This window comes from Haliotis rubra, unplaced genomic scaffold (genome assembly GCF_003918875.1).
Source record: "Haliotis rubra isolate DU_JTF1 unplaced genomic scaffold, ASM391887v1 Scf267, whole genome shotgun sequence".
In the NCBI taxonomy this organism is placed as follows: domain Eukaryota; kingdom Metazoa; phylum Mollusca; class Gastropoda; order Lepetellida; family Haliotidae; genus Haliotis; species Haliotis rubra.
Genome location: NW_025766747.1, coordinates 198,004 through 270,092, shown reverse-complemented (window position 1 = coordinate 270,092; position 72,089 = coordinate 198,004). Strand labels below are relative to the sequence as shown.

Genomic DNA, 72,089 nt, shown 5'->3' with positions numbered 1-72,089 from the left:
AGCCAGAAATAGCAATCAGCTGTGCACACGTTTCTGATGAATTGAATTCAGTGAGTGGGATGGTAGGGCTTAACAGAACTACCAGTATCCTTCACACCTAATATATTTCAAGTGCCTGCTACTTACTTTCCTATAAAGTCGTCTGTTGTCTTGCTGGCCCAGCTCTTCATCTCTACGGGAACTGCCTGCTTGCTGAGTACCTCATAGAAGTACAGACTGAACTGCAACAGTCCGGCATATATACAAGGTACATTCAGCACAACTCAAAACATAAATGTTGAATTGCAGAGTCTTCAAAACTGTTACACATATGCAGCTTCAAGGATTATAAGAGAACCTTCTTCAGAAATTACCTATCTCAGGTATAAATAACTCTCTTCAAAGCAACATTAAAAGAGTAATGCACATGCCCCCAATGCCAGCATCAACAGACCTTACCTTGGATACAAGCAGACCCTTGAATCTGGCAAGCCAGTGATACACCCCTGTCTGTACACTGGCCCTGGTGGTGCTCACAAAACCTTTCTTGCTCTGAAAACAACATCTGCCATCACTATTTGAATCACTGATCCACCCAACACAGTTACCACAGTTTGGCAGCGAACAAGGCCACCAGCAGTAGTATTCTATTCCATGTGACAATGTCTCATGGATTCAGCACCACATCTATCTTCAGGATAAAACATGCATCATTCAGGCTGTCCTCCCACAGCAGAACTGACAACACTGACATACCACTCGAATTGGTAATGTCGAAGCCTAACTCAGTCACATACTACACGATTACTCAGCTGTACAAACATTAAGATACTTGATGAAATTGCTCAGACTTAGTATATAAGCAGACAATCATGCACAACACATTTAGAATTCTAACTCAGGTAAATCATACTTGAAGCATACAATGGTAGAATAAACTGAACTGAACTGACAGATAAAAGGATGAAAAGCAGTTTTAATTCTTACAGCAAACATATCCACATGGAAGGACTTTATGAACAAAGAAGAAATCCTTTGTCATCATATTGTTTTCTTTGTTCTTACAATAACATGAGTATTTAATCTGATTATTCCCTCATCTGTCACACACTTACCCCGGTACTAGGTTTTAAATATTACAAAATGTTATAAAATCATTTACTGAAGACCAAGTCATATCTACAGGTGATATCTGTTCTTATCAAACTGGGGATCGGATGGTTAGGCTCGCTGACTTGATTGACACATGTCATCATATCCTAATTGCGTAGATCGATGCTCAAGATGCTGATCACTGGCTTGTCTGGTCCAGACTAGATTATTTACAGACCGCCCTCATATAGCTGGACTATTGCTGAGTACGGTGTAAAACTAAACTCACTCACTGACTCTAATGAAACTGTGTTGAGAACCACCCATTTTTATATGTGTACTATCTATGTCATCTGTGTTAATATATATAAAACAAGTGATCTTCCTTTAAGGTGCATATACAAAATATCAGCAAGTCTGTTCCTGAGTAGTAGTGTGATTTACTGATTTACACAAATTTGCACTGCCAACTATCTGAACTTTTTGGTGTGTTTCATGTAACATACAACCTGTATGGTGCTGATGGGAATGAAACAGTTTGACTTCAGCACTCCAGCAAGGCTTAAAGGGGGAAGGGGTAGTTTCTGTCCAGCATATATTTCCATTCACATATAATGACCACAACATCATGATGAACACTGAAAACATAGCTGGGTAGTGAAATGTGATTTGAAGAATATCTTAGCACCTAAAACCAAAACAGAGCTACAGATAACTGTTTGGGTAATTGAGTTAAGTACTCACTTGTGTTCATCTCAATTGGGTATCCTAATTTTTCTTTGAGTAACCAAATATATTGTACTCAACTCACTCAAACTCAATTGGGTATTTTGCCATTTTCCATTAAATTTGAAAATATAGTAAAGTCTAAATGTTAATGCTTGTTATTTATATTTGATCTGTAATATGAGAAACGATAAGAAAGACTGCAAGTTGTCATGTTCATGTCCTGAAATAGAACGTCTCAATATACTTGTTATTTTATCTATCCACCGGTACGCAAGCTAAGATTTGACATTTTTGTGTGTACGCATGTAAGATCACATTTATTGAGTATTTACAAATATTCAAGCGTACTTGTACACAATAGACTTAATAGGAATTGAGTTTTCACATAAATATTTGCGTAATTTATGCAGATACGCAGCTTATCTGTACCTCTGCCAATATACAGAACAGTTCAAGATGCCTACGGATGTGTGAGTAGCCAGGGATCCAACACACTGCATTGATGTATTGTACTTTGTGTGATAGAGATGTTAAAAACCATTTGTGCTGTTGTCAACAGCAGTTGTATCACTTAGAGAAACTGTGCTTCGACCAGACACACCAGTGAACTCTATCATGTACAATGTCCCACCCCTGAGGAATCAATGACACCAGGGGAACCAGGTTGTCTCTGATGACACATTCATATGCTGGGGCCCTATTTTAATCGACACTGGCGGAATCAGATCACTGACTATGCTAACATGGTTTGGAGTTTGAGCGGTGAATGGGTGAGTGAGTTTACTTTTACGCCACTTATAGCATTGTTCCAGCAATATCATCGGCGGGGACACCAGAAATGGGCTTCACATATTGTACCCATGTGGGGAATCAAACATGAGTCATCGGAGTGACAAGCGAATGCTTTAACCACTAGGCTACCCCACCGCTCCTGCCTGTCGCTGACATCATGTTCAGCAACCTCCTGATGTTAGTGATATTAGCACACGAAACCTTCCATTTCCAGTATACAGATTGTGAAACCATTGGTTACACACAACATATAAAAGCCACACAGAATTAATTCCAAAGATAAGAAAGAGATGACACATCACACAGACTACAAAGCAACTTGTTCCCCAGCCTACAAGTGACAGCAATGTTTCTACCATCAAGCTTACCGGTGTAGGCTTATCCTTGGACGCAGGCTGAACAAAATGACAGGGATTATGAACATGACAGGCAGTTACAGTATATAATCATACAAGCATCCTTCTGCTCTCATCCCTACCATGCTTACTACAATCAGGAATATGTCAGAGTTGTAAACACTATGCATCTATGCCAGAGAGGTGATATGTTACTAACAGACTGCTACAAGATTGATGAAGACAAGCTGATACAGATGTGAAAGTACTTGTAGTGTTTTAAGTGCAATGAACTATGCTGCTGCAAAGATGATATAGCTACCTGGCCATACTGGAAACATTGGTCACCCACAACTCACCTCTTTGATGGCCGCCATGTTGGCCCAGCTAGCCAGCTTGGTGTGGGCCTGGTTTAACTGCAGCAGGGAGGGGAGACACTGCCACTCTGACATGAGTATCTGGGCCTGTAGTAGGTGGCGCATCACATCACACTCCAGGCTGGCAACACAAGGACACAAGTCAACACCACCCTCCAGGCTGGCAACACATGGACAACTATCAACGCCACACTCCAGACTGGCAACACAAGGCCACAAGTCAACACCACACTCCAGGCTGGCAACACAAGGACAACTATCAACGCCACACTCCAGGCTGGCAACACAAGGCCACAAGTCAACACCACACTCCAGGCTGGCAACACAAGGACACAAGTCAACACCACACTCCAGGCTGGCAACACAAGGACACAAGTCAACACCACACTCCAGGCTGGCAACACATGGACAACTATCAACGCCACACTCCAGGCTGGCAACACAAGGCCACAAGTCAACACCACACTCCAGGCTGGCAACACAAGGACACAAGTCAACACCACACTCCAGGCTGGCAACACAAGGACACAAGTCAACACCACACTCCAGGCTGGCAACACAAGGACACAAGTCAACACCACACTCCAGGCTGGCAACACAAGGACACAAGTCAACACCACACTCCAGGCTGGCAACACAACACATGGCAATACCAGCTGTCTGGTATCAGGAGCCATCAATGCCATTGCAGTGTTGTGACGCTGGTATTCTGTACTCTTGTAAGCAGTGCTCACTTACTCAGGGATGAGTGAGTAAGGCTTCATGCTGTTTTAGCAATATTCCAGCATGGTGGGGACAACAGAAATTACCTGCACACAGTGTACCCATGTGGGGAATCGAACTCTGTTCTTCAGCATGATAAGCAAATGCTTTAACTACAAGGCTACCCCATCAGCCTACTCAAGGGTGAGAACAATGGTTCAATCTCTACCTGAAGCTGGACTTGAGAGGGCTGAGGAGTGGATGATGGAACCCCCGACTGTGAGCCTGTATGATGTCAGTAACCATGGTAACCAGGTCATCAAAACTCACATTCCTGTGCACGGCAACAGAAGAGATCTGCTCATATCTTGTTTCGTTAAATGGACAACACAATCTTGTAATACTAACAAACAAACAGACACAAATTGTAGATTTCTTCACTATATTGATGTTAAACAGGTCTACCACTACAACAGCTCCAGTTATGGTCATGTTCATAATCACATAATTTAACATTTAGGTAAAGAGATAACAAAAAACAACTGATGCTTAAGCATTGAATTTTAAAACATAACAAATTGGCACAAGCATGATGTCAAATTTTGAAACATGGCATTTAATCTGTAGGTTATGTCATAGATACATTTGTCCTAAAGTAGACATAAATTTGTAGTTATCGTCGATAGACTGATAGAAGAGTTGGAAGGATACAGATCCATGAGTCTCTGTCTGGCAGTGAGGTAGTGACTCAGCTGACCACTGAGGTGTGCCAAGAGAACCTCCAGGTCCGAGCGAGCAGTCACTGGGGTCTGAGACAAGCTGTCAATGCGCTGGAACTCCTGACCCAAGAACTGGTAATTGTTCATTTAGGTAAAGAGATAACAAAAACAACGCAGGTTCTGCACAAAGAAATGCTTAAAGGAGAATACAAACGAAAACAAAACAAAACTAGCACTAGGCTGTTGTGTTTGGGGGTTTGAATCAAACATGGTGCTGGTGTGTTTCAGCATCCTTGTTTTTCGCTGTTTTTAACAATGCTTCATTTCACTCAAACTCAACGAATATTGAATCAGTTGCTTCACTGCATGTTCCAACATGTCGTTTAAAGTGCATATTAAGCACACAAAAAGTTGCATTTACCTTAGTGTATAAATGACCTCACCACGTTTCAGTTTATATACGACTATCAAATTTTAGGGTGTTCCCTTTTTTTTTTTTGTAGTATATTTACAAAATGACCACATCAAAATTCACCATCCAGTCGGGCCAGTAACTGGGGAGATTTACTAGCCCGACTGGGTTTTTACTAGCCAGATGCTAGCGGGCCAGTGGTTATTTCACACACTGGCAATATCACAGCTATATGGCAGCAGTGAGTATAATACTACATCTGGCCTAGATCCAGTGATAGATCTACACAGTTGGGATACAATGAAATGCATGAACCAAGTCCGACCAACCGATCATGTAATGGCCTCTTACAACTAGCAACAGTTACTGAAGACAAATTCTGACGCAGTATCTCCCCAGGGCAGCAATGTGTTATCTCAGTTTAACAGTATGTTCAAAATGATTATAGCAAAGTGTATTATTTCAATTACCCAATGAATATACTACTCAAAAAAAGTTAAAGAACATCAAATTCTTTCTTATTATGATATTGAACCTGTATTTAAATGGCACTGAATTGGATGTTCCTTGACTTTGTTTGTGTAGTATAGATTATATTGTTTACTGATATATAGTATTTCTTGGGATGCTTTTAAAGATGATGTATCCCATGTATCATAAAGCCAAATATTGTTTTGCTTCACTCTCATTAGGATATTATCAAGTATTAGAATGCGTAGACACAGCATACCTCTCTGGCTCGTCCAATGGGATTAAACCTCTTTTGTCCGAGGAAGGTGAGGGACATGTACATCTTCTCTGCCGCGGCCAGCTGAGACAGACATTGGATGATGGTGCCCCAGGAGGCAGCTGCGGACAGCTTGTGCACATCTTTATCCTTCTCCTGAAACACCCAGAAATAGCCTCCTCTATACCATGGTAACAAGTGCAAGTCTACTGCTGTAGATTGTCGCAAGGTAACTACACCTAAAACAGAAGTCCTTCTATTACGTCAGCTCCAGACAGGTCTTCTCAGGATGGTCCTTAAAACTGAATCACAGTCAAACACTGTTGTGTCAAACTTTAAAGTGTCAAATTTACGGTTGTGTCAGAGTAAAGATTTGGTCCCTCAAAATATCTCATTTAGTCGTCATTATGTGGTGGTCATACCTTGCATAACCTGCAGCAGTATCTGAAACTCAGCAGAGTGATCTGATGGCCTTAACACAATTAAATACTGTAGCCTGAAACATTTTACATGAAATGGCCTGTCGAAATCTGGGTCAAACAGACATGGCATATCAGCTACCGGAAAAATATTCACAAGCTCTATAGCAGTGCATTACAGCAAGTAATGTGATACCTACTGCACTCCATAGAGTGCATATAGACTTATCTCATAACTCTTATAACTCCACTTTGCAGGGCGATGGGGTAGCCTTGTGGTTAAAGCATTCACTCGTAACACTGAAGACGCAGGTTCAATTCCCCACAAGGGTACAATGTGTGAAGCCCATTTCTGGTGTCCCCCGCCGTGATATTGCTGAATTATTGTTAAAAGCGGCGTAAAATAAACTCACTTTCTCAATCGTTCTGCACTTTGCATCTGTACATTCCTTGATTAAATGAGCAGAGTGTTTTGAAGTCGAGGCCTATTTTACAAAGCCATCTTCTGACTGTATTAAGATAGCTGAAGAAGATTATATACGTTGAGTATTGGATTTTGAGACAGTAGGATACACAAATCAGTGGACTTAAACATACAGTGAGTTCCTTGGCCTTATCATAGGCAAACTGGCTGAGCAGAAGGAAATAGTTTTCAAGAAGTGTCTCTTCTTTCGGGCCCGATGGAGTTGATGTGGCAGACGATGACCGTGTAAATTCAGCCATTACCTGCAAAGGTCAGAATATATATGTTACAAGAGTGGCACCATGTTATAAATACGTTGATATCACTAAACAAGTGACGTAACCCTCACCTTGACATTCTTACAAATAAACTGTCCTGTATTCTTATCTTCATCTGGTTTTCCTATCCTAGATTATACGTCTGTTGAGACCCCATAGCAATCAATAGTAGATCAATGAGCGCTTACTTAGTTGGAAACTGCATTCACACCGGTTTAATCTCATAAAAATCTGATTTTGTCACTTCAGACAGTACTTGTATGTACCGTTGTCTGTGACCTCTCCACCAGAAACAAAAATGTCTGGCATCACAAACCTAGATGCTCAGTTCGAGACTTATTGCAACTGATAGGTTTATCATCCAAAACTGTGTTCCACAGTAGATTTCACTTGTGTGAGATCAGACGATATCTCCTAGGATATATCGTTTGGACAGTAGATTTTGTACAATGCCCTGACAATGCTATGACATCATGACTGACTGACTGAGTTTAGTTTTACGCCGCTTTTAGCAATATTCCAGCAATATCACGGCGGGGGACACCAGAAATGAGCTTAACACATTGTGCCCATATGACATCATGAACTTGTTGACGTCACAATGTTATGACATCACTGCACTGCAAATCTAATGGCAGTACTGTGTTCAGAGATGTACATTTTTCATTGAAAACTAATGAAGAGTGATTTTTGATGATAAATAGAATCTCACCCTTGTGTCTTCTGATATCAAATATATCAACACTTGTTGATAAAAGTAAAAATATCCTCGGCAAGCCTCGGATATTTGTTACTTTATCAACTCGTGGTGATATATTTGATATCAAAAGACACTCGGGTGAGATTCTCTATTTATCCTCAACCTGGAGAGTGAGTGAGTGAGTTTAGGTTTTTGCTGTACTCAGCAATATTCCAGCTATATGGCAACGGTCTGCAAAAATCGAGTCTGGACCAGACAATCCAGTGATCAAGTGCACGAGCATCGATCTACACAATTGGAATACGATGACATGTGTGAACAAAGTCAGCGAGCCTGACCACCTGAAACCGTCCATCGCCTCTTACGACAAGCATGAGTTACTGAAGATCAATTCCAACCTAGATCTTCACGGGTCTCATCAACCTGGTTACCAGCAACAGGTACCTGGGATACCATTAACTATATCAGATTATGTTTGAAGTTTATATCTTCTTATGACCAGCTATACTCTATACCAAGGGCTTGCTCACTGCTACAGCGCTAGTTCATGACAATACATGTTTTGTCCATATTGTCCATGTAACAAGGAATCGTCATGAAACTAGCATCAAGTAACCCTGTTATCTCAGATTCCATTGTCTCTGCTCAGTCAACTAGAAGAGAGAAGCTGGTTACAAAAAGACAAGCCTAGACATAAAACTCAGAGTACAATTTGATGTATCTGATTGTACTCAAGGTATAATTCGATGTCACTCGGGTCAAGAGTGACCCCTCATCAGCTTTACTGGGGGTACCAGTCGAATTGCCAGCTACAAAATGCCCCAGCAAATTTGGTCAAATTGCCACAGGGAGGTAGTCAAAATGCCCCAATGTATTTAAAATGATTAAACTCATGCCATATTTTTAAACAACTTTGATATTATATTCTTCAGTTCTCTACTGTACACCATTACTTCACATTGATACTAACAAATATTTTTGTGAGTCGAAGTAAAACCCTGCTCTAGTCCTACCCTTGAGTTCACACCCAGTTTCCGTCTCATATATGACCGCAGTGTCCCCTCTACTGATGACCATCGATAGCTGACCATGTTTGTATTTTCTGATTTACAACCAAACACCTACTGAGTACAACTCGGTGACTGCAACACTACCCTCGATAGTTTAATTGTGAAGAGGGATTCGGGCACATGCGGTAGGCACGTAACACGGACACTTTACCTGAGCATGTTCTGTTTACAATAGGTGAAGAAATGCCTCTTGTTTTCGCATACATGTGTCATCTGTCAGTGAAACCCATGAAACATAACATCACAACGATCCAGCTGACCCTCTTCCGGCAACATGCTGTCCTATGTAAGGGAGGCAACTCTGCAATGTATTATTGAGTAGTTGTGCAAAGTGCGAAACCCCGCACATGACACGCTCGACGAAAGGACACAAGAAAATACATATTCATCGACATGTCGCTGCATAGCTTGATATCAGTATAGTAACGAGGTTGAAAATGTTTGGAACACAGCAATACGCTTGAAAGAAAACCTGCCAGCTGTTAAACTTAGTCCAGTCCTCAAAAGGTGTACAGTAGAGGTTTGCAAGTTTGGCACTGGACACAATTTTAAACGCTTCAATCGATCGAAATTTCTTACAGGGACGCACGGAAGCAAAAATCTGTAGGGGCAACTATAATTTATAAATCCACTCACGTTAACATATATGTACAATTATCAACTTTGTGTACAGAAAATGTACAGCATTATTTATGCTTTATAAAAGCAACAATAAGTTTGTATCATCAAGACAGCAACGACCATTCCGTTTTATAGGCAACTAAATAGCATGCAATAGAACGAATAGCACCTCATTGTTGTCACCCATCATGTTTGGTGGTATACACTTGTGGTATATCTATTTGCCACCATTCAAGTGATGCTCAGTTAATCAATTTATAACCGGTAAAGGTTACTTATCTAACACCACTCAGTTTACCTGAGAAAAGTTCCCATTTGGCATATCTCGTATACATTCAGCCTTCAGGTCTGATGTGGCAGAAGTATTACATGTTATGTAAGATCCTTGTGGAAGCGCAGGGAGCGAGAGGAATTATCATTTGCTTCATAAAACTTCGATGAAATGATTAACTGATAATACGTTGATTGATTAATCACTGTTATTTTGCACAGTTGATTTGTCAATAGTTACTGTTGGTGTGTTTAGTTGTATTAACGAAGGCAGAATACACCTGTCGTATTTTAGTGACCGTGTTAAAAACAACGTCCTTTTTTCATAGGATTGAGATGTCATTGTTGTCCGACACACTTTGTTTTAAAGAACCGTGGACCTCGTGCAAAATGTTGTAACGTACGTGTACTGGCTATCTTGGTTGACCAAACTAGTTGAGAACTATCACGATCGAGTTCTAATATCCAGAAACGTAATGTATATAGGTAGAATTAAATTTCCAGTGGATCCACACTTTGAACAGATGGACAATGCATGTTTACTGTTTCATTCAAATACCCATAAGCCCCATAGACAACTAATGTATACAAATATCAACCTAAATAGCCGTAATACAAATGTTGTTTTTGTCAAAATATATTAACACTTCCTATAAATTATAATTAAATGATTTTCACTCTGCTGTGTTCACATCTCCTTACCCCCATTGTTTGTGTCAACTGTTTTTACCTTATCCCTATTATCATTGTTTTTATAACTTCCTTTTTATATGTCCTCTGTGATTGATTGTATATACATGTACATCTCTGGCTTCCTGTAAATCTGGTATATATAGTATGTTTTCTACATATGTCTTTAATCACCTGAAGAAGGGGCAAGAAGTAGCCCAGAAACGTTGTGTTATACAATAACGAAGAAGTTGCCATCCATATGCTCGTCTTATACATTTACATGATGGTCGATACTACCGTTCATCGCTTATCACACCGACAAGGGTCACTGGATCAATATTGACGTTGTTCAACGTCAATATTGATCCAGTGACCATTGGCGCTTCGAAGCGTGCCCCCCTGAGCAGGACATGGTGGGCACGCTCTGGGGTGGGAGCAGAAACACCGGGGGTGACGACTTGAGGCGCCCATGGGTTATGGCGTTGCTAACCGTGGGTGTGAGGAACATTTTGGGATTATGTCATGACGATTAGAGCGTTATCATTAAGCGCGATTAAGTATTACCGTCATTGTCTTCACTGGTGATAATGTGCTAAATCGTCAGTGTCACAGAGAGAGTTTCCACCTTCAACTAAACTTGCATGTACGCATATCGCCTGCCACGTAGATGGAGTGTCACAGTAGTCGGTATCCGTGTCTCCATAGCAAAAATACGTATGTTCGGAATCACGCGTCATCTTTCAATCAGAATTTCTCTTTTATGCCACCGATCGAACAATCTAGTTAGCGCTCCCTGCCTCTACTTTCAATGTATGATATTAGTACTATTCTAGCACAACTCTGCTTTTACTATTATTGACCATTTAACGGTAACATGGTGTCAAATAGGCCTTTGTTGGCCGGGCGTTGTCTAACAATGTGATGTATGTGTTATTATGGTTTAATTTTTATATGTATACACGCTAGACACTTGAATAAAATATTATTATTATTCTCTGTACTGCTCTGGACGAGCACAAGTATAGGGCAATATAGAACTGGATAGTTGGAGTATAATTACTTTACACGTATACGGCAGCTTGGAGAGGCACACATTCAGGTGCGGTAGGCTACCCTTCCATCCATGTTTAGCCATTGAGTCAAGCAACGGTTTGCTCACCTCCAGTGTACTATAGGAATTGCATATTTCATTGTACTTCCTGTCACCCATGTTTACCAGAATACACGTTAACATTCACAGCTTCTTCATAACCTTTCCTGGTCCAAACACACGAAACAAGGGTCAGTACAATCCTTCAAAGTTATAATCGGTGTTTGTAAAGATATGAGATCTTTAGGTGAAATGTCCTTTAACACATTATTTAAAATATTCGATATGAAGATAAGCCCAATACTTCTATATAGTTCTGATATATGGGGATTACAGCAGTGTATAACACATAGCCCGTCCCACCGTCCTTGACGGTCTATTTATGTGAAGGACGGTCGTCCTTTGGTCGGGGAAATATTTGAAAAAATAAACTTATCTTGGTTTGAACTTCGTCTTAGCAATCATTCTCTTTCTCGTTCTTCTTTCAACATTAGTTGATTTTTTATTGTTTTAGTTTTTGGGACTGGCTGTGTTTGTTCAGGACTAGTCACTTTTTTGGACAACCAGTCCTTGGACAGGCCACATTTCAAAACTATTTTATACACTGATTACAGCAATATGATAGTATCCAAAGAGTTCATTTATATGCATGCAAAAGGTTTCTTGGTGTAAAACCGAACACATGTAATATTATGGTTTCCGGACAATTAGGTGGATTTCCATGGTTTATATATTCCTCCTTTAAAGCCATAAAGTATTGGGTAAGATTGCCCTGAAATTGTAACGAATTGTGATAATACATGTAATACTCTATCTAAGTATTCTATCATCCGCCATCTTGATTGTATATTTATGTTAAATTGTATATCATTATATTCTCATGTACCACCGTGGGTGGATTTTTAGAGAATAAAATGTTCTGTTCTGTTCTGATTACTGCATATGCCATGCCATAGGTTTCCGAAAAAAGGTTATGATATGATGAAATTGTATCACGAAAATGGGAAACGAAATTGGGTGACTGATATTAGAGAGTTGTTGTACAAAACAGGTTATGGTTATGTGTGGTGTGATCACACGGTTCAGTCCCATGCACACTTTATCATATCATTTGCACAAAGAAAGAAATGTAATATATGTATTTTCAATCTGGGTCGGAATCATTACTTCAATAAACAAAATGTTTATATTATAATCAATAGAAATCGGATAGACGTTTTGAGGACTATTTAGCAAAAATCGACGTAAAAAAAGTTTCGAATATCTCTCTCTCTCTCTCTCTCGTTTTCTTCCCATGAATTATTTTATTAAACTGGCAGATATACAAAGAGAAAACAGAATATGTCAATTATGTAATATTGTCGTAACTGGCGTTTGGGCTTCAGTAAACCCTACCCAGTTACCTATTAATTATGGTCGTTCCACATTGCTCGGGGAGATGGTCCAGGAGTGAGGGGTCGGACGACCGTGACTCCCAACTAGCCACATAACATTCATGTACTGGCACACATACATTCATAGATAAACGCAACACCAAGTTTATACTCAAATAGTTTTTACTCTGTCTCAGTCCATCTCTAACTACAACTTCATCTACAGACAGGATAAGCTCGTACCACACAGGCAACTGAGTGAAGTGGACTGGCTTCGGTCACTTAAAAGCGCGGACCCCTCGCTCAGTGCCAAACCTATCTTTTTATATGGTTCGAGCCTGGCCTGATCCTGATCACCTGTTTCAACCCATCGTTTTAATTCGTTAATCCTATATCCGTCCCAGTTCTCATGAATATTATGATTGGAAAATTATCGGTAAATACAGTTCGGTAACTCCCCCCAATTTTTATTGATCTGTTATTGGGTTCTGTCTCAAGCGACGTATATATTTCTAACTTACGACTGTATTGCGAATCCTCATAATTTTACCTTGCCAAATGAACATTTAAATCTCAGAATTTTATTCAACTTAGGATAAAAGTTGTTTAACAAACGATCATAGTTTCAAATCGCTATTGTTGGTTTGCATTTCAAGGGGGTATGCACTTTAAATGAAACACCGAAAACAAGTAGTGTTGGTTTAATTAAGTTAACGCTCATCACGTACCGCACGTGCATTTGTTTCACTGTTCAATCTACTGCGCTCACCCCCTTGTAATACAAACCAATAATAGCGATTTGAATTTATGATCGTTTGTTAAACAACTTTTATCCTAAGTTGAATAAAATTCTGAGATTTAAATGTTCAATTGGCAAGGTAAAATTATGAGGATTCGCAATCTTAATTTCACTTTATTCGATTTACCTTTTTTGTTTAGAGTGAAATTCATCGGTACGTTTTCACTGCAAACAGACTATACTCGTGTAAACTTTAAATGTACTACAGGCATGTAGCCGTTTTAAGTACTGAATAAAGATTGATTGAACTTCACCACTAAAGAGATGTATCAATGCAAGAGTACATAAATATATCAATTTGTACGTGTATGGTTGTGGTTTAGAAAGTTGAAACCATCGTGCTGAACACGATGAACATGTATGGGTATTAACCAACTTGACTTTGAAGTGAAAGGTCAGTTTAACCTGTTTAGTATTTTGAACATGTACATGAAGTCAATGGTCGTAGTCAACTTTCACTGAACCTGTCGGCCTTGACAAAATCGGCTAAGTAGGTTTGTCTCTGCAAATACATTACATCAAACAGAACATACACAACACAACATTCATCTTCATTAAAAAGTTGGACTGAATTGTGGACACGGTTATCAAAGTCCAGCTTAATTGAATCGCATTATGTGGACACAAACATCGATATCACAGCGTTCGGCATAAACACGTGATCTGGGAAGACGCCCCTGCTCGCGTCTAACATTACATGGCATTGTGTGTATGCTATCAGGTTACTACATATAATTTCAAACATATTTGGCTAATTAGATGCCTATACAAATAGCATCCACCAGAGTGGTGTTGTTTGTGGTGTGGTCGACCCTGAACACGAGAGGGCGTGATACTGATTGGTTCTGTAACCATGGAAATATAATAAGTGGACTGTTGACAAATGGAACACCTTTATATCAAACCAAGGAGTAAGTTACAACTCTTCGATCACATACCTACTATCGTGAATAGATTCACATTTGGTGATCTATATTGTATATGGTATGTACATGTATAAGGCTACACCTTCAGCACTGGATGCACTTGTAATAATTTATGATAATGTATAAACTGTATGGTATGGCTAATGTATGGTATGTCTTAACTGTACCTGCGTCACTTTGGCCTTTCGTCAACGTGAAAACACAGTGCCGTTAGATAATGTAAGTATTTGTGACAAACTCCCACCAAAACGGACTAAAGGAGAGGACGGACATATTTCTTATGATGCAACTCCCGAGCACACAAAATACTTACAGTTTCAAGTTGTTCATAACTGGATTGTCCGGTCCAGACTCGAATATTTACAGACTGCTTCAACATCGCTGGAATATTCCTGAGAGCTGCGTTAAAAACCAAAGTCTAACCTTAAATATGATATACACATTGATGATGTAAGTGGACAAAACATTTGCTGCAAGGCTTTCTATTTAGGTTTAAAAGTGACATGTTCAAACAGCTTTTACATTTAACTGGCTTTAGAAGCTGGTATTTTAATCGATAGTTAACATCTTTATTGAAACAGATGCGACGTTTCGGTGTAGATGCTAATGTGTTATTACGCAACTGGCCGAAAGGTTGCATCTATTGCCAAAGAGAAGTTGTCTTTGCAGAAAATGTGTTCCTCTTCCGTTTCTACATTGCTGTCTACATCAGCGTACAGGCAGAAAAATATTACTTTTTTGTCTTGATACGTACGCGTATCACGCTGTTGTATGGAGAAAAGCCTTCCTTGATAAAACACGTCATAAAACATACTGCTGGTCATACTGCTAATGTTATTGGTTATATCAAAAAAGTTTGGAATATTCCTTGGACCTGTAACACGTAATTAATCTGTGGCAACCTAGAATGATTTTTTTGTCAATCATCAATTACAATAGGAACGTTCCACTTTTACTAATTCGCCGGTCTTCTGTGAACTTGGATAAAGACGTCTGTCGCGTGCAGTAAAGTCGGCCGCCACTGTCGCCATCTTACTTACCTTCATCCTCTCACCAATAGGATGGTAAAGGGAGATAAGCGGTTTGGGGTAAGCCAATTCCGAAGATCGGATAATGCTCTTCATCGCTTGCTTAATAAAGCTGGTTGTTCCTGACAGGTAAATTACGAGACTAAGCAAACAGGAAACCGACGAAAGGTAATCTCTATTTGATCAAACCACAATTGGTAGCAGACTAGCCACAAGCTCTAATCCCGGGTTGATTGAATCTTGTTATATAGAAACATCAAATACGCCGACATCATCAGTCGAAACGTTGAGACGAGGAAACAGGTGGCCTCATCTTTCAACAGAAATGAGAAAGGCATCTAAACAATGTGACCACTTGTTTTGTCACTAAGGACAACATGCTAAGGGAATGACATGGAAATGTGTGTCAGCAGAAAGGCGTGTGTGGTAGAACCAAGCATGTCTTGCATGTAGTACACGCAGTGAAACACTTCTATAAAGTAAGATTATGGATGTTGTTTCTGCTGTTATATGTTCTGACAATGTGACACAGCATGGTGTTGATTTGTTGTGATGTCAGTGAGTGTAGAGACAACTCATTTAGCACACCATTAAGTCTCCCCGATACGATTACTTGCGTCAGCTTATCCTTAGATATGAGTGTGAATTGTCGGCTTTCGGTGATAATGTTTGGTTACAAAATATTCATAGAAAATTTCGAAAGCAAAAGCACCCCTTCATTCATGGTTTATGGGAATTTGGGATATATCCGCTGGAAATTGAAATAAATCACGAATGTTACTCTTTGTGGAAGACTTATTTCTGGAGAGGATTCTTAATTTTCTCTCCTAAAATATAAACTACGCTATAATGGGACTATTTGCAACACACCTGGCTTGCCTTTATTAATGATACATTTGACTAAATTGGTTATATTATAATGAGTGACATTTTGGCCACACAGGCATATCCCAATCAAAAATACGCTCAACGATTTTGCTGGAAAGTATTCTGAAAAGAAATATTCTGCAGACTTGGATATGAAACATAAAACAATCTTCAAAAGTAGCCATATTTTTCAAAAGTTATGAATCGAAATATGAAACTTATCTGCATGTACTACTTTACAAGTATACTACTCGGCGGGCAAAACTTTATTTCAGAACTTGAAACCATCATAACCTTCTTGCTGCCCTACCTTGGTTGGTATCTTTGAAAGATAATTGTAAAAATTCGTTTCTCTTTTGCCAACTCAGGTATTTCTATTCTGCTTTCTAAATGCTAATACAAAATATCTGTTGTATTCCAGAAGAATAATCCACACATAGATCGCTCCTGACACAGATTGGATGTTGTTTCTGCTGTTATATGACCTGACAATGTGACACAGCATGGTGTTGATTTGTTGTGATGTCAGTGAGTGTAGAGACAACTCATTTAGCGCAATATTAAGTCTCCCCGTTACGATTACTTGTGCCAGTTTGTCCTCAGATACGTATAATTTGTTTCACTAGTTTTAGTGGCGATTTTGCTGAGATGTCACAAATTTGCACAATATGAGAACCGATGTTATTGTGTTGTTCATGGTGGTCACGTGGTGTTCTACCGTCCCAATGTAACCTGGTATGAAGGCAATGTACATAGTGTGTCCATGTCAGCGTCCACCAGAATCAGCAATGTGTAACGGTGGGGAGGTTAAATACGTCACACGTTTTCATCGACTTGACACTGATAAGTAAATGAGTCTGTTTTTACGCCGCTTTAGCGACATTCCATCAGTATCAATGCGAGGAAAACGAGAAAAGGGGCTTCACACATGTACGCACGTAAAGAATCGAACCCCGGCATGGCGAGAGATCACGTTAATTATAAGCACTAGGCTACCCTACCGTACTACCGATTAGGACATGCAACACGTGTTACAAATCTGTGAGAGGATCTCGAAAAATACCTCAGTAAAGGTTTCATTAAACATTCGAAAGAATTTGGATACATCAGCTATCCCGTATTTAATCTGGTTTAAACTGGTTTGTTAGAGTTATGTAATGTTGAGGACCATGGACCACGAGCAGCGTCTTTGTGATGCTAAAACACCAACATGTGGTCAAAAGAGATTATGACTCAGATTTACACATCCACTTGGTGATATCAACAGTGCTTGTTAAGGTGGGATCAATAGACCCAGTGGTATGCTGTGAAACAGTATGTATGGTGATCAGTACTGTTGAGTAAATGCTGTAATTCGACATAGCCTGTGAATGTCAGTTGCTACCTGGCAAATTCCACCTTGTTGATATTAACTTGTATATTTTGGTTATGTTGTGAGGACTTCGTATTCACATGAAAGCAGAACATTACTGAACGAAACATAGATGGATAAACTAGTTTGTTTAAACATATATTAATCACGAGAAAAGAATTGGGTACAGGTTATACAACTTAGAACACCCTCTTCGTAGTGAGTTCATAAATATTATTTACTTTCTTTAAGCAAGATAGACAGAATGATGGGGAAACAGTGGAATAATGACAATAATTAAAATATTCTTTTGATTGATTTGAACAATTTTAAACATGTTTTAATTTATGCGAACAGTCGGATCTGCATTGCCATGTAATAGTAACTCATAATTTATATTCATATTAGTAACACTGCGTAAATTAGTTTTAACTGGTTATAATGATACACATGGGAACAATCTACATGGTACACTGGACAAATAGGAATCTCATATACCTGCATGTCATGCACAGCAAGTGTATATCTTTGATGGGCGTGGCCGTAGATATTGGATTTACGTATTACGTAACCTGGTTGCTACAAATCGGATTTATACCATGCTGAAAAGCATGTCACGAAGTTAGTACACGTGGTTCAATATTGACCCTGGAAATTACTCAGGAAAAGTCAGGGAGATAGGCCCGGGGGAGACACGGTATTTCACCTGACGCCCCTGGGTAAGGATTTCGATACAAGGTGTGATGCTCATCATTCAAGCAACACGTAGTGACATTTTATTAGCTGCAATTAGCGTTTCATTATTACAGAAACTATCATTGTCACTGTTTGACTCGTCTGTGAGCCAGTGTTCCTGTCGTCATCTTGTGTCGCTTGTGTTGTGGAAGTACATTTAGCCATTGTGTATTTCCAGATCGGAAGTTCAGGTTCTGTAAAAATAAATGTGAAATACAGTAATACGAATCAGGATTAATAAAACAGTGGATTGCAATGTCCTACCAATGGATCTTATGAGACACGATTGATAGGTATACACCCATGCTCATAAACACAGTCAACCTTACACTGAGACGCATATACCTGGAAGGCGTGTCGATAGTTATGAGCAGAGATAAATGTGCACAATTTTAAAAAAAGGTTAGAAAATATATCTATAAAATACTTAGCACTGCAACTGTGGGGTGGAGATAATTGCTGTGACATTGTCTACGTAATATCAGCAAAAGCGGCTAGCTGCCAATATTCTACACTTGCCACTTGCCTGTGTATACAGGTACCAGTATATATATTCATAGCTCTTACAAACAACTAAATTGTTTTTCAGAATTAATGTATCCCATCAGCCACGAAAGGCAGGGTACTCAAATCTGATTGCACTGAACCAACATATTTCTTCACCCTAATATAATTAACAAACAAGTCAACAAAGAGCCTTTTCCACAACTTCGTCGAAATCCTTAACTTGAAGCACTGCTCTCTGCACCAATACTTAGAACAACGACCATCATTGTAGCTTCTGTCACAAAACTGGATGTTATTTTTTGTGATGACCAATATTTATGTTTCTAGACAGAATGGGACTGAACTGTGGTGACATTAGCTGTATGACATAAACGTAGCTAAGTAACACGTCTCCATGATACCGTGATCAGTTATATTGGACATACATACCAATTTCATGTTCATTGGGCAGGTTATGACGTACCATCGCAAAATTCCCCTTATGATTTCTGGAAAGGATCAAGTCCTTCAAATTTGCATCATTTTACTTAAGCAGAGCAATTGACATAATATTTCTGTTCTAGATATAAATTTGTGAATGTGTCTTTTACATGTAACATGAAGGTCGTAAAGAAGCAACAAGGTATTGCTGCCTGGAGGCAGGGCTATTGTCCTGGCCAGAAGTAATTGACAGTGTCACGTGATTGAGGACACACCCATTACATCCACAAATCTAATTAACCTATCAATTGCTACATAATGTTTTTCTCTATGTCAACTTATCAACACACTCAAAGCTGTACATTGACTGTAAAACTACTTAAGCAGAGGCGGAGTTCAAATCTGGTGCATAACCAATCGGAGCAGATAACAGGTACCATGTATTTGAGATCCCAATTACTAGGTTTGAGATCAATCTAATTTACGTATCAATGGTCGCCTACTCTAGAAACAAATGAGATCTGTAAAGCGCGTGTCGAGGGGATTATCTGAACGGGGCATATAAACCTCGCCGTGGAGATGGGGAGGAACATTCAACTGCCTACTGAGATAATACCTTTTCACCTGCTGCACCTTGAGTCAGGAATCATGTATAATCCATCCATGTTTCAGTATGTGCCAAGTACGGCTCCTTGTATTGGACAGCAGACGACATCTGGTCACCCAACACCTTCTGAACATTCCGTTACAGTCATGCCTCAAACTTCTGAAGGAGAAGACGTCACATCAGAGATCAGTCATGGGTCTGTCCAAACTCAACTACCATCTCCAAATTATGACAATATTCTCCCTTCTCCTTCGTCATCGGTATCTTCAAACGGAGACGGAGACATCAATCTGGATAGTTTCTCAGGAATATCGACGCTCTCACAACAAGACAGACAATTTTCCAACAAGAAGCCTCCCTATTCATACGTGGCTCTCATCACCATGGCCGTCGAGAGTTCCACTACAGGCATGATGACTCTCAACGACATCTACAACTACATCATCAAGAGATTTCCCTACTACCAAGACAACCAACGGAGATGGCAGAACTCAATCAGACACAACCTCTCCCTCAATGACTGTTTCGTCAAGGTGCCCCGACCTCCAGGGAAACCAGGCAAGGGTAACCTGTGGGCTCTGCATCCATCGTGCGGGGACATGTTCGGTAACGGCAGTTTCCTTCGTCGTTCCAAACGTTTCAAGTCGGCACAAAAGCAACGTCGTGATGATCCTCCATTCCATCCTGCCAGTTCTTATGGACAGTTATTCGGATTGTATGGGGGTCCATCTCCTTCCACAGGTTTCAACCCCCTCAGTCTCGGCTCCTTACCCCACGGACTGACCTACAGCACATCGAGCAAGCCTGATTCCAGTCCTTGGACAATGGGATCTCCTACAGTCTACTCTCCATCAGCCGGCTACTACAACCCCAGCAGCATCAACAGCTCTCTCACCGGCTCCCCTCTCTCCAGCTCTCCCCGGCAAGATCGTCCCTGAGTCGAACATACGTACCACAAGCTCCCACACCCACTTCAAATGTACCTGACCGTTCCTGCACCTACCTGTATCCACACATACAACAGTCAATGACGGGTTCTACAAGGGATATCAGTCAGAGTTGGGTTCGAGGTCTTCGAGGTCATACGTCGCTTAGTGTGGATTCATCACTGTTGCAGTGATGCTGAAGACTGATGTACAAAGTGCTATGTGTTAATGTTAGTTTCATGATGCTTTAAGAATAATACAAATACATACATGATGTGAAACCTGAACTGGGAGTGATATCTCAGAAACAAAATAAATACAAGTAAAAATACAGATTGGTACATTTGTTATTTATTCATCTCTGTAATATGCATCCGTCGCCCTTCAGGCTCGTGGTGTATAAGCCCATACAGAGTGCAATCAACAACAAACACTTTACTGTATGGACAGTACAGGTTAATGAGATCGTGCAGTCTGCTTCCAATGTGAATGGTGGAGCAGGTGTAAACTGCGCGTATGGTTTGTGTTACTTAAGAATTTACCCTTGCTCTAAGGATAGAGAACGTGTGTCAGTACTATCTATTATACACGGACGACCAGTGAAACGTGTGATTACAAGTATTTTTGACAAATTAAAATCAAAGTTCTTTTTAAAGTATTACATGTTTTGCGTTAAACAAAGTTACATTTTTGATATTACCTGCATGTGCTGAAATTACACTTCAACAGTATTTTGGACATGCCCGGAGAGCACAAGAAGCACCAAAGCAATGTATTTTCTTCCAGAGAAAACCCTTTTACATCTTGATGATGTTGCAGGCAAAAAGTTATAATGTTTGCGACACAAATTTTATAATGCTGAATTTGAGACTCTCGGTCCGGAAAGCTGAGAATAACCTCAGTGTTTCAGCATAAGTTACAAACGATGTTTTTTCACCTTGTAACAAGCTTAAAACCTCCCCTTTCCTGTCTGGACAATTGGTTTCAGCAATTGTGGACACCTGTGAACATTAGCCATCATTTCAAAAGCACCAACATCAGCATTTTCCCTTACCGTTCACACAAAGGCAGAAACGACAAAACATAAACAGGCACACAGATTTAGCAACAACAACAACAACAAACATCAGTGCGACAGCTTATCGACGTGGGCCTATGTCGTGACCTAGTGTAAAGGTGGGCTGGAATTCCAGATTCGTCCCTAATATAATGATGTGTATTTCCATGCAGGATAAACAGGAGAACCACGAATGAGTATAAAAATGTTTAAAATGCTCCTAATAATGTTGACAGAAGAGGGAACATCTAAGCATTGATGTTAAAATTATCAAGCACCGGGGGTAGGTCGTGTGGAGTATTGGGTTAATGATTCTGAACGTAACCTCATGGAACCAAGGTGGTATGTGTCCAGGTCTTGACAAAATGGGCTTACCTCCAAATTGTGAAAATGGAATATAAAGTATGGAAATGACAGCAGTGGCGATAAACCATGTACACCATCAAGATCAGGTTGTCTGTTTGGAGAATGTGAATTATCCACCTCAGGGGTGCCCAACAGTGTTAACCGTTATTCTCATTAAGATAATGTACAGTATTCGTTTACGTACACTGTGGTAATACAAACAACCTTTAAGTTCACATACACTGAAGATACTGGCAAAATGTTTAAATTCACACTACAGCAGTAAAAGCATATGTTGATTCCCTACCCTATCCTAGAACATGTCATGAACTTTATTCTACAGGTGGGATACGACAAGAATAGCTTTTAAAAGAAGCAAATATTTTCAAATAAGTTCACCAATTTTCCTAAACGTTTAAGCATAGAGCACAATTCCATTCTTGCATGTGCTGATGATTTAATTCCATTACTACATTTGATATAAACCATGAAGTCTTTAACATATTGATGTCCTGAAACACAATCAAATGAGAAACATATAATAAACAATAGATATGGAAAAACGATATCTTAGGATGTGCCGCAGTGCGGAATCGTCTAGAGGTATTATGTACTGTGCCTCCCACAGAGAATTATCAATTACAAGAACAAAGTTTTAACAACATTTGTCACTGTTACTAATACGCCGGCCTTCTTTGAAATTGGACTAAGACTGTCGCGTGCAGTAAAGTCCGCCGCCACTGTCGCCATCTTACTTACCTTCATCCTCTCACCAAGAGGATGGTAAAGGGAGATAAGCGGTTTCAGGTAAGCCAATTCAGGCCAATTGGTTCAGTTTCGGCATTGCTTGCTTAACAAAGCTGGTTGTTCCGTACCGGTAAATTAGAAAGCTAAGCAAACAGGCTGCCGACGAATGGTAATCTCGATTTGATCAAAGAATAATTAGAAAAGGACCAGCTTAACCCCACAAGCTCTAATCCAGTGTTGATTGACTCCTGTAACTCGTGTAAACATCAAATACACCTCATCCTGCTACTGACATCAAAACAGTATGTTAACATTTTAACACACTTTTGTCATACTGCTGACAACATGCTTAGGGCATGAATTGTTAGATGGGCTTCTCTTACACCTTGACCAAGAAATTATGGGAACTGTACCGACACGTCGCTAATAAAGAAGCTTAATGGATAATTTAGTTGCCACTTGGCGTAGAATATATACAAGTAAATATGTAATATATTGGCACAAGGAATGTGTCACTGTCTACATATTTAGCACCTCTTATATGCAGCAAATCAGGTTTAACCAACACACAGTTACACACTATGTGAATATTTCAGAATAGTCATAAGAAATCGTCAATTTGAAAGATAATTATAAAAAAAACCATTCACATAACAAATTCATTTTCTCTTTTGCCAACACAGGTATTTCTTTTCTGCTTTCTAAATGCTAGTACCATATATCTGTTGTATTCCAGCAGAATAATCCTAACATAGATCGCTCCTGACACAGATTGGAGGTTGTTTCTGCTGTTATATGTTCTGACAATGTGACACAGCATGGTGTTGGTTTGTTGTGATGTCAGTGTGTGTAGAGACAACTCATTTAGCGCACCATTAGGTCTCCCCGTTACGATTACTTGTGTCAGCTTATCCTTAGATATGTTCAGCTGGTTAGCTTGTGAAATGTTTCCCTTGTTTTAGCGGACACATTTTCGTAGGAAACACACCGGGCAAACCCATAGGTAATTCTTACATTCATTTTTGCCTCGATTATACGTTTGTAACCCAGGAACAGAAACACATAGTTCGGTCTGTTATCTGTATGACTGAAGTTAAAGTTATGTCGCTTATGCCCTTCGTCCCGAATGACCAGATCAGGTCCTCAGTTTGTAACGCATGTTGACGGTGCTGATGGTAGCTGTAATACTAATGGTGGTAACTGTTGGTACAGCTAGTACCTGCAATATCAAGTGTTACAGAACGACATAATATCAGAAATCCAGCCAAGTCAGCCATTTCCTTCTAATTGATACCAAATATTCAGATATTAACCGTTTTGCTATTGCAAGACGACATCAATCGAGCCTGACACAGATTGGATGTTGTTACTGCTGTTACAGCATGGTGTTGATTTGTTGTGATGTCAGTGAGTGTAGAGACAACTCAGTTAGCACACCGTCAAGTCTCCCCGTTACGATTACTTGTGTCAGTTTGTCGTTGATCGCAGGACACCGAATACAGGTTTCCTTGATCCAATGTTCACATGCAATGTGGCCGCGTTGATGTCTGTATCTGCCAGAGTATCGAGCTAATGTTGGCCCTGGTCGCTTTTATAAGAAATTTATTCGGTCTTTGAGTGGCATTTCTTATTCAACTATTAACAATAAAATCTTATGTTTTTAATGTGGTTATCATAATTCCTAATACATTATACACATTGGCATTTCCCGAGTGAATTGGGATAAATTCATATCATGTTTCGTCGTCCGCAGTACATAATTTGACAATATTTGCACCGTGCCGAAGACCTCATGAAAAGGAAGTTGAATCGACATAGCATGTAACGTGTCTGAATCAATATTGACCCTGGTACTTACTTCTGTCGCTACGGGGGAGATACTGGTGTCACTTGACTCCCCTGCAGCTGAGGGGTGTGATGTACATCTTTCAGGCAGCCTGTGGTGACTTTGGTCATTTATAAACTCAATTAGAGCATGTAACGACCTAGTCTTGACTGTATAGAACAATTTTTTATGATGGCTAACAACTTCTCTTTTTCGTGAGTGCGACGGTTCGATACAGATTCTTGTACCGTTGTCAATCAAGAGTGAAAACTCCTCACTGAACGCATCCGACATCATCGCCAAATCCAGGCCACTTCCACGTCCGCCATCAGTGACCTCCACACCTCCCTCAGCTCCACCCTCGATCCAGAACTCTTCTCCTCCTTACGAACTGCCCAGACTACCGCCAACAACAAACTAGTCACTCTTGCTTGACAACGGTACAAGAATCCGTATCGAAACATCGCACTCACGAAATAAAGAAGTTGTTATCCATCAAAAATTGTTCTATATCGTAAGTCTCAACTTCTAAAATGCCACTCAGACAAGTCAGTCTTGACTGATATACTGGACCCGGTCGGTAGTGTCAAGTAGTGTTAAACCAACTTCACTCACGCACACGTAGATACAATGTGTAGTATCATCACTACTATTGTGGCGTATAACTACCAATTTACTCCTGATATTTACCAGCATTGCCATACTAGTGTTATCTGAATATTCAATACAAGAATCACAATATAAAGGTACAAGAAACAAGTCAGCTAATGAAGCGTTAGTGTTTGGCTTTATCAACTCAGTGTTCAACTACAATTCTTTATTGTCGGGGTACATTTAGAATGTCATGCCAAGCAAACGACTTCTGAAAATTAAATGCTTTATTCAATGAAATATGCCATATGTCATCCTGGTATATGTTCACTTAATCATTGCACCATAATCCTGGAGATTTGTGAGTGGACAAGTGAGTGAGTAAAAGTTTTGTACATCAGCCGGCATTGTGACTCAGCACATAGCATTCAGCTGAAGTATAAACGTAACACAATTGGTAGCTTACGTTGTTTACGCTGCAATATTGTATCTGCAGCCACAATCAAACACATGTTATATTGCTGTAATGATTGTATATTAGCTTAGGCAAATATATTTAAATATGTCAATCAACTAAAACAATACCTTAGTTTGCAAGTCTTTGCACACACCAACTTATCATATGTTTTGCAAGGTGTAGTATTCAAGTAGATTCTCGCCTCGACAAATACTGATTTTGTATTTCGTGATGATCAATACTGACAACTCTAGATGGCGTGGTAGAGCGTTGTTGTGATATGACAAACGCAATTCGACTCCCCAAGTCATGTTATTTATATATATGGATGACACATGCAGCCACGTTCATAGTCTGTTTTTCATTTCAATGAATACTAGTCTTAAGGTGCAATTTCTTTTGATATCCACAACAACAAAAAACAAACATTTTGCGTCAACACATAGACATATATGAGCTCTGAGAATGTAGTCCGAATCGTCCGGTCTTCCTCATGATTCAAACGTTGGCATCCACAAATAACTCCCCCACACCTTCTTCGATAATATTGCAAACCTGAAAATCCATGTTACAGCCATTAACCCATTAACACACTTACAGTGGTTGTATTGTTTTTACTTTTTCTCTATGTCAACGTTATCAACACACTCAAAGCTGTACATTGACTGTAAAGCTACTTACGCGGAGGCGGAGTTAAAATCTGGTGCATAACCAATCGGAGCAGATAACAGGTACCATGTATTTGAGATCCCAATTACTAGGTTTGAGATCAATCTAATTTACGTATCAATGGTTGCCTACTCTAGAAACAAATGAGATCTGTAAAGCGCGTGTCGAGGGGATTATCTGAACGGGGCATATAAACCTCGCCGTGGAGATGGGGAGGAACATTCAACTGCCTGCTGAGATAATACCTTTTCACCTGCTGCACCTTGAGTCAGGAATCATGTATAATCCATCCATGTTTCAGTATGTGCCAAGTACGGCTCCTTGTATTGGACAGCAGACGACATCTGGTCACCCAACACCTTCTGAACATTCCGTTACAGTCATGCCTCAAACTTCTGAAGGAGAAGACGTCACATCAGAGATCAGTCATGGGTCTGTCCAAACTCAACTACCATCTCCAAATTATGACAATATTCTCCCTTCTCCTTCGTCATCGGTATCTTCAAACGGAGACATCAATCTGGATAGTTTCTCAGGAACATCGACGCTCTCGCAACAAGACAGACAATTTTCCAACAAGAAGCCTCCCTATTCATACGTGGCTCTCATCACCATGGCCGTCGAGAGTTCCACTACAGGCATGATGACTCTCAACGACATCTACAACTACATCATCAAGAGATTTCCCTACTACCAAGACAACCAACGGAGATGGCAGAACTCCATCAGACACAACCTCTCCCTCAATGACTGTTTCGTCAAGGTGCCCCGACCTCCAGGGAAACCAGGCAAGGGTAACCTGTGGGCTCTGCATCCATCTTGTGGGGACATGTTCGGTAACGGCAGTTTCCTTCGTCGTTCCAAACGTTTCAAGTCGGCACAAAAGCAACGTCGTGATGATCCTCCATTCCATCCTGCCAGTTCTTATGGACAATTATTCGGTTTGTATGGGGGCACATCTCCTTACACAGGTTTCAACCCCCTCAGTCTCGGCTCCTTACCCAACGGACTGACCTACAGCACATCGAGTAAGCCTGATTCCACTCCTTGGACCATGGGAACTCCTACAGTTTACTCTCCATCAGCCGGCTACTACAACCCCAGCAGCATCAACAGCTCTCTCACCGGCTCCCCTCTCTCCAGCTCTCCCACGGCAAGTTCGTCCCTGAGACGAACATACGTACCACAAGCTCCCACACCCACTTCAAATGTACCTGACCGTTCCTGCACCTACCTGTATCCACACATACAACAGTCAATGACGGGTTCTACAAGGGATATCAGTCAGAGTTGGGTTCGAGGTCTTCGAGGTCATACGTCGCTTAGTGTGGATTCATCACTGTTGCAGTGATGCTGAAGACTGATGTACAAAGTGCTATGTGTTAATGTTAGTTTCATGATGCTTTAAGAATAATACAAATACATACATGATGTGAAACCTGAACTGGGAGTGATATCTCAGAAACAAAATAAATACAAGTAAAAATACAGATTGGTACATTTGTTATTTATTCATCTCTGTAATTTGCATCCGTCGCCCTCCAGGCTCGTGGTGTATAAGCCCATTCAGAGTGCAATCAACAACAAACACTTTACTGTATGGACAGTACAGGTTAATGAGATCGTGCAGTCTGCTTCCAATTTGAATGATGGAGTAGGTGCGAACTGCAGTGTTTGGTTCGAGGAACTTAAGTATTTGCCCTTGCTCTAAGAAGGAAAGAGAACGTGTGTCAGTACTGTACCTGTTACACACGGACACCTAGTCAAACGTGTCTTCTTGACAAAAAATATACAAAGTCTTGTCAAACAATGTCATTTCTTGCGTTATACACATATTTACATTCTTCATATTATATACATGGACTGGCAATCTTTATTCAGACTCCTGCCATCAATTTAGAAAACAAGGTTTCAAAATCAATCTAGCATGGTTACTTCTGTAGGTAACCAAACCTTACATTCAAAACACAGTATACATACTTCTCTCAAATAATTAATTTTTTTTGTAAGAAAACAAAATACCTTTTACATCTTCATTATGTTTCAGGCAAAAGTTATACGAAGTAAATTTGATCATGCTGAATCTAAGAAACACTTCGTCCGGGACAATGAGAATAACCTCAGAGTTTCAGCACAAGTTAGAAAGAATGTTGTCACCTTGGAACCAGCTTAAAACCTACCCCTTCCTGTCTGGACACCATGGTATTGTGAACACCTGTGGACATTAGCCATCATTTCAAAAGCACCAAAATCAGCACTTTCTCTAACCGTTCACGCAAAGGCCCGGGTTCGATTCCCCACATGGGCACAATGTGTTAAGCCCATTTCTGGTGTCCCCCGCCGTGATATTGCTGGAATATTGCTAAAAGCGGCGTAAAACTAAACTCAGTCAGTCAGTCAGTCAGTCACGCAAAGGCATATTAAAAACGACAAAACATAAACAGGCACACAGATTTAGCAGTAGCAACAACAAACATCATTGCGACAGCTTATCGACGTGGGCCTATGTCGTGACCTAGTGTAAAGGTGGGCTGGAATTCCAGATTCGTCCCTAATATAATGATGTGTATTTCCGTGCAGGATAAAAAGGAGAACCTCGAATGAGTATGAAAAATATATAACATGCTCCTAATAATGTTGACAGAAGAGAAAACATCTAAGCATTGATGTTAAAATTACCATGCACCGGGGGTAGGTCGTGTGGAGTATTGGGTTAATGATCCTGAACGTAACCTCATGGAACCAAGGTGGTATGTGTCCAGGTCTTGACAAAATGGGCTTACCTCCAAATTGTGAAAATGGAATATAAAGTATGGAAATGACAGCAGTGGCGATAAACCATGTACACCATCAAGATCAGGTTGTCTGTTTGGAGAATGTGAATTATCCACCTCAGGGGTGCCCAACAGTGTTAACCGTTATTCTCATTAAGATAATGTACAGTATTCGTTTACGTACACTGTGGGAATACAAACAACCTTTAAGTTCACATACACTGAAGATACTGGCAAAATGTTTAAATTCACACTACAGCAGTAAAAGCATAATATTGATTCCCTACCCTATCCTAGATCATGTCATGAACCTGTTTCTACAAGTGGAATACGACATGAACATATTTTAAACGAAGTAGATGTTTTCAAAGAAAGTTAAGTAATCTTCCTTAACGCTTGAGCATAGAGCACTATTCCATTCTTGGAAGTGCTGATGATTTAATTCAATTACATGCATAGCTTGTAAAAGAAGTAAATATTTTCAAAGAAATACAATGTTCCAAATAAGTTCAGTAATTTTCCTTAACGAGTGAGCATAGCGCATTGACTCTTGTAAGTGCTGAGGATTTAATTCAATTACTACATTTGATTTAAGCCATGATCTGTTTAACTCATGGATGTTATGAAACACCCGTGGAATCAATATGATTAAGGCAAAGACGACGTATGTTGTCAGGGTAAACAACTTTGAATTACCCTATCAGTGTCAAAAACAACATTTACACAAAAAGAGGATCGTCCTAAATGTGTGAGTATACACAGTATCACGATGAACATGCAGGTATAAGCACAAAATGAGAAACATATTATAAATAATATATGGAAAAACTATTTCTTCGAGTGTGCCAGATTGTGGAATCGTCTAGAGGTATTATGAGCAGTGTCTCCGACAGAGAATTATCAATTACAATAAGAACAAGATTTTTCATTTTTATTAATACGCCGGCCTTCTTAGAAATTGGACTAAGACTGTTGCGTGCAGTAAAGTCCGCCGCCACTGTCGCCATCTTACTTACCTTCATCCTCTAACTGAAAGGATGGTAAAGGGAGATAAGCGGTTTCAGGTAAGCCAGTTAAGGAGAATTGGTTCAGTTTCGGTATTGCTTGCTTAACAAAGCTGGTTGTTCCGTACCGGTAAATTAGAAAGCTAAGCAAACAGGCTGCCGACGAATGGTAATCTCGATTTGATCGAAGAATAATTAGAAAAGTACCAGCTTAACCCCACAAGCTCTAATCCAGTGTTGATTGGCTCCTGTAACTCGTGTAAACATCAAATACACCTCATCCTGCTACTGACATCAAAACAGTATGTTAACATTTCAACACACTTTTGTCACACTGCTGACAACATGCTTAGGGCATGAATTGTTAGATGGGCATCTCTTACACCTTGACCAAGACATTATGGGATATATACCGAAACGTCGCTATAACACTTTAATAAAGAAGTTGAAATGGATAAATTAGTTGCCTACTTGGCGTCGAAAATATACAAGTAAATTAATGATATATTGGTACAAGGAATGTGTCACTGTCTACATATTTAGCACGTCTTACATATAGCAAACCAAGCATAGCCAACATACAGTTACACACTATGTGACTATTTCAGAATAGTCATAAGAAATCGTCAGTTTGATTGACAATTGTAAAAACGTTCACATAGGACATTCATTTTCTCTTTTGCCAACACAGGTATTTCTATTCTGCTTTCCAAATATTAATACCATATATCTGTTGTATTCCAGCAGAATAATCCTAACATAGATCGCTCCTGACACAGATTGGAGGTTGTTTCTGCTGTTATATATTCTGACAATTTGACACAGCATGGTGTTGATTTGTTGTGATGTCAGTGTGTGTAGAGACAACTCATTTAGCGCACCATTAAGTCTCCCCATTACGATTACTTGTGTCAGCTTATCCTTAGATATGTTCAGCTGGTTAGCTTGTGAAATGTTTCCCTTGTTTTAGCGGACACATTTTCGTAGGAAACACACCGGGCAAACCCATAGGTAATTCTTACATTCATTTTTGCCTCGATTATACGTTTGTAACCCAGGAACAGAAACACATAGTTCGGTCTGTTATCTGTATGACTGAAGTTAAAGTTATGTCGCTTATGCCCTTCGTCCCGAATGACCAGATCAGGTCCTCAGTTTGTAACGCATGTTGACGGTGCTGATGGTAGCTGTAATACTAATGGTGGTAACTGTTGGTACAGCTAGTACCTGCAATATCAAGTGTTACAGAACGACATAATATCAGAAATCCAGCCAAGTCAGCCATTTCCTTCTAATTGATACCAAATATTCAGATATTAACCGTTTTGCTATTGCAAGACGACATCAATCGAGCCTGACACAGATTGGATGTTGTTACTGCTGTTACAGCATGGTGTTGATTTGTTGTGATGTCAGTGAGTGTAGAGACAACTCAGTTAGCACACCGTCAAGTCTCCCCGTTACGATTACTTGTGTCAGTTTGTCGTTGATCGCAGGACACCGAATACAGGTTTCCTTGATCCAATGTTCACATGCAATGTGGCCGCGTTGATATCTGTATCTGCCAGAGTATCGAGCTAATGTTGGCCCTGGTCGCTTTTATAACAAATTTATTCGGGTCTTTAAGTGGCATTTCCTTAAGAAATTTATTGTTCAACTATTAACAGTAAAATATTATGCTTTTAATGTAGTTATCATAATTCCGAATGTGTTATCTGTACATTATACACATTTGATTTTTAAATACATATCATGTTTCGTCGTCCGCAGTACATAATTTGACAATATTTGCACCGTGCCGAAGACCTCATGAAACAATGTGCATACGACGTAGCATGTAACGTGTCTGAATCAATATTGACCCTGGCACTTACTTCTGATGCTACAGGGGAGATACTGGTGTCACTTGACTCCCCTGCAGCTGAGGGGTGTGATGTACATCTTTCAGGCAGCCTGTGGTGACTTTGGTCATTGATAAACTTGATTAAAGCATGTAGCGACCTTCTTTTGGCCTACTCATGTCCTGGACCCGGTCGGTAGTGTCAAGTAGTGTTAAACCAACTTCACTCACGCACACGTAGATACAATGTGTAGTATCATCACTACTATTGTGGCGTATAACTACCAATTTACTCCTGATATTTACCAGCATTGCCATACTAGTGTTATCTGAATATTCAATACAAGAATCACAATGTAAAGATACAAGATACAAGAAACAAGTCAGCTAATGAAGCGTTAGTGTCTGGCTTTATCAACTCAAAGTTCAATTACAATTCTTTATTGTCGGGGTACATTTAGAATGTCATGCCAAGCAAACGACTTCTGAAAATTAAATGCTTTATTCAATGAAATATATCACATCTTCGTATAAGTTCACTTAATGAGTAAAAGTTTTGTACATCAGCCGGCATTGTGACTCAGCACATAGCATTCAGCTGAAGTATAAACGTAACACAATTGGTAGCTTACGTTGTTTACGCTGCAATATTGTATCTGCAGCCACAATCAAACACATGTTATATTGCTGTAATGATTGTATATTAGCTTAGGCAAATATATTTAAATATGTCAATCAACTAAAACAATACCTTAGTTTGCAAGTCTTTGCACACACCAACTTATCATATGTTTTGCAAGGTGTAGTATTCAAGTAGATTCTCGCCTCGACAAATACTGATTTTGTATTTCGTGATGATCAATACTGACAACTCTAGATGGCGTGGTAGAGCGTTGTTGTGATATGACAAACGCAATTCGACTCCCCAAGTCATGTTATTTATATATATGGATGACACATGCAGCCACGTTCATAGTCTGTTTTTCATTTCAATGAATACTAGTCTTAAGGTGCAATTTCTTTTGATATCTACAACAAAAAAACATTTTGGGTCCTCACATAGACATAATTATATAAGCTCTAAGAATGTAGTCCGAATCGTCCGGTCTTCCTCATCATTCAAACGTTGGCATCCACAAATAACTCCCCCACACCTTCTTCGATAATATTGCAAACCTGAAAATCCATGTTACAGCCATTAACCCATTAACACACTTACAGTGGTTGTATTGTTTTTACTTTTTCTCTATGTCAACGTTATCAACACACTCAATGCTGTACATTGACTACTTACGCGGAGGCGGAGTTTAAATCTGGTGCATAACCAATCGGAGCAGATAGCCGGAACCATGCGTTAGAGATCACAATTAGTAGGTTCGCCATCTATCTAATTTACATATGAATGGTCGCCTAATCCAGAAACAAATGAGATCTGCCAAGCACGCGTTAAGGGGATTATCTGAACGGGGCATATAAACCTCGCCGTAGAGATGGGGAGGAACATTCAACTGCCTACTGAGATAATACCTTTTCACCTGCTGCACCTTGAGTCAGGAATCATGTATAATCCATCCATGTTTCAGTGTGTGCCAAGTACGGCTCCTTTTATTGGACAGCAGACGACATCTGGTCACCCAACACCTTCTGAACATTCCGTTACAGTCATGCCTCAAACTTCTGAAGGAGAAGACGTCACATCAGAGATCAGTCATGGGTCTGTCCAAACTCAACTACCATCTCCAAATTATGACAATATTCTCCCTTCTCCTTCGTCATCGGTATCTTCAAACGGAGACGGAGACATCAATCTGGATAGTTTCTCAGGAATATCGACGCTCTCACAACAAGACAGACAATTTTCCAACAAGAAGCCTCCCTATTCATACGTGGCTCTCATCACCATGGCCGTCGAGAGTTCCACTACAGGCATGATGACTCTCAACGACATCTACAACTACATCATCAAGAGATTTCCCTACTACCAAGACAACCAACGGAGATGGCAAAACTCCATCAGACACAACCTCTCCCTCAATGATTGTTTCGTCAAGGTGCCCCGACCTCCAGGGAAACCAGGCAAGGGTAACCTGTGGGCTCTGCATCCATCTTGTGGGGACATGTTCGGTAACGGCAGTTTCCTTCGTCGTTCCAAACGTTTCAAGTCGGCACAAAAGCAACGTCGTGAGGATTCTCGATTCCATCCTACCAGTTCTTATGGACAGTTATTCGGATTGTATGGGGGTCCATCTCCTTACACAGGTTTCAACCCCCTCAGTCTCGGCTCCTTACCCCACGGACTGACCTACAGCACATCGAGCAAGCCTGATTCCAGTCCTTGGACCATGGGATCTCCTACAGTTTACTCTCCATCAGCCGGCTACTACAACCCCAGCAGCATCAACAGCTCTCTTACCGGCTCCCCTCTCTCCAGTTCTCCCCCGGCAAGCTCGTCCCTGAGTCGAACATACGTACCACAAGCTCCCTCACCCACTTCAAATGTACCTGACCGTTCCTGCACCTACCTGTATCCACACATACAACAGTCAATGACGGGTTCTACAAGGGATATCAGTCAGAGTTGGGGAACTCGATGCGCTAGGTTATACTTTGGCTAGGTGGTTGCATCATTGCCTGTAGAGATATCGAAGACCGATGTATCAAAGTGCTAAGTTTTGTCTTCACTATTCTGTGTAGTATTTATTAAAAGACATTCGTGTAATATGTCCATGTGCATATTAAATATCTTTTGAAAACAATCAAGCATGTTCTATTTATTATGTGTCTTAGTTTGCGGAACAACAAGATGGACACGGGGCCTGTTAATTCAAACAAGCATTGTACTTGTCAGTTATTTGACCCAGAAAATGTCAGACTCTTTAACAGAACAGTTAATTTGTGTACATTTTGTAACAGATCTAGAACCACAGTATATGATGGGCATAGCTTGACTTTGGACAGCCCAAATTCTGATGATTGTAGTGAGAGTGGAAATGCGTCTTTTAATTAGGGGCAAGTGAACCACAGTGGGAATCAGCAAACATCAACATCATTTTTCCGGTGACATTGATACTACAAAAACGAGCCGAAGAGGAAAACAAGTCACTCCAGGTAGTCTACAACGCAGAGATTCAGGGGCAGCCACCAGATGGAATCCCTCCTGTGACTTTCATCCATCCCTGATGACATACATAGGCACTGGCGAGCAACAATCCCGCCATTTCCACAATCCAGACCTACGTAAATGATTCGATTTTTCTAAGGTTCGAGTCAACCGAAAATAAATGAATGCAGAAAGAGTACGACGGACCATGCTTTCACTTCTAGACAACTGGCCCCGATTTCTCGAAACAAACTTAAGTATTTACTCAAATTTCAAACTGAGTTTGACAATTTGAAACGGCTCAATTTTTAACTCAACTGCATACCAAACAACTTAAGTAATCTATCCACTAAACTCAAATAATCTAGTATGTTTTAGTTTAATATCGGTTTCAGTTCATTCTGGAAAATGCATTTTCCTGCGTTTTCTTTAATTTGAGTAAAAACTCTAACTTAAGTCAAAACTCAGACTTAAGTTTGTTTCGAGAAATCGGGGCCTGGTCTTTGACTATATGACACGGTGTTCCTTTCACGATGCGTCCCTCTTTCAATTATGTCAACGGGTGTTGCTATATAACTAAATCTGTTCCTATATCAATGCGCGTTTCTACCAATATGTGTGTATCTCTAAATGCATAATGCCATTTAGAAAGTGATCAAATGTAACTTGGGATTACACTTTCTTTGTATACGGAGTGTAGTACTACTGGGGGTCGAGTCCCATCCGAGGTTCAAACCCACACTCTCAGAGTGCGGCATCTAATCAAAAGCACACAAAGTAAGCGATCTAACATCACAGCTACCACAAATAAAGATCAGGCATAGGTTTTACCTCATTGTTCATATATTTAAAACTTTCAACCTGCAGTTAAAAACAATTGCGAGATGGAAACACAATTTACGCTCTTGTTTTCCGTGCCAGCTTTCATATCGACGTTATACCACCACCCCGATACACTGAACTGTACTAGTGACCCTTCAACATTACATATATGGTATATGATGAGAAATAGACGCGATTGCAGCTCTATCCTTTTCAAAGTTGATTTATAAATCAGCTAAATGACGGTAAATGAGAATTGAGCGGGTCAAGGTAAACCATTTCATCAGCTCGCTGATACTGAGCGGTTACTTTACAGGTTAAGTACGTCTTGCATATCATACCATATGTAAATCATATCATATGAAATCTTAGTCGATATTTGTAAATTTCATGGGGTTAAGGGGAATAATGTTTGGATTTAAACATGTTTCTTGTAAGAGTATATATAAGAACACAAATTCAATGGACAGTTTTACACTTCTACTTTCCAAACAAGACGAGCATGCCGGCAAATACAGAACAATCTACAGACATGTCAGTCTTGTTTATCATAATTGTCAAGAGGCGGTTGGGTAGCCTAGTGGTCCCCCGCCATGATATTGCTGAAATATTGCTAAAGGAAGCGTAAAACCATACTCTCTCACTCTCACTCATGATTTTCAAATGAAAATCGGTGATTTGCAACGTTACTTCATTTGTTATCGCAGGACTATGCGTCCTACTTAGATCGCTCCTGACACAGATTGGATGTTGTTTCTCCTGTTATATGACCTGACAATGTGACACAGCATGGTGTTGATTTGTTGTGATGTCAGTGAGTGTAGAGACAACTCATTTAGCGCAATATTAGGTCTTCCCGTTACGATTACTTGTGTCAGCTTATTCTTTTATATGGGTGTGAATTGTGGGCTTTCGGTGATAATTCTTGGTTTCAAAATATTCATTGAAACTTTTTAGAGGAAATGTACCCCTTCATTCATGGTTTATTGGGGATTTGGGAGGAAATTGAAACTCTGAGAGTGCGGGTTCGAATCCCGGATGGGACTCAACCCGAAAAGTACTAGAATCTGTACTTTACTAAGAAAGTGTAATCCCAAATATAACATATGTTACATTTGACCACTTTCTAAAATGGCATTGTGTATTTCATACAACGATATTCATGTTAGCGACAATTTACAGGTGCTGTAGAGAGTATATTGTCCCTTTATGATATCGGAAACCAACAACTATAAATAACATGTAACGCATTCTTGAACATCATTGTGCATTGTAACGATGTGTTTCAAGACAAACGACCAGTTCAACTGGTGTTTAGACGCTCATACATATAACAGTATCATCATTTAGCCAGCAGAAACTCTTTCTACCGCGACCTGGGGAACTAAGTTACCTCAATTATCCCGAACACGATGTTAAACATTGTGCTGATCATACAATTAAACACAGCTATTGTTTTTTAGACGAAAAAACAGTTTGGAATCGTTTTGGTGCCTGTAACATGTAACTACTTAAGCGCATCCCAGGATTTTTAAAACGTATAAGTAGCTTCTTTTTTTTTAATCTTTGCAGTGAAACTTATAAGTCGGTCTTCTGTGAAAATGGATTTGGACGTCTGTCGCGTGCAGTAAAGTCGACCGCCACTGTCGCCATCTTACTTACCTTCATCCTCTGACCAAGAGGATGGTAAAGGGAGATAAGCGGTTTGGGGTAAGCCAATTCCGAAGATCGGATAATGCTCTTCATTGCTTGCTTAATAAAGCTGGTTGTTCCTGACAGGTAAATTACGAGACTAAGCAAACAGGAAACCGACAAAAGGTAATCTTTATTTGATCAACATACAATTGGTAGCGGACTAGCCACAAGCTCTAATCCCGGGTTGATTGAATCTTGTTATATAGAAACATCAAATACGCCGACACCATCAGCTAAAACTTTGAGGTGAGGAAACAGATGAGTTTACCCTTCTACTGACATGAAAACAGCATGTTAACAATGTAACCACTTGTTTTGTCACTCTAGGGATAACATGCTCAGGGCATTACATATATGTAACGTTTCGACACAAAGGCGAGTTTGTTTGTGTACACATGTTAACAATGGTTAATTAAGAATCTAAATAATGTTCTTTTCTTAATAAACAGCAAAATTACACGTGCAATGACACTCAGCTATGGATTTCGTTTTCTCTTTTGGCCCAGTCTGTCTTTTTTTCCTGTGGTAATAATAGCATATGTCAGCATATTTTCTTTCTATCCAAACACACGGCAATGCACGACCGCCACTGTGTTAGCTACTCACACAGATTGGATGTTGTTTCTGCTGTTATATGTCCTGGCAATGTGACACAGCATGGTGTTGATTTGTTGTGATGTCAGTGAGTGTAGAGACAACTCATTTGACGCACCATTAAGTCTCCCTGTTACGATTACTTGTATCAGCTTAGCTTGAAATTTTATTTAATCTTTATTTAATCCCCCAATGTTACATAAATACTATTTCCCCCAACCCACAACACCCCACACCAAGATGACATGAAACAATAATAACACAATGCATGAGCAGCCATTCAATATTTAATCCACAACACTTGCAATATGACAATAGACTGAAGGCATTCTTTATTTAATGCTTTCATGAATAACCACAAATGAATCAAATTGAAATATATAATGTCGAATATATAATGTTGAATATATAATGTTGAATATATAATGATGAATATATAATCTTGACGTCATCATTGGAGTGATAGTGACGAAACTAACCTTTCCTCCTCATAAACAAGATAATGAAATAGCTAGGATTTGTTTTAGGATTATTTGGGACATTTACATGACATGTAGTAGCTATTGTTGCCCAGCGTGTAACCATCAGTGTACACACATGATGTGACGTGCTTTGTGTGAACTGCAGTATGTATGACTGCCGATCTTGTGACCAACATAAACATATACATACTTGTATTTCTGTAGTTACTTACCATAATTATATACACATTATTCAACCTACTCCAATTACTACAAGTTGAAAACCTTTCTCAAAAACAGGTAGCATGTCATGGAGCAGACATATGGGTCTGAATCAATATTGACCTAGGTATTTACTCCGACTGGACATGGAACACAGGCCCTGGGGAGAAACTGGATTCAGCTAGTACGTCACCTGAAGCCCCTGGGTAGGGATTAGGATACAGGGTGTGATGTACATACTTTGCGTAGCCTGTAAAGAATAAAGGGGAAACGTTAAACCCTCAATTTGTAATCAGTTGCAAAGTAATTGACAGTGACGTTGTGCACATTCACCTGTTTGAACCGTCGGCTTGAGACGCATACATGGTAGAGAGGAACAAACGTGTAACCTGTCTTGTTCGTAAATCTATCAAATATATATATATATTAAAACATATATACATCTGTTCGCAAATACTAAAATTGCTGAGTAGGTTTATCGCATGAATTATCAAATTATCTATATGCTAATAAGATTTCTTCGTTTGTAAATACAACTTTATTTTACCAGTGGAAGTGGGTACTGGACAGATCAAAATCACATATTCCGTCAGATATAAAAATTAAATTATGAACAAATTACATCCACCTTTTGACAATAATAAAGCAGCCATCTTGCGAAAAGTACCATTATTATGCAGTGTATCATAGATGTTTAGATGAAATATAAAGGTATATATACATATGAAATATATTATGTTTAATGTACAAATTACAAATATGTATGTATCTCTTATGCAGTTGTTTGCTTACAAGGATAGCAACTTCTTTTTATTCTTTATCACGACGTTTCAGAGCTGATTCTTGCTCCTCCATTCATGTTCGTCCAGCTTCTACATGCCTTTCACCACAGGTGTTTGCTGTAAAACAAAACATAACCTGTTTACTCTCATCGCATGCTGGGAATTACAGGAGGTATAACAGCGACAAGAATATTGACTTGAACCTAATGAAGTTCCTTCAGTGATTGTTGTGAAAGGTGGAGCACCTGGCCGCCGGCAACATTAAAGGGCACTCAAGCCGGAACTGAACTCTTCACATTGTGTCCGGCCAACACAATTTCTACACGAGGTCGTGTCCCACTGGCCCCGTGGTTGTCGTGTCTCACTGGCCCCGTGGTTGCGTCCCACTGGCCCCGTGGTTGTCGTGTCCACTGGCCCCGTGGTTGTCGTGTCTCACTGGCTCCGTGGTTGTCGTGTCCCACTGGCTCCGTGGTTGTCGTGTCCCACTGGCTCCGTGGTTGTCGTGTCTCACTGGCTCCGTGGTTGTCGTGTCCCACTGGCTCCGTGGTTGTCGTGTCTCACTGGCTCCGTGGTTGTCGTGTCTCACTGGCCCCGTGGTTGTCGTGTCTTACCGTGCAGCGTTGCGTCCGAAGATTTGCTTGCAATGGGTTTGGATACCAGAGTCGCAGTGATTATGATCAGGCAATATTCCATCTATATGGCGGCGGTCTGTAAATATTCGAATCTGGACCAGACAATCCAGTGATCAACATCATGAGCATGGATCTACGTAATTGGGATCCGATGACATGCGTCAACCAAGTCAGCGAGCCTGATCGCCCGATCCCGTTAGTCGCCTCTTACGACAAGCATGGGTTTCTGAAGACCAATTCTAACCCGGATCTTTACGGGCTGTTTTGTAGGAATAACTGACTGACTGAGTTTAGTTTTACGCCTCTTTTAGCAACATTTCAGCAATATCACGGCGGGGGACACCAGAAATGGGTTTAACACATTATGCCCATGTGGGGAATCGAACCCGGCTCTTCGGCGTGACGAGCCAACGCTTTAACCACTAGGCTACCCCACCGCCCCTTGTAGGAATAAAAGGCAATTGGCATATAAATCACCGCACTTGTCATAACAAAAATGGTTAATGAATGAAGAGTGTTGCATCAAAACACATTATAATAACATTCACAATCGATTTCATCCATAAGTCAGTGTGGACATAATTCGATTTGACATTGATTAAGTGTGATTAAAGTAGCGCCATTTTAAGTACCTTATCATCCGACCCGATGGATGTGAAGGGAGGTATGTGCTTCAGGGTAGACTAACGGCTAGTCTCTGAAATGAACATATTTGACACAAAATGGTTCTTAAATCATGTTCATAAACTACTCGTATATTTAAAAGGAACCGAAAGACTTTCTTCAGTTTCCGAAACTGTGGTAATCTAGACTTGCCATGCACACTGTATGGGCTGTAGTGGGTATATTTGTTTCGGGGTCTGGACTATTTTCCATTAAGCCAGTTCCAGAAATTGTCTTTTTTAATAAAGCTACTTCTCCGGTAAATTAGGAGACTAGACAAACAGAAAGCAGTAAATATCTGACCACTTGTAAGTACACCTGATAATCTCATTTTGATCATTGGTAGGTGTCTAAAAACTAATTCTTACCCGCTGTTGATTAAATGTTAGTAACCGTGTGAAACATCAGATGCACCGACACAGTAAGGTGAACAATGAAGTGAAGAGGTAGACAACAAACATACACTCCTTGTAGCCCATGTTTTGTTTGATCACATTTAGTGTGGAAAGTGTTTCAAGGGCCAAGAATACATAGACATGTAACACTACGTAAAAACACAAACACACATTGTGCCGGTAAGACATCAGTAAACATATCAACAACATACGTATGTTTACAACAGGATACATTAAACACACGAAGAATGCAAAGCGCAAATAAAACGGAAGCTCGACATCGATATATTCAGCATCTATACGCCAGTTGTGTGCAGGCTACATATTCGGACAGTGCTTGACCATTCCATTTCTGATATTAAACACTTGAACAGCTCAACTACAATGTATATTGTAAATACACCATGCTGACCATTCACGGTCTGACGTCATGTACTGAACAAGGGGTGGTGGTTCTATGGTAACATGGGTACTATGGATATGTATACAACTTCTTTAACAACTGCAGTTTCGGTGCAGCTGCAGTTATCACTCAAGTGATAGGTTATCACACCAACTCCTAAATGCCAGTCAAAGAAGTCATGTACCGATATATTTAGTTCATTACATTTGCTTGTATAAAAATGATTTTGAGATTAATGTCTACTTAGGATGACGTTCTGTGTGTCATCGCGCCTGTGAAAGATCGGATGTTCAGTGCCTAAAGCACTAAAGATGTTAATACAGAAATTCAATTTCTTGACATACATATGAATTAAGAATACCAGAAGCATCAAACTAATCATAATACAATCGTGGCGTTCAATTTAAACTGTCTCATATGAAAACCTACTGTCATATTAGTGTTTATAATTCACATTATTAAATAGTCCCGTTGTTTCCCCTTCCGGGACCCTACATGATCGACTGTGTTAGTTCATGTTCTTTAGGTCCAGTGTCTACTATCCTGACAACTTCAGTGGTTAGCAGGTCGATGATGTACAAACTTAGCTTGATAAGAACAAATTACAAGTTCAGCAGGCATACTTCTTCTGGAAGCAACCTGCATGTCACAGACCTGTGAAAGTTGCTGAACCAATATTGACACTTGCGTTTAACCTCAACAATGGGGACCCTGGACTGGCATACTGGACACACGCCCTGGGGTGGGGAGATTGGGGTGCAGTGTGGCCACCACGTGAAGCCCATGGGTAGGGATTTCGTTCAGGTGTAACGTACATATTAAAGTCACGTCGTGGTCAATGAAGACGTGTGAATGTCACCAGCTGAGCGTGTAATTAGGAGTGTGTGGACATGCTAAGGGAGTTACCTCAACGGATACATCATGATGACCTTATACCTGTTTCAGGAAGCCTTTCCACATAGAGATAGCTAGTAATATGCACTGATCGTGAAGGTACTACCAATAAACAAGTTCCGTGAACATGATCTACGGATTGAACGACACCTTTGTACACACTCGTTATGAATAATAGACAAATGTTTATTTACTTGTTTTCCTTTACAAGATTGTTTCATTCGGTAAGTCGTTAATGAAAAATGAAAACAGAGTCTGACATAACACACAACCTGGCTTTTACACTTGAGTCACTTCAATACTGGTGATGTCTGCAGCTGTTTGACTTTCATCGTCAGTTTTATCAATATTTATTTACTGGTTTGGAATCCAGCATCAATAATCAATAAACACGCCCCTTGTGAATTGACGCAAACACGTATATGCACGTGACTCTTGTTCTTGTTAATAATGAGTGCTGAAAACACATAAAGATGGCTTCCGTCTCCAAGAAACGTCTGATGTCTCAACTTGCCTGAATATCAATATGTAGCTGAATATCACTCATGGCATGGACCTTATCAAATAGATTCTGGTATATATTGTGATGAATAATGACTGATGTATAATGTTGTGTTTATGGTCATCAATATTGCAAAACCGAGATGATGTGGTACCGATGTGGTCAATAAGACCCGCGACAACCTCTCCAAAACGTCAGTAAGTGTTCCGATATGATTGACGATTTCTGTTTTTTAAACAAACCTATTGAAAGTGATATATGTTCATTTTATGCATTACGTATTTGAATAGGGTGTGGTTAACGTTGCAACCAATCAGCTCGGTTTAGCTGATACATAGTAATCTCCTAGTCTACCTACAATTAGAGACACAATGGATGTCTAATGAAGAAACAAAGGAGCTGTGTAAAGTGTGTGACAAGGGGATAATCTAGACAAGCAATATAAACCTCATGGTTGAAGGAAGAACATTTTCGGTTCTACACCGGTGTGTGTTGTGTCTAGAGTCATGTATAACCCATCCACGTTCAGAGTTAGCGAGGGTTGTTTTCCCAGCAGGACGCAACTGCAGACATTTCCCATGTCTACACAACAGGTCGCTCCACTCACTCACCGGACGTCCGCAGTTCCCAAGGAAGCGCATGACATATTCGTACCCGATGACCAACGCCATTTTGACTCTGAAGCAAGCACCATCCCTCGTCATAATGAAGAGTCTCCGACACATGACAGCATCCCCCCGTCGCCAACTTCTTCACTAACTTCAGATATTGACGACGAGGACCCCTCCACATCAACTTCCACCCAACAAAATCGACAGTTTTCCAACAAGAAGCCTCCCTATTCCTATGTGGCTCTCATCACCATGGCCGTCGAGAGTTCCACTACAGGCATGATGACTCTCAACGACATCTACAACTACATCATCAAGAGATTTCCCTACTACCAAGACAACCAACGGAGATGGCAGAACTCCATCAGACACAACCTCTCCCTCAATGATTGTTTCGTCAAGGTGCCCCGACCTCCAGGGAAACCAGGCAAGGGTAACCTGTGGGCTCTGCATCCATCGTGCGGGGACATGTTCGGTAACGGTAGTTTCCTTCGTCGTGCTAAACGTTTCAAGTCAGGACACAAACAGCGACAAGATGAAGCCACTGTCCAACGTCTTACTTCTTATGGTCTTTCAGGTGTATATGGAGGTCAGTCCCCCTATCTTGGTTTCAACCCCCTGAGTCTTGCCCCCTTTCCCCGGTGCCTGGGGCAGCCACACCCATACGCCACATCGAGCAAGGCTGATTCCAGTCCTTGGACCATGGGATCCCCTACAGTCTACTCTCCATCAGCCGGCTACTACAACCCCAGCAGCATCAACAGCTCCCTGACCGGCTCCCCTTTCTCCAGCTCTCCCCCGGGAAACTCGACCCTGGGTGGGACCTATATGTCACAGCCACCCGCTACAAGTCGAAGTGAAAACTATCACAGTCTGTATTCATATTTGCATCAATCTCTTGCTAGTGCTACGAATTCGTCGTTTTCATATGAAAACAATACGATGTTTCCACTTTCGAATGAAAAACAACCCTAGCGTTTAGCTTGTATTGACGCATAAGTGCTACGTATCATCACTCAGAGTTGTCTGTCTGAACCGTGTAATAACCGTATCATTGCCAAAGATAGTATACGGCAATATTCTCATATGGATGATTCTGTATACATAAACGCCTGTATGTACGAGACGTGTTAATACTTATAATAAACTACATTTACAAAATTTGTATCTCCTCTTTTCTACACAACCACCTCAGTACTATTTGTACACTCGTCTTCCTATAGAGGCAGCGAATGGGGAAAAGGGGATTCGGGTCTTCCTGGCACAATCAGGCTGGGCCCTGGTGGTGGTGGCAAACTGCGGTGGTTGTTGATTTGATTACGTTCATGATATACTAGTTCAGCTTTCATTGCCACATATGTAGATAAAATTGGATATGTAGTAATTACTGGATAACTGTACGATACATTAATGTACAGATCCCACCCACCTTCTTGTACATAATAGTACAAAAACACTACATGTTGTGTATGCCTCGAAAACCAACTCCGCGTAATAAAATGGCAACAGTAACACATTTTACTCACATTATAAAAGTTACTATACAAAACTGAAATTAAGATTTGATAACAATTTACTTGCAATCTGACAGAAATACACAAAAACGTGAATATCAGCTATTTCGGAAAGTGTAGTAACAATGACTACGCAACCAATCTGATTGTCACACAGTTCTCAAATAGATACAGTAACAGCTTGAATGAACCACCACTGGCGACCACATCACCCCTATCACGGACAACACCTAGCAGTCTCCTCCTCACACTGACAATCAAGGAATCCTCTGACATTCGCATTGAGTGCCTGCGTAAATTCCTGTAGATTTTGAACAGAACAACCTCTAACTTGAACTTGGTTTCCAAGATAGTCTTAAAGATGTTCAATAGGGTTCGGGGGCGGTGGGCTAGTCTAGTGGTTAAAGCGTTCCCTCGTCACGCCGAAGACCCGGGTTGGATTCCCCACATGGGTATAATGTGTGAAGCCCATTTTTTATGTCCCCCCGTCGTGATATTGCTGAAATATTGCTAAAAGCGGCGTAAAACTAAACTCACTCACTCAATGGGGTTCACGTCGGGGCTCCTTCCAGGCCATGGTAATGGTTCCATGGCGTTGTTCTGCACACGGGCGATGACGAACGACAAGATCTAGCAAAGACATCCATGAACACCGGAAGACTGGCAAGTGTGTCAAAATGTGACACGGTAGTGGTATCCAGTACTCCCTGTTAAAACCGCTGACCATTGTTGTACCAGGTACTGTAATGACATCCATCTTGAAGTCATACGAAACGCAACCCCACACCATCGCTGAGCCATCATTTGCTCCTGGTGATATGCCTTGTTACGACTTCTCCATACGCGACAACGGCCGTCGGTAACGTGTAGAAGATTCATCAGCCCAATAAACCATACGCCATATCCTCAATTTGAGGTTCTGCAGGTGTCTGCACAACACTAGACGTTCCTGCCTATACCTGTGGAAGGGATATATGACCTGCCCTCAACCTCTTTCTAATGGCACTCCCACTCCCGCTCTCAGTTCGCGCAGTTCTTTGGCAGTTCTTTTGGTTAGGAATCAGTCATAACGATCAGTGATCGTCCTGGGTCTTCCATCTCTTGGACGATCATCGGTAGCCACGAGCGTCCTCACTAGTCAACTAATAACCGTGTGATTAATGTTCAAGTTAGGGCCAATGTTGCGTCAGGGCATTCCTGAAAGTCTCCGTCTTGTCATATCAACAAAGGTTTTTTTGTACAGTTGTGTTTTTGATTGAGATCAGAAAACAGTGCCCATACTGCAATTATGAATGTTATACCCAAATATGCTTGGCGCCTTCCCAGCACGTGAACATGTGACTCATACCTCTTGTGAACATATGCATTCCTTTGTGTTAGGGTATGATTACCTGCAGTTGGTGCCAAACTTGCAAAACGTGCCACTGGATTCAAATGGTGCTTGATTAATGATCATGTGTCTGGATACAGTCATAAGTGCTTAAAATATTGATAATTGCCCAGGTATCAACAAAACACAGTTAGATAACAGCACTGCAGTGTATACCGTATATATCAATAAGTGCTTCCTTCCTACTAAAACGTTTACTAAAGGAACCACTTAACCAACAGTTATGTGCAACTGGTGATCAATGCTGATGAATACACTTCAACAATTACATTACCTACAGAAATATGCCCTGTCACTTGGCGTTGATAAATCAATAACGTGTCACATGATGTCTATATCGATGTGATAATGCAAGAGGGGGTGTTAATATATTGTTACAACAAGAACGCCCACGTGCAGTCATTACCTGCCTGAAACACGCAATACAAAATGGCGGCCATACAGTTTGAGTATCGCCGGAGTAATCAGTACCGCAAAGTGAGGTTAATTGACAATGGTGTCACGTTTACATGTTCTAGAGGTATTAAGCATTGGAAGGGTTCTTTCTTATGCAAAGACCTTTTGGGAAAAAAGTACGTTTGACAAAACCGTAAAGTAGAAAACGTTTGACTTTTCACAAAATCTAATACCGTCAATGTATGTTTTATTGTTGTGGTTCCTTATGGAAACATGAAAAATGTTTCCAAACATTGTGTGCAGAAAACAAGAAACTGAATCTCTTTGAAGTTAGCATAGAAACAAGAGGTTTACACCTACCACACAGAGAACACGCTCCACTGACGCCACAGCGATTATATAGATCGCGTCACCCGCGTTTAATGAAAGGGGAACGAGTTATTTCATTTTAATCCAATTTGTAAATTACTTCCGACAAAGGTTGAATATAAACATAGACATAAATACTTGTGTGCGGAAAGAGTAAGTCTCTCTCAACAAGATACAAATCTCTTGTACAAATTAGATTAGGTAGTTGTACGTATATATACTAGAAATAATTCCTTTCTGAAGTTACCGCACTGTATTCTGTTTAATTAGGAAACAATGAACAAATTATCACACTGATATAGATGTTGTTTTCCTTGAACTTTCTACATGATCATCTGTAACACTGATTAGTATCTAATAACTAGTTTTTGTTGGGTGCAAGAACACATTGAGGTCGATGGGGACACCTGCGACAATCGCTTGACCATGACGTGTTTATATCAATTTAGCAGCTATGTAAATATGTGCCTCATTGACGATTTCACTGTGGAAATATATTTCACCAGGGGCACCACACATACACATGTCAGAATGCTGCCGGTCAATATTGACAATGACAATCACTCTCTACATACACAAGTTTACTGAAACTGACAAGAAATCATGAATGGTCTCATTTCCCCTTACCCCAAGGGAGAGGGGTTTGTCACAGACAGTAAGCCCCAGGGTGGGGACGTGACCGTGCAATATGTTGTAGGCTAAAGAAGTGGGAAGCTCCATTATACGAAGTGTGTAATTAGGTGTCTGTGATGATTCACTACTGACAAAACTCATGTCATGGCTGACGGAGGCATTGTCGAAAGTGATGATGCAATACGGTCACCGACAAGGTAGATTATAGGCTGCTCTAATCTAAGTCTAATCTACAAGGTAAAGTCTGGATATCGGGGTGTTTAATCAATTAAAATTTTATAAAAATATTCCCCGAGAAAGGATTTCCGGGTTCGAGTGTCTAGCTGTTTAAGAGTCAGTTTCAAACATGAACGCTGACATCAGATGACTTATCTGGCATTTTCTCTGACATAAATATATGGTTTAAACCCAACGGACCAATGTGCATTTAAATTATCACTTTTTCAGATCAAGTGAAATTTTATTTAATATATATAGATGTCTAGATAGTTTGATACATGCGTCAACGAGTCATGCGACAAATAAATTGAAGGTCGGACATGTTGATTTTTAATAAAACAAATCGCTCTAACACCATATGACTATTTTCGGCGTACTTGATATCACATATATGTCATTATGCCACCAACTTTCAATATTTGTCAATCAATGCAGAAAAAAGAACTGTTTAAAGGAGATATTGTGAAAATAGCAATGGTCTTAACAAAACATTTATAGCTGGTGTATTGAATCGTTACCAATATCATTAAGCTGCTATTTGCAGGACGTGTTTACTACGTGTAATAATACTGAGTCCCAGTATAGCACCCGTAAGGGGTGTGGAATCAATATGGTAACTCGCCAATCAGAACAGAGGAACAAGATTTAGACCGAACTGGTTTGCGATTGGTCGGATTTAGTGGGGAGCAGATTATAGAACAATAGCGGCTTAATCTATGAACAGGGGGCACGGAAGTTGTGTATTTTGTGGATTATCTCCACGGGGGATATAAACCATGCCGTGAGTAGATTTGACAAACACTTCAAGTTTGGAAAGTGAAATCCCACAAATCTGTTAGATTTGATCTGTGAAACATGTTGCTGAATCAAGGCCCAAATCTGTTCCAATATGGAGGCGGAGCAGAAGACAAGTCTTCCTGCATGATGTCGTTATCGCATGCAATGCAGCAGGGGCCCCCCATGTCAGGAGCGTACATTATGTCCACACACACACCTTCCCTGTCTCTTCCTCCGATGCCTGGCATGACGACAGGGATAGCAGATGTAAAATCAGAAGTATCTCCTGGAACAGACGACACACGCGACAATCTGCACCATCAAGGGCCTTCAGACAACGACCGCAGCAACCAGTCATCGCCATCGCCGTCATTATGTTCCGACAACGACGAAGACGAGGGTTCAGATGAATATTCAGGTACATCAACTCTGTCGCAACAAAATCGACGCTTTGCCGAAAATGTGAAGCCTCCATATTCTTATATTGCATTGATTACCATGGCTATCGAGAGTTCGTCTACTGGTATGATGACCCTCAATGATATATACAGCTTCATCATGAAGAGGTTTCCTTATTACAAAGAAAACCAGCAGAGATGGCAGAACTCCATCAGACACAACCTCTCCCTCAATGACTGTTTCGTCAAGGTGCCCCGACCCCCGGGACGGCCAGGCAAGGGTAACCATTGGGCTCTGCATCCATCTTGTGGGGACATGTTCGGTAACGGGAGTTTCCTTCGTCGTGCTAAACGTTTCAAGCTGGCACACAGACAGCGCCGAGACGACGCCACCGTTCACCATGTGAGTTCTTATGGCCATTTTAGTCTCTACGGAGGCCCGTCCCCCTACCCTGCTCTTAACCCCCTAAGTCTCGGGTCCTTACCCCAGGGACTGACCCAGCCGCAGCAATACAGTTTAGGAAGCAAACCTGATCTCAGTAGCTGGACTGTGGGGTCCCCTACAGGCTACTCTCCGACAACTGGCTACTACAACGCCAACACAATGAACAGCTCCCTGACGGGCTCCCCACTCTCCAGTTCTCCCCCAGGAAGCTCGCCCCTGGGTGGGGCATATATGCCCCCGGCCCCTGCACCCACTGCAGGAAACAGTCACCCTCATGCAACCTACCAAGCTCTACAACAACATTTCTCTTGTGGACAATACTCCGCCTATCCCCATCTGAGAATGGCGTCAGGATCGCCTTGATGTTGTGGGCTGTTACAGAGGTCCTGGTCTCTACATCGTGTCTCATGAACTACTACACCTATCGTTATGTGGGATAGTATCGAAACAGACTGTGTCAACCACGTGAAAGTGCTATATACTACCAGAAACATGTGTGGTGATGTTTGTGCACATTGCAATACCAACACACAGTTGGTAATGATACGCAAGATAAAGACAGTATGTACGTAATACCCTATCTGTCTCTTTGTTCCAGTTCATTATGTTGCTGAATAGTTTAAATAAAACTTGTTATATTTCAATATTGTCATGTTTTAAGATCCATGTTGGAAGCCAACAATTGGTCTCTAGAGTTTTCACTCACTCATGAAAAGGGAGCACTGCATCAAACCACCATCCACCATCTTGACACATACAGGGTAGATATATTTGATGACACATACAGGGTAGATATATTTGATGACACATACAGGGTAGATATATTTGATGGCACATACAGGGTAGATATATTTGATGACACATACAGGGTAGATATATTTGATGACACATACAGGGTAGATATATTTGATGACACATACAGGGTAGATATATTTGATGACACATACAGGGTAGATATATTTGATGACACATACAGGGTAGATATATTTGATGACACATACAGGGTAGATATATTTGATGACACATACAGGGTAGATATATTTGATGACACATACAGGGTAGATATATTTGATGACACATACAGGGTAGATATATTTGATGACACATACAGGGTAGATATATATATTTGATGACACATACAGGGTAGATATATTTGATGACACATACAGGGTAGATATATTTGATGACACATACAGGGTAGATATATTTGATGACACATACAGGGTAGATATATTTGATGACACATACAGGGTAGATATATTTGATGACACATACAGGGTAGATATATTTGATGACACATACAGGGTAGATATATTTGATGACACATACAGGGTAGATATATTTGATGACACATACAGGGTAGATATATTTGATATACAGGGTAGATATATTTGATGACACATACAGGGTAGATATATTTGATGACACATACAGGGTAGATATATTTGATGACACATACAGGGTAGATATATTTGATGACACATACAGGGTAGATATATTTGATGACACATACAGGGTAGATATATTTGATGACACATACAGGGTAGATATATTTGATGACACACCATTATGGCCATGTTTCAGGCATCATCGGGAGTAACTGGTCCAAATCGTCTTGAGAACGGTGTTTTAGTCTGCTTGCTTCACATCTATAGTCTGTTTGCAGTGAAAACGGACCGCTTAATTTCACTTTAAACCAAAAAGTAAAACAAATAAAGTAAAATTAAGACTGCGAATCCTCATAATTTTGCCTTGCCAATTGAACATTTAAATCTCAGAATTTCATTCAACTTAGGATAAAAGTTGTTTAACAAACGATCATAGATTCAAATCGCTGTTACTGGTTTGTATTATAATGGGGTACGCCCAGTAGTTGGAACAGTGAAACAAATGCACGTGCAGTACGTGAAGAGCGTTAACTTAGAACAACCCGAGTCGTTCTCGGTGTTTCATTTGATATGCATATCCCCTTGTAATACAAACCAATAATAGCGATATGAAACTACGATCGTTTGTTAAACACCTTTTATCCTTAGTTGAATAAAATTCTGAGATTTAAATGTTCAATTGGCAAGATAAAATTATGAGGATTCGCAGTCTTAATTTCACTTTATTTGTTTTACTTTTTGGTTTAAAGTGAAAATCATCGGTACGTAGCTTACTAAAATAAGGCAGCTCTAAAGAGAGCACGGATTTCAGGATTCTGTATGTTGTGGAACGCAAGAGTTATAAACTTGAAAAGACCAGGTCATGACGAGTTGATCCATTTTCTGCAAAGTGTGAACAGTTAAAATTTTGAGACTGCCAAATTTACATAAGACCGTCTTTTTCTAAAGAAAGATTCTAATTAAGAAATCCCGTGTTCAAGTTTTGTGACAGGTAATGATCTTCTAAAAGCAATTAATACAACAGGTATGAACGTTTAGATGGTTTCTGATGAAATTCCAGAGGCATTTACCAAGATGTTTACCAAACAAGTACCTTATTAAACGTTTGCAATGTGTATGTCAATGTGGGGTTTAACATTTAAACGTTATCAGTGTGTATATCAATGTGGAGTTGAACATATAAACGTTATCAGTGTGTATATCAATGTGGAGTTGAACATATTAACGTTAGCAGTGTGTATATCAATGAGGGGTTTAACATATAAACGTTATCAGTGTGTATATCAATGTGGGGTTTAACATATAAACGTTATCAGTGTGTATATCAATGAGGGGTTTAACATATAAACGTTATCAGTGTGTATATCAATGAGGGGTTTAACATATAAACGTTATCAGTGTGTATATCAATGTGGGGTTTAACATATAAACGTTATCAGTGTGTATATCAATGAGGGGTTTAACATATAAACGTTATCAGTGTGTATATCAATGTGGAGTTGAACATATTAACGTTAGCAGTGTGTATATCAATGTGGGGTTTAACATATAAACGTTATCAGTGTGTATATCAATGTGGAGTTGAACATATTAACGTTAGCAATGTGTATGTCAATGTGAGGGTTTAACATATAAACGTTATCAGTGTGTATATCAATGTGGGGTTTAACATATAAACGTTATCAGTGTGTATATCAATGTGGGGTTTAACATATAAACGTTATCAGTGTGTATATCAATGTGGGGTTTAACATATAAACGTATATCAATGTAGAGTGAACATATAACGTTCAATGTGTATATCAATGTGGGGTTTAACATATAAACGTTATCAGTGTGTATATCAATGTGGAGTTGAACATATTAACGTTAGCAGTGTGTATATCAATGTGGGGTTTAACATATAAACGTTATCAGTGTGTATATCAATGTGGAGTTGAACATATTAACGTTATCAGTGTGTATATCAATGTGGAGTTGAACATATAAACGTTATCAGTGTGTATATCAATGTGGGGTTTAACATATAAACGTTATCAGTGTGTATATCAATGTGGGGTTTAACATATAAACGTTTGCAGTGTGTATATCAATGTGGGGTTTAACATATAAACGTTATCAGTGTGTATATCAATGTGGAGTTGAACATATAAACGTTATCAGTGTGTATATCAATGTGGGGTTTAACATATAAACGTTATCAGTGTGTATATCAATGTGGAGTTGAACATATAAACGTTAGCAGTGTGTATATCAATGTGGGGTTTAACATATAAACGTTTGCATGTGTGTGGGGTTTAACATATAAATGCAATGTGTATGTCAATGTGGGGTTTAACATATAAACGTTTGCAGTGTGTATATCAATGTGGAGTTGAACATATAAACGTTATCAGTGTGTATATCAATGTGGGGTGTAACATATAAACGTTATCAGTGTGTATATCAATGTGGGGTTTAACATATTAACGTTAGCAGTGTGTATATCAATGTGGGGTTTAACATATAAACGTTTGCAATGTGTATATCAATGTGGAGTTGAACATATAAACGTTATCAGTGTGTATATCAATGTGGGGTTTAACATATAAACGTTATCAGTGTGTATATCAATGTGGGGTTTAACATATTAACGTTATCAGTGTGTATATCAATGTGGAGTTGAACATATAAACGTTAGCAGTGTGTATATCAATGTGGGGTTTAACATATAAACGTTTGCAATGTGTATGTCAATGTGAGGTTGAACATATAAACGTTATCAGTGTGTATATCAATGTGGGGTTTAACATATAAACGTTAGCAGTGTGTATATCAATAGGTGAGGTGAGGTGAAATTGGGTTTAACGTCGTACTTGAGAATATTTCGCTCATATGACGACGTGCATGCGAGTGTATGTGTATGTGCGACTGCTTGTACCAGCCCAGACTGAAGCTGGTTTTATAGTGCTAGCCCACTGAGATACCATGCCGCAGTGAAGCATGAATACCCCACTCAGACACATTATTCTGACTCCGAGCCGACCAGTCCTTGTTGTACCCATTAATGCCGAGCGCCAGGCATGGACCAACAAGTACCATATTTTAACGTCTTTTGGTATGACGCGGTCGGGGATCGAACCCACGACCTTCCGCTCTCCGGGCGGACGCTCTAACCACTACACCACGGAGGCGGTCCGTATATCAATAGGGGGTAACCATATAAACGTTAGCAGTGTGTATATCAACCATATAAACGTTAGCAGTGTGTATATCAATGAGGGGTTTAACATATAAACGTTAGCATGTGTATATCAATGTGGGGTTTAACATATAAACGTTAGCCGTGTGTACATCAAAGTTTTGTTAAACATATAAATGTTTGCAAAGTGTATAGCAATGTGAGGTTAAATATATAAACGTTAGCAGTATGTATGTCAATGTCTGGTTTAACATATAAACCAGAAATGGGCTTCACACATCGTGCCCATGTGGGGAATCGAACCCGGATCTTCAGCGTGACGTGCGGACGCTTAACCATAAGGCGAGCATTGTGTATATCAGTGTGGAGTTGAACATATAAACGTTTGCGAACAAAGAAATGAACACGGTGCTCATTCAGAAACACTTACATTTGCATATGCGTTACATAGAAAATTACATACATAAACATTTAGATAGATAAGTGTTGAAGAACGTATTTGTTAGGGTAACATTGATGCATTTGTTAGGGTAACATTGGTGTATTTGTTAGGTAACATTGATGTATTTGTTAGGGTCACATTAATGTATGTTAGGGTAACATTGATGCATTTGTTAGGGTAACATTGATGTACTTGATAGGGTTACATTGATGCATTTGTTAGGGTTACATTGATGTATTTGTTAGGGTAACATTGATGTACTTGTTAGGGTAACATTGATGTACTTGTTAGGGCAATATTGATGTATTTGTTAGGGTGACATTGATATATTTGTTAGGTAACATTGATGTACTTGTTAGGGTAACATTGATGTACTTGTTAGGGTAACATTGATGTATGTTAGGTAACATTGATGTATTTGTTAGGGTAACATTGATGTATTTGTTAGGTAACATTGATGTATTTGTTAGGGTAACATTGATGTATTTGTTAGGTAACACTGATGTATTTGTTAGGGTAACATTGATGTATTTGTTAGGTAACATTGATGTATTTGTTATGGTAACATCGATGTACTTGTTAGGGTAACATTGATGTATTTGTTAGGTAACGTTGATGTATTTGTTAGGGTAACATTGATGTATTTGTTAGGGTTACATTGATATATTTGTTAGAGTAACATTGATGTATTTGTTAGGGTAACATTGATGTATTTGTTAGAGTAGCATGGATGTACTTGTTGGGGTAACATTGATGTAATTGTTAGGGTAACATTGATGTTATTGTTATGGTAACATTGATGTACTTGTTAGGGTAACATTGATGTATTTGTTAGGTAACATTGACTGTATTTGTTAGGGTAACATTGATGTATTTGTTAGGGTTACATTGATGTATTTGTTAGGGTTACATTGATGTACTTGTTAGGGTAACATTGATGTATTTGTTAGGTAACATTGACTGTATTTGTTAGGGTAACATTGAGGTATTTGTTAGGGTTACATTGATGTATTTGTTAGGGTTACATTGATGTATTTGTTAGGGTAACATTGATGTATTTGTTAGGGTAACATTGATGTATTTGTTAGGGTAACTTTGATGTATTTGTTAGGGTAACATTGATGTATTTGTTAGGGTAACATTGATGTATTTGTTAGGGTTACATTGATGTATTTGTTAGGGTAACATTGATGTATTTGTTAGGGTAACATTGATGTATCTGTTAGGGTTACATTGATGTATTTGTTAGGGTAACATTGATGTATTTGTTAGGGTTACATTGATGTATTTGTTAGGGTAACATTGATGTATTTGTTAGGGTAACATTGATGTATTTGTTAGGGTAACATTGATGTATTTTGTTAGGGTTACATTGATGTATTTGTTAGGGTAACATTGATGTACTTGTTAGGGTAACATTGATGTATTTGTTAGGGTTACATTGATGTATTTGTTAGGGTAACATTGATGTATTTGTTAGGGTAACATTGATGTATTTGTTAGGGTAACATTGATGTATTTGTTAGGGTAACATTGATGTATTTGTTAGGGTAACATTGATGTATTTGTTAGGGTAACATTGATGTATTATGAATATATATTTTGTAGTGATTCGGTGACGTATTTCGGCTTAGGATCGTTTTGAAAACTCAATTTGTATGCGTTTACATTTTCTTGCCAAGCAGTTCATGACATATTTCAGATAAATGCATGTTAAAACAAACACATTAAATTAATTTGGACAAGGACATTAACACTCAGTCGGCTAATTTGCAGGTTTGTGGAAAAAGTGATGATTCGTTATTACAAATACGACCATCGTACTCAGTCAATTAACACCCTAGATCCCTCCCGCTGAACTCATTGTCTCCCTTTACAATACCGCCCACGTGACCTATCATCGCCTAGCATTTCTCACCTGTAATTAAGCCCCTTGTATGACCTATTGTCAGATATAATTGGGACATTACCCGGAGAAAGTCTGTGTTTTGCTAAGTCTTTAAGAACTCCGCCAGAGGTGCTCCTTGTCATAGCTTTCCCATGACTCGATCACACAAATTAAGCAGATAAAATTGAGTAATCTGAAATATTCAGAATTCCTCTTCGTTTGATGTGTAAGCTGAAGTTGGTGTTAACAAGCAAATATCCTCGTGGGCTACGTCACCTGTCCTTATTCTTCTTATCTATCTTCTTCCGTCCTCAAGACTGTCTTCCCTCCTTGTATCTTTACATTCCCGTTGTCCGTCTCCACTACCCGCCCTCACCGCACCCCCACCTCCTCACCCCCACACACGACTGTCGTCTATCTTCCCTCCCAATGTCTGGCTCCCCTGTTTGTATCTTTACACTTCCTTTAACTGACCTTGCTCCCAATCAGTTTATAAATGCGACTATTTCATGAATATGTTTTTCTGACGCTCTATCAATCGTAAAGGTGCTCGGTATTCGCTAAAAACTGAGTCTACCCTATCCCATCAGTTGTCTTTGTCAAAAACACAAGCAAGGTCATTTTTCAAGTGTTTAACTTGAAGAACGTTTATTTCCACCATGTTTTCATTTTGTCTATCTTGATTTGGCTATAAAACTATCTGTCATACATTGTAAATTTGAGTAATGAATGCATCATACACTACACATCATAAATAACCAATACTAACTCATGCAAACATATCATATTACTGAACGTTATCCTGAACGCTAACTTATACACACAGTATTGCTATACATTTACACCAAACATGCATCTTATGGGTATTATATATCAGTGTTAGGAAAGTGCATAACTATTTATTTGCTTGTGAATATATTGCTCTAGGAGGGACATTATCATTTAAACAGTGAGATCATAATGACAGTAGGACACAATCATTGATTCATAATCTTTTCCTGGGGACTACTATCGCGTGAAAATGTTTCAGTTTGGGTTCAATATTGACATCTGCCGTTTACATATTTTGCGAGTGTTCCCGACTTTCTACATAAAATGGCTATTCTCAAAACGCCTTTTCTGCGGCCAAACACACATATTGACCCCATTTAATACCCCTACCCAAACACTCAGTGCGACCCACGGGATGTTTGCATAGTAACAATAGCAGACAATTAACGCAGTAATGCAGTTACAAATTTTGTGCAAACATTGGAAAATATGGCCTTACCCTAAGGGGGGATAACTCACTGACCAAAGACGGGTGTGCCTCGGTGGTAATGCATTAGATAAACAGGATTAATGACAAAGTGAGCGAGAATGGCCAATACTACAGCTTTTAGACCCTACTAATAAAGTCACAAAAGGTTTTCTGGTCAAGCTTGTCAGCCCGAGCCTTATGTGACAAAACTGTCGTTTCGGCATTGCTGAAAACACCCGCGGCCAAATTCATGAATAAGACCATTTTCATGTAATTTGTACCGGTAATGTCATTCCAGCAGATACTCAAAATCTGTGTTGCCTGTACGAGATTCATGTTTTAGCACGTTTCCAACCTTGTATTCCTCAATCTTGCATGGTCACTATATACTGTTAATATTGTTTTATATTTACATATAAAATTCTCATTTTAAATGAGTTATTACACTAGTATGAATAGATGCGAAATTAATGATCTAATCTTTTTAAGTCTTTTCGGACATTTTCATTCCAGAATGTTTTTGTTTTGTATGTACAGTAAAATATGGCTGTTGAAATGCTTTCGTTGCCCTGTCCGCTATTTTGTATGCCCTCACTATACATCACATATTTGTATTGGAATGCTCTTAATAAGTGGGACCCATGTTGATACAGAAATGCTTGTGTGACTAAGTATCTGTCGTCAAAAGCTATGATATAATGTTCTTGATAACTGGAACCTCTTTAATAAAGAGCTATCAGTCTGAGTATATAAACTGTATTATAATGTGTGCGATTATGATGTGTGTGTGAAGTCCTGACCTCAATCCATTCAGGAATTAGGTCTGACACTTCACGAAGAGTGGAAGATCATCCGAGAAGACAGTATGAGTTGACGTCTCATAGCTTCCATGATCAGTAGAGTTGGAAACGTCCTCCGAATGGCTGGTGGATACACTACATATAAACAATAGTGGTTGATTAACTTGATATGCTGGTGTATCGTTTCTTTCTGAAAGGGACATGATATATACACGTCTTGCTGATTCTGCGCCCATACTTATGGCCTAGTATTATGTACGCATTTCACTTATGTACGTATGTCATCGAAAATGAAATTTTGATCAATGTCTTCGAAATGTCATTTGTAATCGCACTCATATCTCGCCACGTTAAGTAAACGTGTTACTCGAACAAGAGGTTTTAAGGGAAGGGAGAAATACTGTTTATCACCCATCCTCGTTCACACCGGTCATTGAAACCAGGTTGATGAAACGGGTATCCACAACTGATTATTGGTGTTGATTACAACGGTACGCTAAATAAAACTCTGGTATTGTGAGTAAGGGCGCAGCACGTGGAGAGGATTACTTTGTGTATGCGAAAAATGTAGTGTTCAACAGAATTCAATAGGCCTCTTTTTAAAGTTTTTTTTATAATACTGCTTTATATCTTAAATTTATAGGGAGAGTGTATACTGATTTGATGGATTACCTTGGAAGATGGTGTATAGATCCTGACATTGTAGTCAGTGGTGAGGAATGTAAAAATTGTCGCTTTCGTACATGTCAACCTCTTGTGTTTCGGTTAGTTGGATGTTTTGCTTTAACGACAAATCTATTTATCTGAGCCTCCTACTGCGAGAACAATTTGATTGCCAATTAAAACACAGTAGTATTCGGACCGTAGACGTCTTAACATCCACACAGCAGTATAATTCGCTTATATCACCTATTATCACATATGAAGCTACAGCATTCAAATGCGAGAATATACCACGCCAAACGAGCTTCAGAATCAAACCTACAGATCTTCACTTCATGTAGGTCAATATACACTAAAAGAGGGCGCTTGGTGATGGTGATGTTGGTTGAAACCCGTGGTGCAGCTGTTAAATAAGAGTGACTTTAGACTTATGTTTATATACACCTGGAAAACGGCACCAAGATGGTGCTGACAAACCAAACACCAAATCAGGGCGAATCAGGATTCGAACATACAATCTGGCGTGCCCAAAGGGACGCAACTCTGACCAGCGAATTGCTGCGAGTTAGACGACCGGCTCACTCTACCAACTCAGTAGCAGGTGTTAAAGTGATGGCTGTGTATATTCGGAAATTTTACTCCTGGATTTTTGCTGTACTCAATTCAGTTTAAATAAAGCGAGATATACAACTAGAAAAAAGTGATTCTTTAAGGTATTTGATTGTCAGATACGTCTACGCCTCTGAAATTTCGAAGGTCAAGAAGATCTGACAGTTTAGAGAAAATTCGTCTTTTCGCATGTGAAAACTTCTTATAAACGACATGAAGAAAACCTAATGGCCGATATCCAGTATGCGTGAACTCATTTGTCCGTAGCGTTGGGTACTGCTGTAAAATGTTATCAATGAATGGTGCATGTTGTTATCTTTATGCAATGTAATACCTTCGCAAACTTTCATTGTTTGGGTTACTTTGATGTCAAAACCAGTTGGAAGGGGGCAAATGCTGAATAAGTATGCCTAATTATCGTGCTATTAATATTTTAATAGAAACTGGATACGTAATTTTAACAACTGTTCAAGACAAAACCTTCATAGAGAAATTTAACATGTGTTAGTGAGGTAAAGCTTCAAAACTTTTAGTAAACTTATAGAGGGGTACTATTACGGTTGAGAAATATTTAAGGTAGGTGTCGAAATTTCGATATACGTATGAGTAACTGCCCTTTATGTAAAAGAGTATCAATATGATGTTATTTATCATATTCAGTGCAGCTTTGAATGCTATTGGATCTATATATTTCTCAAAGACACGTATTACTAATGAAAATACTAATTGTAATATATATATTTACAAATGATCGTGAACAAATCCAATCATTATGCATGCTTATTTACTATGCAAATGAAAAAGACAATGAATAAAACCATGTACATGTACATGTATTTTCATTGCCACCATACATGAAAAGTGCAGTTTGTAGATGAGGTTAAGGACTTCTTAATAAATATAGTATTGGCAGATTATACTGCAATAGGGATGGTGAAATGTGTGATAGTTACAAGAAAGAATTATTGTGTTGAGGTTACAAAATGTAAGTTAAATTAAGGTAAATTTCTGCAAGTTACAAGTATGAAGCATTGTGCTGGGGATGGTAAAAGTAATGTTACAAGTTACGTGTATTGTGTTATGGATGGTTTTGACATAAGTTAGTAACAAGTAGCAAGCTTTGTGTTTGGGTTGTAACCTATACGTCGGTTAAAAGTAACAAGCTTTGTGTTTGGGTTGTAACCTAAACGCCAGTTACAAGTAACAAGCATCATGCTAGGGATTTCAAAATGTAAGTTAGTTGCAAGTATTGTTCCAGGGTTTGTAGAATGATAGCTGTTACAAGCAACACGCATTGAACAAGAGATGGTAAAATCTAATCTAGTTACAGGTAATATACCTATATTGTGCCAGAAATGGAAAAATGTAATTTAGTAACAATTAACAAGTATTGTGGCAATTAAAAAGTACTGTCAGTGCTGGTAAAATGTAAGTTAGTTGCAAGTACGTTTACCAGGACCTTAAATAATTTAATTCATAGCTTAGAAAGTTTTGTTAAATTGTGAAAACATTTAGGCATTCCTGACACTTAATGTAACAGTTAAAGGTAAATGTTGATAAAAGCAACTCAAGTGACTTTCAAACTGGCGTTCAAGTGAAATAAGTCAAAACACATGACGAGAGAAGATTGTAATTAGATATGTCATCACCTGATTAAATCTTCCGCTGAGCTCAGCACCCTACCCGCGGCTAATGAACTGTCAACTATCTCTGTATTCCAGTATCTGTGCACTATTCTTCTTATTAACGGAAGGAGGCCCAGAGACATTAGAGCTTTGTGCCAATTAGTACATACGAAGCTCTAGGTAAAAGCCAACCAGTTAGATGGACACCTGTGGACTGTTAACTCGGCAGAAACAACGACTCCCTTCAATTTTGTACGGACTACAATCCAAATTGTTCCCTGAGCCCTGAACTCTACTGGTCTGCAAATCAAGACTCTAGTCGCCCATGATCTACTGAACATCACTGGAACTCTAGTGGTCTGCAAGACACCGCCCCAGTCGTCCATGGTCTACTGAATACCATTGGAAATCTGGTGGTCTGCAAAACAAGAATCTAGTCGCCCATGGTCTACTGAACACCACTGGAACTCTCGTGGTCTGCAAGACACCGCCCCAGTCGTCCAGGGTCTACTGAACAGCACTGGAACTCTAGTGATCTGCAAGACAAGACTCCAGTCGTCCAGGGTCTACTGAACACCACTGGAACTCTCGTGGTCTGCAAGACAAGACTCCAGTCGTCCAGGGTCTACTGAACAGCACTGGAACTCTAGTGACTCCACAACTCCACAACACAACCATGAATTCTACTGATCTGCAAATCACAACACCCGACTCAAACAGTGTACGGAATATCACCCTCTGCACAAATGATCTTCGGTGCACCACTCTCGCTTCCAACGTCCTGTTTACCACACTCAATGGCCTGGAAGTGACAACCGGTTTTCTCCTGGTGAACTTATTCATCCTCTTAACTGGAATTCTAGCTCTTGTGCTCAATGGTTTGGTTTTGGACACGCTCGTGAGACAGCCAAACATCGAAGCCAGCCATCTTATCATATGTCATCTCACCGTTACTGACATGTGTTCGGGGTGTTTCATCATACTGTCTTTCTGTTATAACATCGGTAACTATCACGTGGTGGGGGAGTGCATAATCCGTTTGGGCAGCATGGTGACGTTCATGGCGTCTTCAGTGCTTCATCTGCTTCTTCATACCATTGACAGATACGTTAAGATCAATTATCCCTTCAAGTACATAAATAGCTTCACAAACAAAAATGCCTCCATTTTCTCTTCTGTCATATGGGTTGCGTCTACACTTCTTGGGCTGTTACCAGCGTTTGGGTGGCGTAACACTCCTGAACCAACACAGAATCCTTGCGAGTTCAGCATTATTATGACCAAAGGCTACATCATCACCATTCTTCTTACTACAGCCTTGCCACTCATTGTCATCACCCCGATATACATGGCTCTGTTTAGGGTGTCCTATCGTCATAGTATGGTCATACACCCTCGGAGGACCGCCTGGATGCCAAATGCCGAACCCCAGTCTCTGCAATTTGCGAAAACAGTGTCAGTCATCTTCCTGGCCTATGTCGTGGCATGGTTTCCTTTTGGTGAGTTCCAGTGTATGATCCAATATTAAATGTCGTTTTAATATTCCAAGGCAAAACTTCCTTTGGCATTATTTTCTGTTATTCTCACTGAGCAACATCATTTTGCTTCTTGTTGACTGGGTAGATCATTCCGATTATTATATTGTTTTCGACATTTGCGATGATTCTCATAACCCATTATACGTTCTTCAAATATCTATTATTTCTGAAATAACTTAAGTCAAATTTCTGAGTTACAATTTGGAAATTGACTTCGTAACATAAATTAGGTCACTCGTGTGGGATTGAAACTGAATTGAAATTGAAATTGAATTTGGTGACCTAAAAAAGGCTTTTCAAAAGCTGCCGTATCGGCTGTTTTAATCAATCATAATTTTAATCGACTGTAATATGACATATGTATGGGTGTGCACACTCTTAAAATATGTTTCATTTTAAACATTATCGAAAAGCTTTGGAATCCGTTTGCAAAACGTTTATAAAGCAGCCTTGATTCCTTCACCTCACTTCGGACATCTTCTGGAGGAAATGGAGTTAAATGGCTATAAAGTCCAGTTTCCTTGCCGACCTTGGGTGGAATTTCCTTGTTGCCTTCTTACAGTGGAAGCAACAACCTTTTGGTTTTGTAGAAGAGAAGTGATACATGAAATTCTTCAAATGCATTTAGAAGTTGGTGTAGCAATAGAAGACAAATATTATGGATAGCAACTTCTTTATTTGTTTATCACGACGTTTCTGGGCCAGTTCTTGCCCATTCTTCAGGTTGACCATCCACCTGAAGAAGGGTAAATACTGTCGTGAGTTTAAAACGAGAAATGAAATTAAGGTGCTGATTGCAATTGCTTTTCAGATATGTGAACAGTATAAGCCACACATGGCCGTGTGTCAGTACACATTGTAAGGTAATATAATACAAGAGCAATGGTTATATTAATAAAGACAGCGATGCTATTATTCACCTCTAACATCTGAAATTAGGTCCAGGCAAGTGCATCCCGAGGTTGAGAGTGATCACACAAATGCTGGTCTTCTTTGTGGTGTAGCGTGAGATGAAAAGGAAGAGATAACTCCTTTCATATACGAAAAATATGCTAGAACATTTTACACTAAGGCAAGGGGAATAAGCCCCTTGCAGATTTACAATACATGACTATCCATATGTAAGGGTAAGAGTATGGAGGTATATTTGTGCCACAGTCTATTTTCACACATGAGATAAGATAAGATAAGATAATGCTTTATTGCCCGAAAGTGAATTTTGTGTACATCAGAGTTAAGAACATAAGAAAACAACATTTAAGACATGAGCAATAACAATGATATTGAATGCATAGTAAACAACAGTATTTATGAGAGAAACATCTAACAATAAATATACTAAGAGAATAATGTTTAAGACTTGTTTAAAAAGGATATGCTAACTGGTTTAAAAGAGTGTTTACATCTCTTTGACTTTACATATGGTAAAAGATACCTACGGCCAGATGGTAAAAGTGTATAACAAGGGTTTAAAACATGTGTTGGGTCTTGTAAGATTCTGACAGAAAGATTTAAAACTGATGATATGTACAGGGTGTCTAAACTATCAAAATTACAACAAGAAATTTTTCCAGCAACTTTAACAATCCTCTTTAATTTGTTCTTATTTTGAAGCGACAGAGGTCCATACCAACACTGCATAGAAAATGTTAAAATGGATTGAATACATGATTTGTAAAACAGAGACATAAAAGTGGAATCAATGTGGAATGAGCGTAGCTTTCTCAGGAAGTGGAGGCAAGACTGACATTTGTTGTAGACTGCATTGGTATTGCAACTGTGAAGATGTTGTAACTTCTACGTAGATGTTAGTATCTTCTACGAAGACATTAGTATGCTCTTTTTGCGTAAATGTGTCTTCGGCGTAGATGTTAGTATTTTCAACGCAGATGTTAGTATCTTCTACGTAGATGTAGATGCTAGTATCGTCTGCGTAGATGCTTGTATGCTCTGCATGTTAGTATCTTCAACGTAGATGTTGGTATCGTCTGCGTAGATGTTAGTATCTTCTACGTAGATGTCAGTATCCCCTGCGTAGATGTTGGTATTTACTGCGTTTTTGTTAGTGCCTTCTAAGTAGATGTTAGTATCCTCTGCGTAGATGTTGGTATCTTCTGCTTTTTTGTTAGTGCATTCTACGTAGATGTTAGTATCCTCTGCGAAGATGTTGGTATCTTATGCGTATTTGTTAGTATCTTCTACGTAGATGTTAGTATCTTCTACGTTTTTGTTAGTGCCTTCTACGTTTTTGTTAGTGCCTTCTACGCAGATATTAGTATCCTCTGCATAGATGTTGGTATCTTCTACGTAGATGTTGGTATCTTCTACGTAGATGTTAGTATCCTCTGCGTAGATGTTGGTATCTTCTACGTAGATGTTAGTATCTTCTACGTAGATGTTAGTATCCTCTGCGTAGATGTTGGTATCTTCTACGTTTTTGTTAGTGCCTTCTACGTAGATGTTAGTATCCTCTGCGTAGATGTTGGTATCTTCTATGGTTTTGTTAGTATCTTCTATGTAGATGTTAGCATCTTCTCCGTAGATGTTGGTATCCTCTGCGTTGATGTTAGTATATTCTACGTAGATGTTAGTATCCTCTGCGTAGATGTTGGTATCTTCTCCGTTTTTGTTAGTGCATTCTACATAGATGTTAGTATCCTCTGTGTAGATGTCGGTATCTCATGCGTTTTTGTTAGTATCTTCTACGTAGATGTTAGTATCTTCTACTTAGATGTTAGTATCTTCTACTTAGATGTTAGTATCTTCTACTTAGATGTTAGTATCTTCTACGTAGATGTTAGTATTTTCTACGTAGATGTTAGTATCTTCTACGTAAATGTTACTATATATTCTACGTAGATGTGAGTATCTTCTACGTAAATGTTACTATATATTCTACGTAGATGTTAGTATCTTCTACGTAGATGTTAGTATATTCTACGTAGATGTTAGTATATTCTACGTAGATGTTAGTATCTTCTACGTAGATGTTAGTATTTTCTACGTAGATACCAGTATTTTCTGCGAAGATGTTAGTATCTTCTGCGTAGGTGATACAATCGCCCTAATACGTTTCCATATAAGAGTATTTTTATCACATCAGCGCAAACATTACCTGAACGGTGGGAAACATTGAGAGAAGTTCAGGGATGGTGTGAGATGGGAAACTTAGACTTATACGGACAGCCTTGTGTTTATGAATTGGCATTTCCCCTCAGATAAGCACTTTCAAAAGAATGGATTTGGCCAAGACGTTTCCTATGGGCATTAGCGATATCGATGATCTGATTGTTATTTATTTTATTAATGATTTTGTCGACTGAGGTAGAAATGACCTATACTACTGAAAATGCATGATCATATTTAGAACTGTAGATGGCCACAAGCCGGCCAACTTCAGTCTTTTGAGAAACTGTTGAACATTCTCTTCCCACGAATCTTGCTCGAGAGGACAGGATTGCATCATTCAAGATCTCAGTGAAGCTTTTAAAGTGTTCTATGGCAGATATGCGGAAGACAATTTGAAAATTAAACACATCAGTTACCAAACACATATCCGATGCAACACTATATCTTGACTTCAACCATGTGCTCCCGTGTTTGTTTGGAAGAATGGGTTTCTGGCATCAAGGATATCTGCATGAACAAATGCTATATAATATATAATAATCACATGGAATACATAACGTGCCACGGTAAAGCGTCTATTTCAGGTATCGCCATGCTGTTGTTCCTGTGCGGCCAACTGGACGACATGTCTCACGAAGACATCGGGGACGTCATCATCTTCTGCAGCGCCTTGCTGTTCATCAACCCCGTCGTAAACCCGGTCATCTATGGTTTCAAACTTCCACCTGTCAGGCGAAGAATAAGAGTGTTCTACAGCAGAATCCGAGCTCTCCCGCCACCTGACAGCAGTATACCAAACATCTAGTCTGGATATTTCAAGAATATAATAATTGCAAGATATTACACAGACATACCCAACAAGTTTGAAATACCACATAAATAGATAGGACTATTCCGGAATTTAACAAGTTTTCCGTAGTGACATGTGCTTCACACAAAAAAACACAATAATTGTCATAAAAGATTATTTAATCTTACGCAAAGTAATTCGGAACTATTCTTAACCTATTTTGAAGGGAAAATATTACTTACGAAATTGTGGGGGGCCTTTTTACTACATAATTCGTCAACGCCAACGCCGGAGCTGAAGTTGGCCATACCTTCCGACTGGTCAGTTACTACTTCTAGTTCTCCCGCTTTGTTGCGCTGTCCTACACTACACTTACGCGGCAGAGCCCAATCTACACACTTTTGAAACCCGGATCAATCAGGACGGACAACAAAAATTAAACCTGAGCTGAGAAGCTTGCTTAAAATTGAAAGTTATCTTACAATGGTAAGTCTTTATCATTCTCCATTTCCCTTCATTGTTGTATGTTAAACGATGACGAGATTTAGAGTAATACAATTATACATGTCGATGTTTTCTTGCCACAGAAGAGATTATTCTTATACAGACAACCTAACACCCCTCTGTTGTAACAGGATGAAGTAAAACATTAACTGGAAACTGTCCCAGGTATTTTAGTTACGCGTTTACGTAATGTGCTTAAAGAGTACTCTCACACTCTGCTTGACCCTGGTGTTTTCAGTGACGATTGTAACTGTATACACTGTGGTCGACTTCAGCCAGAATATCAGTGACCACAAGGGGATTGGACTAATGTGAACACGCCCTACATGAGAGAGGTCCTAATTAATAAAAGTGGTGACAAGGCGAAGTTAAACGAGTTGATTGAATCAACTGATTGGTCATGCTTATTCAATATTTTCGAGTTTGTTGAATATGTGATGTACTTCCTGTCCACATGTAAATACTAACTATGTCTATGTATACTCGGTTTAGCAGTAACAATAAGGACATAGGTTAAACCATGGTTTGATAGTGAACTACCCAGGGCAATATACATCGGAGAGGGAACGGAGACAAAAGCTAGACTAACATGCAACGAATAGGGTTTATCTGAATATAGAGAACCAAGAAATATAATCATTTGAAGAAAACTGCCAGGGAAAATTTCTATAAAAACGTCGATTGATTGTTTATCTACTAAAATAAAACAAAACAGCTCTAAATAGTTGAAAATAGGAATGACAAGTGTTTATGGATGATCCACGTCTTTATTTTACTATTGCGACGTTTCGGTGTAGATGCTTATACCGTTTTCACAAAACAGTATAAGCATCTATACCGAAACGTCGCCATTGTACAATAAAGAAGTTGATCACCCATGAACACTTGTCATTCCTATTGCTTACAACTTCTAGAATGCCTCTCAAACAGTTTAGTGCAAAATTCTGCGTCACTTGACCCAAGATTCTGGAGCTAGCACCCTTATCCCATAGCACCTGGAGCAATCTCAGATATTGATGAAGCTGTAGCTTATAACGATTACTTTACGTCATTTTCCAGTGTTGATGATGGATACGCCACGATTGTTAAAATAAATGATCATAAACTGGCTTATACCGTTATCGAAAATGAAGAAGTAACAGATCGCATAAACTCCCTGTTTTGTAAATCTAGCACTATCCATAGCCAAACATCTATATGTATGTTTGTTTTTTCAATATATCTCTTGAACAAATCACATTCCAATCACAGTGGAAACGAGCAAATGTAGTGCCATTGCACAAAACATGACATAATACTATCTTTCCAGCTATGGGGACATGACGCAAACAATTATTTGAGCGATTTATCTTTAAACCAATGAATATTTACTTTCCGGAGATTAAACTATTTTCCATGTATCAATCACGATTCGTACCACACAACTATACTACATATCAATGTATCGACATTGTTCATCACATTTGTAATTCCCATAATGGTCATAAATACATTTTATGGTATTCTGGAATATTTTATACGAGGTACCCGACAGGGTATGGCATAAAGGTGCATTATACAAATTGCAGCAACAGTTCTTCTCATGTGGTTATAATTGAAGAAAGGCTAAATCAAGAGCTACTCCTACATCAGTAGGAAGTACTTTTTGTTCATCCTTAAATGAAAATAGACTTTGGTCAATACAGTTTGAAGCTACTGGAATTGTTTCAAAAATTGACCAAGTTTGCATCCAGTGTAAGTGGGCTACCACTAAAGAGAGATGAAAAATAATAAAACCAACGACAGTACAAAATGGTTCATACCTGAACTTTTTTAAGATCAACTACTTCAAATTATAACCTATTTAAAAAACCTAACATGACCGTTCTTTTTGCCAGAGCAACAAGGTTGCAAAGTCATTTTCCTAATGACAAGAGGCTTTTCAATAGTTTCTTCCATGTAAGAAAATCAATATGCTTTAATCTTTGTTCGTCAATATATTACGAAAATAGGAGCTTAGCCCAATTTAGAAACAATTCTAAGTTCTAACTAAACTCTTTCCAAAGAACAAAATAGTCACTTTTTTACTATGTCCATCAATGTATAGATGAAACAACCAAATTTAAAGAATAATCAAAATTTGATTTTATTTAACAATTATTACCTATCGCTAGCTTCTCCTCTATTGTACGTTACTTGTTTATTCCATGCATGCTGGTTATTGTACAAAAGCCGTCACTATATTATTTGTACATGTAGTACTCGTCTAAGTTATGGTCTTAATGCTACAGTTAGAAATATTGCATAAAAACAGCACACTTTAATATTATTATACAGTTCGGGCTTTTCACATACATTCCAAACAGCCATCACTGATATCGTTTTAACTACTATTAAATTCATTAAATATCTATAACAAATGCAAGAGTGTAAATTCTACATTCATCGTGCGTTTTTGTATGCACATACATCGTGCGTTTATGTGTATATGTGCATTATTGTACATGTGTACGTCTGTGTTTCATGTATTAATTGTATATACTTTCTCAGCACTGAAAAATATTCTGCACATGAAATGGATACAGGAGAAAATCTCGTACAGTGCACTCTGTCTAATTCGGACCAGTTTGGGACCGACTAAAAAGTCCGAATTATACAGTAGTCCGAAGTACACAGATTTTAATGGAGTTATCTCCTTTCAAAATGAGACATAATTCTAGGAACCTACCTGACTTATGATTCATATATTAAATCTATCACATTTCACAATGTCTGAAAACACTTAATAAATTTTAATTTATCATATATTATCAGCAGAATTAAAATTATAAACGCAATGCTATTGAAAACAACGATTCTCGGACACCTGCTTCGGCAGCGGGTCCACAATAACATTGTCAAAGAGTAAAGTAACGATGTTTCGAGGAATTCATTAAATAAATTGAATAAACTAATGAAAAAAATCAACAACAACATTCATAAAAGTTGTCAAACGTAAAATATAAAATTACTATGTCCATCTTTTTGTGCGATCATGTAATGTAAGTCAAGTCACTAGCAAGTGACACATCTCGGCTCTCGCTCGCCGCCTCAATCTTCACTCTCGGACACGATGTTTAATGCGAAAATATATACATGAAGCATTTTTGTCACAGGTCATAGCCTAGCACGATAAGTCGAATAAGTTCCATAATTTACGTATAGGTAGCGATTTCTTACTTAATATGTTCAGAATAGCATTATTTTACCCAAAACTTTTGTCTAAATCTAAAAGTTTTTGTTTACGAGGCGGTATCCATTGCCGTAATATGATTGGCTGCCTTAGGTCACGTGTTTGATTTTGACCAATTACGACCCTTATAGCAGACGGTGGCGAAAAAGCGTCATTAGAAACCAATCTGTATCCAATAAAATCGCTTCTTACATAGTGACATTGACACTGAGTTGACATGATCGGCTCAATTATAGTTTACAATTGGTGTTAGTCGCATCAAAGGTAAATAAGCCTTCACCGCTAGATGACGCGGTCTTGGCCAAGCGGACTTCCTGCTAAGTAAATAAATACACAAACTAATCAACGGAATGTTTATTCAGGGTTTATTGGCCAAGCGGACTTCCTGCTCAGTCCGAATTATATAGCAATGTTTTTACATGTAACTACCTTATCGGGCCGACACTTTGGTCCGAAGTCCGAAATAATGAGAGTCCGAGATACAGAACTTTTTCATTATGACAACAAAGAAGGATTACGCCGGGACCGTGAGTTCAGTCCTGTTTATACAGCAATCCGAGAAAGACAGAGTCCGAGTTTGACAGAGTGCACTGTAAAGCGTCGTATAAGGCCTGGAAGACAGAAGAAGACCACTGACCGAGATGAACCAGTAGTAATTCGTCTGGCAAGATGCTGTTCCATGACCTACGACGAAGCACTGTACTGGCAATGGATAGTGGAATCCGACTCCCACCAGCGCCGTCAGGATTAGGCTGCAGGCTGCTGGTCTGTGAGAACGTCGTCCCATCAGATGTCAGTTCTTCACAGATAGGCACAGGAACTGAAACGTCCTGCGTGGTGCCAAAAAAACCGCAACTTCAGGACGTGGC

The 72,089-nt window shown here is 39.4% G+C and overlaps 6 protein-coding genes across 6 annotated transcripts in view; 5 read left to right on the top strand and 1 right to left on the bottom strand.

The window, feature by feature from the left end:
- Window positions 1-9,079, bottom strand: part of LOC124280432 (KICSTOR subunit 2-like) — a 10,909-nt gene extending 1,830 nt beyond the window's left edge. Inside the window, exons 1-9 of the mRNA XM_046716372.1 lie at window positions 8,946-9,079; window positions 6,881-7,009; window positions 5,868-6,020; window positions 4,718-4,863; window positions 4,236-4,373; window positions 3,287-3,425; window positions 2,961-2,987; window positions 439-531; window positions 127-221 (exon numbers count right to left, since the gene is read on the bottom strand). Of these exons, the coding sequence (XP_046572328.1) occupies window positions 127-221; window positions 439-531; window positions 2,961-2,987; window positions 3,287-3,425; window positions 4,236-4,373; window positions 4,718-4,863; window positions 5,868-6,020; window positions 6,881-7,006 (917 nt within the window). The 5' untranslated portion in view covers window positions 7,007-7,009; window positions 8,946-9,079. The remainder of the gene's footprint in view (window positions 1-126; window positions 222-438; window positions 532-2,960; window positions 2,988-3,286; window positions 3,426-4,235; window positions 4,374-4,717; window positions 4,864-5,867; window positions 6,021-6,880; window positions 7,010-8,945) is intronic.
- Window positions 9,080-20,032: 10,953 nt separating this feature from the next.
- LOC124280431 (forkhead box protein A4-like) lies at window positions 20,033-20,998 on the top strand. The gene has a single exon (XM_046716371.1). The coding sequence runs from the start codon at window positions 20,033-20,035 to the stop codon at window positions 20,996-20,998; it is 966 nt and encodes a 321-aa protein (XP_046572327.1).
- A 5,887-nt stretch (window positions 20,999-26,885) lies between these two features.
- LOC124280430 (forkhead box protein B2-like) lies at window positions 26,886-28,028 on the top strand. The gene has a single exon (XM_046716370.1). The coding sequence runs from the start codon at window positions 26,886-26,888 to the stop codon at window positions 28,026-28,028; it is 1,143 nt and encodes a 380-aa protein (XP_046572326.1).
- A 5,757-nt stretch (window positions 28,029-33,785) lies between these two features.
- LOC124280428 (forkhead box protein B2-like) lies at window positions 33,786-34,910 on the top strand. The gene has a single exon (XM_046716369.1). It carries the CDS (start codon window positions 33,786-33,788, stop codon window positions 34,908-34,910), a length of 1,125 nt encoding a protein of 374 aa, XP_046572325.1.
- A 9,056-nt stretch (window positions 34,911-43,966) lies between these two features.
- LOC124280427 (forkhead box protein D1-like) lies at window positions 43,967-46,448 on the top strand. Its single transcript, XM_046716368.1, has 2 exons — window positions 43,967-44,888; window positions 46,324-46,448. The coding sequence occupies exons 1-2, from the start codon at window positions 43,967-43,969 to the stop codon at window positions 46,446-46,448; spliced, it is 1,047 nt and encodes a 348-aa protein (XP_046572324.1).
- A 3,335-nt stretch (window positions 46,449-49,783) lies between these two features.
- On the top strand, window positions 49,784-50,575 carry LOC124280426 (forkhead box protein B2-like). The gene has a single exon (XM_046716367.1). The coding sequence runs from the start codon at window positions 49,868-49,870 to the stop codon at window positions 50,573-50,575; it is 708 nt and encodes a 235-aa protein (XP_046572323.1). The 5' UTR covers window positions 49,784-49,867.
- The last annotated feature ends 21,514 nt before the right edge of the window (window positions 50,576-72,089 follow it).

Coding starts and splice junctions, on each gene's coding strand:
- LOC124280431 (XM_046716371.1), top strand. CDS start 20,033: ATGGGGAGGAACATTCAACTGCCTACTGAGATAATACCTTTTCACCTG.
- LOC124280430 (XM_046716370.1), top strand. CDS start 26,886: ATGGGGAGGAACATTCAACTGCCTGCTGAGATAATACCTTTTCACCTG.
- LOC124280428 (XM_046716369.1), top strand. CDS start 33,786: ATGGGGAGGAACATTCAACTGCCTACTGAGATAATACCTTTTCACCTG.
- LOC124280427 (XM_046716368.1), top strand. CDS start 43,967: ATGTATAACCCATCCACGTTCAGAGTTAGCGAGGGTTGTTTTCCCAGC. Junction 44,889..46,323: donor CCCGGGAAACTCGACCCTGG/GTGGGACCTATA, acceptor TTGTTGTACCAG/GTACTGTAATGACATCCATC.
- LOC124280426 (XM_046716367.1), top strand. CDS start 49,868: ATGGCTATCGAGAGTTCGTCTACTGGTATGATGACCCTCAATGATATA.